This window comes from Amblyomma maculatum, unplaced genomic scaffold (assembly GCF_055883805.1).
Source record: "Amblyomma maculatum isolate TAMU_Amacu unplaced genomic scaffold, ASM5588380v1 scaffold_40, whole genome shotgun sequence".
Lineage (NCBI taxonomy): Eukaryota > Metazoa > Arthropoda > Arachnida > Ixodida > Ixodidae > Amblyomma > Amblyomma maculatum.
This window is the reverse complement of record NW_028146765.1, coordinates 171,486-243,574: the sequence shown is the minus strand read 5'-3', so window position 1 is coordinate 243,574 and position 72,089 is coordinate 171,486. Positions and strand designations below refer to the sequence as shown.

General features: G+C 46.1%; 1 protein-coding gene across 6 annotated transcripts; it reads left to right on the top strand.

Annotated features, from left to right (window-relative positions):
• The first annotated feature begins 25,444 nt into the window (after positions 1 to 25,444).
• Positions 25,445 to 45,644, top strand: LOC146170812 (uncharacterized). Of its 6 annotated transcripts, XM_084586768.1 has the most exons (7): positions 25,445 to 25,615; positions 26,959 to 27,106; positions 30,149 to 30,282; positions 31,054 to 31,177; positions 32,756 to 32,884; positions 45,141 to 45,294; positions 45,432 to 45,644. In XM_084586768.1, exons 1-7 carry the CDS (start codon positions 25,525 to 25,527, stop codon positions 45,528 to 45,530), a joined length of 879 nt encoding a protein of 292 aa, XP_084442894.1. In that variant the 5' UTR covers positions 25,445 to 25,524; the 3' UTR covers positions 45,531 to 45,644. The 6 variants fall into 6 exon arrangements, with proteins under 6 accessions (XP_084442894.1, XP_084442895.1, XP_084442891.1 ...); XM_084586769.1 differs by lacking the exon at positions 32,756 to 32,884; XM_084586765.1 differs by lacking the exons at positions 45,141 to 45,294; positions 45,432 to 45,644 and adding an exon at positions 36,110 to 37,830 and having other exon boundaries at positions 32,756 to 32,864.
• The last annotated feature ends 26,445 nt before the right edge of the window (positions 45,645 to 72,089 follow it).

The following is a 72,089-nucleotide window of genomic DNA, read 5'->3' as shown; positions in this document are numbered from 1 at the left end:
TGGAGCCTGCATAAACCACACGTGCTTCGTTCAATACTCGGCGTCAGGAAGAAGTTCGAGCTATCGACGACAGATTTGAAATAAATCAATCTTGAATACTTCCATGAGTAGCATGGAAATCGTTGGCACGTCTACGCCGGTGGTTGAGTGAATGCCGTGAGTTCTTCAGGCTCCATGGTCATACCCTCAGTTAATACAGAAATAAAAGTTAGGACAATTGACCAGACGTCTTCCACAGCTGCAGAGCTAACCGCTCTTCGTATCGTAATTAAGCATATTACTCAGCAGCGCTCCCACCGGTGGTCTATTTTCACAGATTCAAAAGTAGCCCTGCAAGCATTAAAAGCGGCTCTTTGCCGTAGAGCGCATGAACAACTCTTTGCGGAAATACGGCTAATTCATCACTGTGCAATTAATAGAGGACGTGACATCATCTTCCAGTGGCTTCCAGGACACAGCGGCATAGCAGGCAATCTTCGGGCGGACGAATTCGCACGAACAGCCCACCATGACGGCGATTGTGTGTTGATTCGCTTTTCCAGGGCAGATGCACCGGGCAGGCTTTGCGCATTTGCGCGGGAACTCACACTCGCCTTGTGGTCTGGCCAGTTTGCGAACTGTCGCTTAAAATCCCTGGACCCAGACCTGAAGCTCCGCCTTCCACCTGGCCTACCCCGACGCGAAGAAACATTGCTGTGCCGCCTGTGGGCTGGTGTAGCATTCACAAACTCGTATTATGTTATGATAGGCATGACAAACAGCCCTGCATGTACAAACTGTGGACGTGACGAGTCTATAAGCTACATTCTTTGTGAGTGCCCGATATACAGTGAGGAAAGGTAGTGTCTGTGCCGTTCACTGGAGCATCTAGATGGACGCCCATTGAGTGAAACTAAGATTTAGGCCCCTGGCCACGGCGATCGTCTGCAGTGAAGGCCTCCCAGGCACTGTTCCGCTTATGAGAAGCACAGGCCTAATCGAAAGACTATGAGTTTGCTATGACATGACTGTAACGTGATGTGATGTGGCGTGTCTGCTATGTGACTGTATAAACTTCAACTATCCCTCTCTCACAACTTTTATATCCACTCATCCCCTTCCCGCAGTGCAGGGTAGCAAACCGGTTGCTTTTACTGGTTAACCTCCGTGCCTTTCTTCCTCCTCCTCCTGCCATGCTGTGGGGATTCTCAGCTGCTATTCAAAGCAGCCACCATTCATTTTATGGACGAATTTCAACTTCATGTAATCTGAAAGAGGCTCTTAATGTTTAGCTAAGCCTGCATATTTTGTAATTGTTATAAACATATGGAACAGGCAAATCATATCTGCGTGTAATGACTAGGCAAAGCAATCTGACTGGCAAAGCATATCTGCGTGTGTTGACGTGTGATGACGAGTTTTAAACGCATGCCTGCAGCTCTTGCTGTGCGTCAGCTAACTTGCGTGCACATCTTGAAGTTGAATGTCATAAAGATGATGTAATGATAAGTTGCAGAATCACTCATGAGTCGACTCACTCGGGCTCACTTAAGCTCGCATTCTGATCATGATCAGAGTTGTGAGTCCTAACTAGCATTGACATGATCAGCTGAGTTTTGACATGTTTTGGCAAAACCTCAGATCATGATCTGTTTTTGTGATGATGATGATGTGCACGTTTTGTTTCCTGATTTGCTGACAGTGGATGGGAGGAAAGTTATCTTGCCACAACCTTAAACACTTCAGAGCGGCAACTTGGTGATGTTTCTGGGAGATTGAAAACAAGCATCCTGTGGAAATTCTTTCTGCGTGTGCACCCGGGCATACTCTTTGCATCTTCCACGCAATGAATGTTGCCAATGTTATATGGCATAAATGGGCAGACACTTAGCCAAGCCTTCTTTTGGCTTTTTTATTATTGCACTTATTAAAATGTTACAGGCATGTGTGCCACCTCACTCAGATTTTGAAAAACCATAAGGCAAATCACATGAAGTGCAAAAACATAACATCATGACTAAAAATACTTGGAGTTTGTTGGTGCCACTTAGCAAACTAATCCTTCAGCTCAATGAGTCCCTATGTGCCGTGGGTAAAAGCAAGTGGGTGCAGCTCAAATAACTCATTTGTCGAGATAAGAGCTTCGAAATGAGTCATGACTCACACAAGTAGTTGATTCTAGATGGGTTGTGAGTCCCAGTGAGTTGTGAGTCTGTCAAATCAGTTTGAGCTCATGAGTTTGGTGAGCCCGAGCATGAGCGAGCCTGAGTTTGAATGAGCCCATAGGTTGACCTAACTTGTGAGAAATCCATAGTGAGTACTCGTGAATTTGCTAAATTATTGATGAGATAGCTTACAGACTCGTGTGGGTTCGAAGCCGTATAAGAACGGCACATACACTGGTGAGCTAAAATGTGCCATGTTGCGCACTGTAATAAATTGCCATGGCTGCCACACGACCCATATATTATACAAGCTGGCTGCTATAAAATCGGCTTAAAATCTATATGCATGCCTTCAATGTATTGCTTATGCACTCATGCATATCTGGACGCGGACATTCCTGGCTTCCTCAGTATTTCGCAACCAAAATTTTGTGCCATCATAAAACACTTCACACTATCTACGAAATATTAATCTCATTGAGGGCAATTGGGGTCACACTGCCCTGACCTTTCAAGGTAATATTAACCACATATGTGTGTTCTCTGCTACAACAATGCAGTGGGAGAACACACCAGACATTTGCGGTTCCCCGGAACAGGATATTTGCAGGCAAGGGAGGAAACATATTGCACCAAAGGCTGGCGTGTAGCGTAGAAGGACAGTTGTTGCTTTTGTTTTCTCTTCACATTCTATCACATCAATTTTCAGGATTATTCACATAATTGTTGCTCTGGTGATATATTTGCACTGGACAGATTATTGATGCACAATCAGCAGCCCTTGGTGGTTCATTTACTTACCTATCTTGTAGCATTTGGAAAGAAAGCATGTTTTCTATCTAGAACCTTTCATTCAGAGTGGTGCAGGTTTTGTAATGTAAACTTAAGTAATCTGGACAGAGATGTTTGTGCTATACTTGTAGTGGATATTGGAAGTTTATTTATAAACTGATACCTCAGTTCTATTAGCCCATCCAACCACTGTTAAAAACAAATATATTTCATTTCTATTGTACCATTATAATGCTGAGGGTTAGGTAGAAGTGATCGATGTACGTTTTTTTCTTTCAAAGCTGCATGAAAATGTCACGGTTTAATGTGAATATAGAATGTGATGTATTCTTATAGCCAACAATTCTCTCTCACCAGTAAGTATTAGGATCTCAAGGACACATTTCACACTGAATTCAGTGGGGATAAGCTACAAATTTCTTACTACACGCATTTGCCCCATCACACAGAATTTTATGCTGCAGGCCACACGACGGCTCATTGTGCACCACAACAATCTGTAAAGGCAGCGTGAAATTTTGAATCCCAGTGCTGCATGCCTGGCCTAGGTGACAAAATCCTTAGGTTACATTTCTCTCATGGACTCCTAGCAAGCACTTTGGTGATATACTAGAACAATGCTATACCGTAAAAACATACGGGTAAATCCACAGTGTATACCCTGCTACAAAAATGATGCGGCGTGGTAGCAATATTTCCCAGTTTACACGATCCTGCCTAGTTCCAAATTCACAACTCCATCCATATCAGCTGGTTAAAACTAAACAAAAAGTTACCTCTGCATGCACTATAGAAGTTCTGTTTATCTAAACGGCACCGATAGCATTGATAACATGGCACAAGGAGCATTTGTTACCCACTGTGTGTGATTAAGCGAAAGCAAAACCAATGTTATTAACTGTATAACTACGTCAGCTAAATGCCAACTACTATAGTAAAAGCTAGAACATGAGATCAGCAGCGAGCAATGCAATATTATCATTATAAATTACATAGCCTAATGTGCATGCCTTTGAGGAACACTTAGTGCTGGCAATACGGTGAGCAAATATTGTAGCGTGCTGGTGTGCTTGATATTCATTTCATGTGCTTTGTACACCACTGTGTGCATTCCAAATTTGCTCGTTTTTCTAAGAGCATGCTCTAAATAGCGCTATTTTCTTCTTTTCAGGCAAATTTAACGTCCTCTATCTTGCTATTATGCAGTTTTCTATGCCTAATATCCAACGCAACAAAAGATATTTTGCGAAATAGGGAGCTTGGAGCACATCTTCGTCCATTCCATTACTGACTGATTTTTCGAGCTGAACCAATTTCCCTTTTTTTTGGATGTCTTGCACCATGTGCATCTTTGGAACACAAAATAACTATACAATCCATATATATAATGTTTATTTTATACATCCTAATGTGTTAGTGTTACAGTTTACAACTATTTCGACAGCTTGTAATCAATTTCATATGTGGTTGTAAAACATTACTCACGGGCGCTTTTCATTGGAAAATAAACTGGTTGATTTGTGGAAGTCTGGACATGGTGTATATTCATACTCAAGTGTAATATATATGCAGATCAAAATATCTGTTGCTGCTGGAATGAAGCATAATACAGTAAACTCTCACTTGAGTGAACTTCAAGGAACCCGACGAGATAGCTCACTTAGTTAAAAGTTCACTAAATTAAATATTTAGTACTAAAATACGGAACAGCATGGGGCACGGCATACACTGAGTCAGCATTGTAAAATGTAATTTATTGTGTTGCATACATCAATATATATACAAGGTTCATAACAGTGACATTGCTGCCTTTCTCGTTTTGAGAAACAAATTAATTTTTTGTCATTTCAAGAAGTAAGAACTCTGTCCGAAGTCTGCTTTCATGCACTTACTCGAACATAGCTTGTTGCTAAAACATGGAATCTTGGAACTTTCCAAGGCATCCTACAGCCTCCGTTGGAGTTACAGGGTTTAAATATGAATCTGCCACTGCTTCTCCTTCATCGAACTGTTCTTCAAGACAAATGCTGGACACAATTTGGGATCTGTTTGTTCAGCGTAGGTGATAAGCGCACTGTCCCACTGCACATGGTCTTCAAAGTTTGGCTGCCGACATCTCCTCAAACAATGACGTTCTCTCAAAATCATTCATGATTATGGCAATAAGGTAATCAGTGCTAAAGCTATGATATAAAATAAGGGATGTAAAATGAGTTTTTACTTCAATATCTGACTTGATTAAGTGGTGAATTTTAAAGATGTTGCATTAAAATGAATGTCTGGAGCTGAACCTTTTCAAAGTCAGGCTTTCAGAATTATTCGCTCCACAGAGAGGGTCCCCTCTGTTTCTGTCTCCAAAGAGACAGAGAGGATAGAAGAGAGCTTGGCAGAAGCCAGGGCTCAACGACGGAACGAAGGGAAGAGTCAGTGGTGAGACGAGGAGACTGCGAAAGAACGTGCGAAATTCCTCGAGAAGCATCGTAAGGACACGCGGCTCGGAAAGCGGCGCGTCTGGTATCTGAGAATGCCTCTAGAGGCAAAGACAAACCGTCGAGTTGGGCATCTCTGCCAGAAGCCACGGCCCGACGGTGGAACGAAGGCAAGAGACATGCCGCTCTCCTAGCCGCGTCGTCCTTACGACGCTTCACGAGGTGTATAGCACGGCGGAGCCGCGGGGCTAGAGATGGAGGGTGGAGGAGAGGAAAAGCAATACCCAGACGCAGCGGATCTCAAAGAAACCAGGCTACAGTAGTGGATAGAAACCAACAATAATACTCACAGTCGCCGGTCACACAATAGCCATTAAAAAAAGTATTGCGCCACCGAGAATCTAACTGTGCCCCTCCGATCACCAGCCCAGCAGGCCAACCGATTGTGCTCCAGCACGCACGTGAGGTCTACACCTTAAATCTCCTTGTTTAGCGTCCCCCAGAGGGAGTGTGACGCACGCCATCGCCCGTAGTGGACCTGCTCACCTCGAATGCGGCTTTACATTCAAGCCGAACCGAAGCGTAGCCATGCAGATGTAGCTCTTGCATAACTCCAGGCTTAACCACAAAAAAAACCACATCTATTTTTTAGTAGTCTGCGCTCACAGAAATAACAAAAGTTAAAATGAGGTTTTCCGCTTTTCCAGTTTTTAATTAACTTCGTGCTTAACAATGCAATGAAAGTGCAGGTGTCCTCTTTTGAAGGCAAGCCTGCACATTTAATTGCCCATATTTTTGACTGGTTTGCAGCTAGGCCATGGCAACTATGAATGAACTGATGGGGCATCCTTTGCGTTTGGCCATTGTGAGCACCAACAGGAGAGCAAGCTGGCTGCTTTACAGTAAGCACGCTAAGCATGCTTATTGACATCCATAGAATCTGGAACATCGCTCCAGCTGCCTCAAAATGCTACAGAAGCTAGCTAGTTCAACTTGTGCATTAAACGATTCAGGAGAGCTCAAAAGTAGACTCCGAAAAGCAACGTTCTACAAATTTTCACATGTGGGTAGGGACTTGTAGGCCTACAAAGTGACATGATTTGTTGAAAGGACCAAGCATTTTGGCAATGCCGTCACGTATACCAGTGGGCTGCAAATCTATGCTCAGCGTGGTGCTTTTGCCATTTCGAAGTTTGTAACGGTCAATGCCATCGCACATTTCAATTTTCATTTGGTAACATACCTAAGTCAGATCCATGAGCTGTTCAAAATAACGAAGGATGTTTTCGTTTGTTATACTGATACGAATACGCCCAATGACACCCTGACGATCAGGCGCGACTGAAAGCAGCAAGCAGAGCAAGGATAAGGCATTCTCAAATATGGTGGCTGCTTGTTTTGCAAGCCAGAACTGACACGTGCTACCAATGCATAAGTAGTTGCCCATTTTGTTTTGGTCGCACTGACAAATAGCTCCATAACGGGACGAAAGCCTTGCTTTTGAAATTGGCGCGACAGCATTAACGGCTCCCATCTGCTGTTTTCCTTGCGGATTTTTGTTCATGTACATACACTTGGCAACCCGCTTAATCACTAATCCCTTAATATGTGCTTCTATTGTCTAACAAATACTCCCCAGAATTCAGTTGTAAGCTACCACAATAGGTGAAAGACCGGCCAACATGGATATGAAGCCCTGCTCAATGAATTCGTACGAGCGTGCGCACATATCCTAGGGGTGGCATGTTCGACTCGGATGGAAATGGTCTTCGGAGTTTCAATTACCCTCACGCTCTCATCTGAAATGAGAAGCCCGAGTTGATAGCTCCTGCAAGTTATTTTGTCATGTGGGGTCACACAACCTTACAACCAATCAGTGTCTGGCCTTGTTTGCTGCCACTACTGCCTGCCAGAGCCATGCCCATGATGTTTCACTCGCAAAACCGATGTAGGGTTTTCTAAAAAGCAGGACCTTTACCGCTGTCATATTAAAAGGGCACTGAGTACAATTTTGGTGCAAAGCAGATAACCATAGTAGTACAGAGCCTTTAATCAGTGTTCCTCAAAACCCACATTGTCGCCTTGACCGTAAACATCCTCCATACAAACTAAATGATAAGCTGTACCTTTCGCACTACCTTTTGAGTGGTGAAAGCCAAAGCAACACCTTCCTCCTGGCACTCTTACAGACACCTTAGGATACCGTGTAGTATTACCATGTATTAGGGGAGTACCCGGAGCCCGCCTATTGGTGCTCTCATGCGCTGATCGGTTGGTCTGGACACGATGAGCATGCGATGAGCACCTAGTTTTATCTGGCACCCTCAAGCTGATCTGCCGCGTGTCAAGACGAATTGGTGCGTGCATGCTGCGGTCGGGCAGGCTGCTGATACTCCGGTACGGTACTGGAGGACCTTAGTGGTCGCCTGGGGCATTGGGTGCACCGCCTTCAAGAATACACTTTTTCTGTCATCTACAAGTCCGGCCGGCTGCACGCTGACGCCGACTGCCTGTCCCGCAACCTGGTAGATCCATCACCTGCGAGCGAGTGTGACGATGACACATGTGTGTTGGCCATCTCTGACATTTTAAACATTCGCCATGAACAGCGCAGATCTCGAGCTTTGCAGCATTATAAATCGCCTCAGCATTAATCAGCTTGATGCAACCCTTGCTTTGTTTGTGCTCCACAACGGCACCTTATACCGGCGGAATATGCGACAAGATGGCGCCGAGCTTCTGCTCGTAGTCCACGAACACCTGCGTGCCAATGTTCAACAGCAACTGCCCGACGCGCCTACTGTGGGTCATATTGGTCTATCGCGTGCATACGACAGCGTCCGCCGCCGCTTCTTTTGGCCAGGCCTCTACCGCTCTGTCTGTCGTTATCTGGTTTCTTGTGGCAGGTGTCAGTGACGGAAAAAGTCCTCGATTGTGCCTGCTGGATCCCGACAGCCGATCAACATCCCAATAGACCCATTTTCCTGAGTTGGCCTTGATCTCTTCGGGCCTTTCCTTTGTCTGCCTCGGGGAATAAATATTGCTGTGGCTACGGACTTTACTACGCGCTACGCCATTACTTCAGCGATACCCACCAGCTGTGCAACTGACGTGTCAGCGTTTCTCCTCCACGACGTTATCCTGCTCCACAGTGCTCCACGCCAGCTGCTCACTCACCGTGGTCTCTGCGTTCTTGCTCGAGTAGTCTAAGACATTCTCTGATACTGCTCCATTAAGCAGTACTTCTCCACCGCTTACCATCCGCAAACAAATGGCCTCACCGAACGCCTTAATCACACACTCACGGACATGCTGTCAGTGTGACCGGGATATTACCTTACCGTTTGTAAACTTTGCGTACAATCCATCCCGTCACGATACAATGGGCTACTCGCCCTTCGATCTTCTGTTCGGCCGTGACCCTTCACTTCCATACGACAGCGTGCTGCCTCCCACCGCTAACGCAAGTTCCTATGTTCGTGACACCATATCCCGAGCTGACGCTGCCCGTGTTATTGCTTGCCGCTGACTGGCTTCCTCCCAAAAGTCTCAAAACTGCCGCCGTGATTCTTGTCACCGGGGCATCCACTACTGTTCGGGCTCTCTCGTCTTGCTCTTGACTCCCGCTCGCAGAGTTGGGCTGTGTGAGAAGCTCTTGCCCCGCTACGGAGGACCCTACCGTGTTTTACGGCCAGTCACTTCCGTGACATAAGAGGTCACCCCTGCGCATCCGCAGCAACAGTCCGCTATGCCACGTACCGAGATCGTTCATGTCACCGGAATGAAGCCGTACTACACCTGCAGTTGTTCGACATAACGCGCACCGGGACTGTGATTTTCTTGGGGGTGGAGTATTGTTACATATATGTCCTGCGTCGCCGGGCGTTGAAGAAGACTACGATCAACAGTAGTGACACGGAAGGAAGACGAAGCTGTAGCAACGGTAGCTGGTGCTACGAGAAGGCTGGCGCCTACCCGAACATTCATTCAAGTCATCAGCCGTTCCTTTGTTGAGTTAACCTTCTGGCCAGTTATCAATATATGTATATATATATTGTCACGTGGTGGTGACCAGGGTCGATGACACAAATGAAGACACAGGCCAGATGGAACGGAAATTAACTCTTTATTGGGCTGACTTGCGCCCGCAAAAGAACTAAGCAACTCGGCGGCGGCGATAGCATCAAACGTGTTGGTCGATCGTCGAACAAAGAATGCTCGTCACACTCGGCAACACTCAATTTAAAGGTTGCACAGAACAATTTAGATAACGTAGCAAACAGCTCCAGCACGGGCTGCAACATTGTGGAAAGACACCAGAGTGGCCGGAACCTTCGAGACAGATCTCGGTGCATCTTGGGCTACAACAAAACTGATAAAGGTGTGACTCGCGACATCGAGCAATAACGAACAAAGATTGCGGAACTGATACGCGGTCCAGAATCAAAGTGATAAGCGTGTATGCCGGCGGCTGTTAAAAAATAACAAATACTGTTTTGTAGGTTTCGCGGCATTACCCCCCCTTAAAAAAAAACATCGCCTCGATGTTCCAAAGCGAAGAAACTTAAACATAAACACTGCAAAGTTTAAACTTACAGATTCTTTAACGCGCGTAATATGGCTTCAGTCTTGCAACAATTTCTGGGTGCACGCGTCGCCGTTGTGATGCTGACGTTCCGATGCGAATGGCCTGCTGTTCTCGCGGCGATACACGATAAGGGCTTTGGCGCATAGGTCGGTCGTGTTCGTCCGTTATAATGCGGTGCTTGGCCAGTGGTGTTTGTCGTACCTTCGATGGTGACGAGAAGCACTCCCTGTAGTTTCGAAGAAGACTGTGAATCTGTTTTTTCCTGCTTTGGGTCAATACTAGGTTGATGTCAAATGTGGGCTGACGGAATTGGTTCGGTGCGTCTTCCAGTGGTTGGTCGTGGAGGGCGAATACGTCTTTGAGGTCCGCTAATTCGTCGAGAAAAGCGATGGTCGTGCCCTTGCTGAGATGCCGGTATTCTTCAGTGAAGTTTGTTACTAGCACCTCAGCTTGTCCTCTCCGGAATTTCGCGATGCCTCTTGAGATTCCGATACCTCGTTCCAAGAATAACTGGATATTTCCTTTGACGATGCCTTCAGCGGTTTCAATGTCTGTGACGCTTGATCGGGGCGGCACGGTCAATTCTCCGTCGAGGACGTTTAGAGCGACGTGTTGCGTCGAAGTCGTCGTAGCAGGTATGGCTTTGCCTGCAGAGAGCTTGATGAGCTTGGATCGGAGGTCGATGATAGCCCTATTTTCATTTAGGAAGTCCATGCCTAAAATCACGTCGCGGGAAAACGGCTGCAAGATCACAAAGCTGGTGGGGTAAGTACGCCCATTTACGGTTATTTTGCAGTACGTCGCCCCGATGGAGTAATCAGGTTGCCACCTGCGGTGCGAATCAGCGGTCCATTACAAGCGGTTGTAACTTTCCTGAGATGGGAGGCTAATGGTGCACTGATGACTGAATAGTCAGCTCCGGTGTCTACAAAGGCAGTGACTATGCGACCGTCGATATGAACTTCAAGGTCACTTGTTCGCGTCCTCGCATTGCACGTGGGCCTTAGTGTCCGATCTCGGCTCCGTCGTTTCTTCAGGTCATGGCCGGGGCATACCGTTGTTACTTCGCTGGGCGCCGGTGTCTGCTTGCACTCTGGGCGTGTTGTCGTCGATGTCGTTCGTGTGGAGCGGCGATGAAATGGTTGCGTCGTCGTTAGGGGTCGTCGGCGGCGGAGGATCATCGTCTTTTCGCCGTTGAGCAACCTCACCTCCAAAGGTTGCTGCCTTTAGTTTCCCCTACGGGGGCTAGGAGACCGTCCTTGCACGTAACTGCCGCCCGGCGACGCACATCGGGCATTCTACGGCGATGGGGAGCGTGATAGACGCCTTGGCGACTAGTGCTCTCCGCTGCGCAGGAAGTCGTTGATTTCCTGTGGTCGCACGCCAGGACGGGGACGTGGGGCGTCTACAGCGAAACCACGGAGGCCGATCCGCCTGTACGGGCAGTGACGGAGGATGTGTCCTGCCTCACCACAATGGAAGCAGAGCGGTCGGTTGTTTGCTGTCCTCCAGGCGTCGCACTTTCTGGGGCTTGGGGGTCGTTGTAGGCATGCCGGGCGGGGGCCAAGGCGCGGTTTTCAAGAACAGGGCGGTAACGATGAGGGCTCTGAAAGTCATCACGTCGGGGCGCAGGGCGACCTAATGCGCCAGCGTAGTTCATCGCTGTTGCCTCTTGTGCTGGAACAGTCGCAGCCGTCGCTTGAGGTGCGCCCAGCTCCTGCTGGACTTCTTCAAGGACGACGTCCGCAAGCGTCGCCACCTGGGGTTGTTGCGAGGATGGCATCAATCGGAGGAGCTTCTCTCGCACGATCTCCCGAATGAGGTTCCGAAGGTTCTCCCCGCTTGCAGATGCGCTGGGGTAGTGGCTTAAGTAGTCCGGTTGAAGTGGTCGCTCGTAATGTCGGATCCGGTTGTCCAACGTCGTCTCGTTGGTAGATGCTTCTGTTTCAAATTCCGCCACAGTTCTTGGCGGATTGCACACAAGACCTGCAAAGAGCGGCTCTTTAACGCCTCGCAATAAGAATTTGACTCTGTCACCTTCGGTCATATTAGGGTCGGCGCGGCGAAAGAGAGGCTTCATTTCCTCAACGTACGCCAGGACAGGCTCGTTAGGGAGTTGAAGACTTGACTGAAGGAGGGCCTGGGCTCTTTCCTTTCGGACGACGCTTGAAAAGGCAGTCAAAAACGCTTCCTTAAAAATGTCCCAATCCTTCATAGCTGCCTCATGATTTTTGAACCAAACTCGGGCATGTCATTGAAGAACAAAGTAGACCTGCCTGAGTTTCGCAGCGTCGTTCCAGCCGTTGAATCCTGCCACACGGTCGAAAAGACCATCCAGTCTCCAGCACCTTCATCCGGTCGTCCATGGAAGCAGAGGTCTCACGGAGTTGGATGAAATCATCTGGTGCTGTAGGCTGGGCCATTGTCAGCGCCGATGCCTTCCGAGATCGAATGGAGTCAGGCAGCAGACCGTGTTCGGGTTGCAGGCCTTGAAGTCGGCGGCTGGCTCGGTGACCTGTAGGCTGGTCTTCCAGGGCGACAGGAACACGGCTTGGGTCTTCGCTTGAAGTATCGAAGGCAGCACCTCCACCAGATGTGACGTGGTGGTGACCAGGGTCGATGACACAAATGAAGACACAGGCCTGATGGTACGGAAATTAACTCTTTATTGGGCTGACTTGCGCCCTCAAAACAACTAAGCAACTCGGCTGCGGCGATAGCATCAAACGTGTTGATCGATCGTCGAACAAAGAATGCCCGTCTCACTCGGCAACACTCAATTTAAAGGTTGCACAGAACAATCTAGATAACGTCGCAAACTGCTGCCAGCACGGGCTGGAACATTGTGGAAAGACACCCGAGTGGCCGGAACCTTCGAGACAGTTCTCGGTCCATCTTGCGCTACAACAAAACTGATAAAGGTGTGACTCGCGACATCGAGCAATAACGAACAAAGATTACGGAACTGATACGCGGTCCAGAATCAGAGTGATAAGCCTGTATGCCGGCGGCTGTTAAAAAATAACAAATACTGTTTTGTAGGTTTCGCGGCAATATACCTATATATATGCGTTTTTTGTTTTCAATGAAGTATGTATAGTATGTGGTGTGCAAATGTCTTGACACAAAGAAATGGTCTTTAGGTTCTCGAGGTACGGCGTAGTTTCCTATATAAACAATCGCATATCACTGATGCAGGAAAACGGCGTTTATGCCATTTGGAAAAAGTTGCAAGTTTGTAGACCTCCTGCTAACGTACTAAAATTGCATCATTTATTATTTTTTGTACCCATACAATTTATCCAACTTTTATTTTTATGGCAGCTCTGTCGACAAGAAGGCTTGCCATCTCGGCTTCTTTCGTGATAAAGAAATATCAACTTCCACCTAAGCTATCAAGCTGCAATGCTGTTTAATCAAGATTGTTTGTTTGTTTGTTTTGTGGGGTTTAACGTCCAAAGCGACTCAGATCATGATTGTAATTATATGCACATAACAAAAATGGTCTTGTAGAATATGGTCACTATTTCTCATGAAGGAGAAATGAAATTATATATTTAAGAAATTAACATAACTCCCATAAAGAAAGATGTTAGGCAAGGAGACGCGATCTGCCCAGCACTATTCACAGCTTGCGTAGAGGAAGTATTCAGAGACTTGGAATTTGAGCAGTTAGGAATAAGGGTAGATGGAGAATACCTCCGTAATTTACGATTTGCTGATAACATTGCCTTGCTAAGTAACTCCGAGGATTAACTGCAAATAATGATTGATGGCCTAGACAGGAAAAGTAGAAATGTAGGCTTAAAAGTCAATATGCAGAAGACGAAGGTAATGTTCAACAGCCTTGGGAAGGAACAGCAGTTTACGTTAGGTAGCAATGCACTGGATGTAGTAGGCGAATATGTCTACTTAGGACAGGTAGTAACCGCAGATCCGGCCCATGAAAAGAAAATAACAAGAAGAATAAGATTGGGATGGAGCGCATTTGGCAAGCACTCACCGCTTATGATTAGCAACTTACCGGTATCGCTCCAGAAGAAGGTATACGACAGTCGCATCTTACTTGTACTCACTTATGGGGCTGAAACGCAAAGGCTAAAAAAGAGGGTTCTATACTTGAGTTCAGGACAATGCAGAGGGCTATGGGACGAAGAATGGTAGGGCTAACATTAAGAGTTAGCAAGCGTGCAGAGTGGGTCAGAGAAATAACTCAGGTTACTGACATTCTAGTGAAAATTAAGAAGAAGAAATGGGCATGGGCAGGATATGTAGTGCGAAGATAGGATAACCGATGGTCGCTTAGGGTAACAAACTGGATTGCAAGGGAAGGAAAGCGTAGGAGGGGGCGGCAAAAAGTTAGGTGGGCGGATGAGGTTAAGAAGTTCGCAGGGGTCAAGTGGATGCAGCTAGCACAGAACCGGGTTAATTGGAGAAATATGGGAGAGGCCTGCGCCCTGCAGTGGGTATGGTGAGGCTGGTGATGATGATGATGATGATTTATAAACTGGATCGAAACGTACAGCACCTCGCAACAAAAATACATACTGGATAGAGAAAAAGTTTAACTGTCACCTGCGTCATACTATAAAATTGCTAGAAAGAGCGCATTTATTCCACTTTAAGCAATTTTATACATGGCTAACACGCAGGAAATGCCTTTCCAAGTATTGAGAAGGCTTGGGATATTGAATAACCTAAAATGTAGCTAAATTCAGCAAACAAAAAGTCTAACTTTTCTTTTGATGCCTACTCCTTAATTGGAAGCCCTAATCGCTTCTATAGAATGACAACATGCGTTCAGTTTCATATTTTTAATTTTTATTTTACATAAATAAATATATTTGCGTACATGAAGTTTATAAAATACTTAGTTATTATGCGACGTCGTTAAAATTGAAGATGTCGCAGAGTTTTAAATTACAGTCAAAGTTGACCGTTTTTTGCCAATTTTAAATTTGGCTGAATTCAAATGTAAAATGGAGAAAGAACAAACAATTCCACATTTTCCTATTTTGGCAAAAATAAAGAACAAGTCCTGAATAATATTGTGAAGAAGTTTCAGTGCCGGAGCCCCGGAACCGGAGCGTAGGGTTGAATATTGACAAGTTTCAAAACCAGACCTCAGTTTTTTACTTATTTTATACTTTTAAACAATATAATGTGTAGGGATGTGTTTATTCAGTAAGCCAACATGGAGCCAGCCGCTCAGGAGGAACTCGCAGTGGAGCGCAGCGCCCAACTTCTTCGTCCTAGAGTGTGCTAGCACGCGATGCATGGTAGTGGCTATGATGAAGATTACCACACTGCATTTTTCCCACGAGTAGAGAAGGAGCCATCCTGGCGACTTATGGAGCCTGAAGAAGAGACGGATCGTAGTAGGGCTTGATTCGGTGCACAAAAACTGTTTCGCGTCAACGGCGACGCAAGTCCGCAGAGGGCGTAAGAGGCTCAACTACGTAGTTGACAGTGAATGTTTTGGAGGACTAGGTATGGATCGTGATATTGAGCAAGAAGCTTCTTTGAAAGGCCAGTGGTTGTGGCAGGGACTCAGAGACACACCAGGGAGTCAGGGGAATATGTAGAAGACTCGCAGGTGTCGCGGTGGTGTTTTTGTTGCCATTGGTTTTCCGTTGTAAGCGAATGAGCGAGCTGACGGCGTTCTTCTGCGTACTGGGCGGCGTCCGAAAGTGGCGTCGATTCAGAGACATCAGGGCGGTAGGGAAAAAGCGCGCCCATTGTGCAGGTTGGCTCACGCCTGTAAAGAAGAAAGAAGGGAGAGAATCCAGTGGTGGTCAGTATCGGAGTACTATACGCGTAGGTTATAAAGGGAAGAACCTTGTCCCAGTTGGAATGAGCGTCGTTAAAGTACATGGCCAGCATGTCACTCAGAGTACGGTTGAATCGTTCGGTCAGGCCATTCGTCTGAGGGTGGTAAGAAGTTGCAGTGCGGTGAATGATGCGGCATTCTTTCAGTAGGGCCTCAGAGCTTCGGGCAAGAAAACGCGTCCGCGGTCACTGAGCAGTTCCTTCGGAGCCCCGTGGCGAAGAATCAAGTTGTTGAGAAGAAACAAAGCAACGTCTCTTGCCGAGGCAGAGGGTAACGATATGTTTCAGTGTAGCGAGTAATATGGTCTACTGCCACTATAATCCACTGATTTTCAGCGAGAGTAGTAGGAAGAGGGCCATAGAGATCTATGCCAACGCGGTGAAACGGACGAGCAGGACATTGTAACGGCTGCAACTAAACAGGGGACGTCTGAGGAGTTTTTCGGCGTTGACAAGATTCGCAACACTTTTTTGGGTCGTAATATTTATGAGGTAATGACGAATTCTGAGAGGGAATTTCATAAAAATCTATGGTGGTGTTTTATTTGAATCGGAATCACAGTTGCGCATTTTTTGCAGTTTTGGAAACATGCGAAAATGATGCGTTGTGGAGAATATACCTAGGTATCTAGAGCTTTCAAATTAGCCTGAAAGGAAGACAATTATCTGAGTAATAAATGGGAATAGACCTAATGCTAGAAACGTAACGCACCTAGACCGTATTTTGGGTAGACAATGGACTTTTTCGTAGCGGGTTGCTGTGCACACTTTAAGCACATTTATCGGACTATGCATTTCATAATTTCATTTCATACCATTACTCCACGATGCACCTTATAGAACACATTTAATGGCCGCATTTTGTATCCCCCTTCATTTCTTTTAATCTCCTCATAATTATTTTTCCATCTTTACCTCTCAAATTCGCCTTACTACAGAGATAGCATGTCAGCTAAATTTACACACCGGCTAAAATCTCTGTTCTTCATTAAAGGGTCTCTCTCTCGCTCTAAAATGCCATGAGGCAAAAGTCATTAAGCAAGGTGGATCTGTTGCATTCCTGGAGAGCTGCGATTGCAGAGGTGTGCGAATTATATTGTGTTCACTTTTGCTCTTTGCTGTTTTTCTAGAGCTAGCAAGATGGCATAACATGTCATATGTGAAGACTGAGGCAGACATAGGCAACCTAATTGTTTTCGGGTGTTGCTCCTCTACTTCACCACCGTTTTAGAACCATCTGTATAAAACACTCTATGATTTTTATATTTTTTTCTAGGACCAGTGGCTGAAGTAATATATGTTCGTGTTGGGTTTGCGTTTTGTGAAAGGGTGTTGGTTTGAGGACCTATAGAGAGACAAAATTGTAACGAGGTTGATTTGGGTCGGGACTATCATCAGGGAATATTAGGAATTTCAGCCCCGCAGGAGTGGCGCAGCGGTTAGAGCACTCAGCTGCTGTGCCAAAGGATGAGGAATCGAATCCCGGCCTCAGCGCTGCTTTTCAATGGAGGCAAAAAGCTAGGCACCCGTGTCCTGCACATTATCAGTGCATGTTAAAGAACCCCACATGGTCTAAATTTCAGGAGGCATCGCCTACGGCATCTTTCATAGTCTCAGTCACTTTGCGACCTAAAACCACATAAACAAAAACAATAAACCAATATCCGGAAGTTTATCCAGTATGTTTAATTTCTCGCATTTATTTTCAAAGGGCAGGACGAGTGCTCAGATCGCTTGAAATTTGTTGTTAAACAGTATCCTGGACGGACATATTGTAATACTCTTTACTTTGTAAAGAACCTTAAGAACCTATTAAAATGTGAATATGGTTCTTCTTTCTACGAGATATGCTTCGTTTTCTTCTACAAAACGACTGTTTATAGATAATATATGAGTGCCAGTTGAGCTAAGCAAACCTGATATTGATACAGATATGAACGCCTTCCTCACCGTACACTATGCAGCCGTAATCTTGGCAAGAGCAAACGCCAGGACGGTCAAGAGTTATACCTGGAAGTTTTTGTTCGTGCTTTACTCGCGATGTCGTTTCATCTGTGGAAGATGGTGGGGTGATTGTACAGATCTCGTCTAAGAAGGAATAGAACAGCTCACGATATTTGTGTGGGAAACCTGACAACATTCGTTTCTTCTTAAACTGCAAGCTTATTTATTGTTCGTTATTACCTCTCACATGTTTATGCGCTAGAGGGTTGCAGTTCATTTTACTACAAAAGGAGCAGAAATAAAAAGCACCCATGAAACAGCCAATATTCCGGAGTGAGTGTTTTAGAGAGGGTAGAACAAAGACTTACTTGAAATGGGCGGCTAGACAGAAATTTTGAACAAGAACTTTTGTTTCTGTCGCAAAAGCCAAGGTCTCATAAATCCCAAAGGATCACGAACCTCCCCGTCTTGTCATAAGCTTTTTTGAGGTCAAAAAAGACTGCAAGGCAGTATTGCTTGCATGTAAAGGCTTCTAAAAATGTATTTTTGAGGCGGACAAGGTGAACAGTATTGTAGCATGTTTTCTTGAAACCAGGCTGGCGAATCTCAATAAGGCTTCGAGATTCAAGTATAAACATCAGCCATATTCAAAATACGGCCAAAAGGGTTCGTGGCACCACTCTTGAGGTCTATTGGGCTATAACTGCTTAGGAAAGTTGGCGAGTTCCTGTGCTTCAAGTGTAGTATTATAACGGTTTTGTTATAGGCCTCTTGTAGATGTGGAGATGTCCAAATTTTATTAAAGAGTTCCAAGAATGACGCTACTAGGAAATCAGATAAATGAGCCAACATTTCGCAGTGTATTCCATCGGGCCCTGGGGGAGTATGTTGGCAGGCGCGCTGTAAACTATTTATTTCTTCAAGTTTCACAAAACAGTTAAAAGGGGTATTTTCGTTCGAAGCCATAGTAAGTTGTGGTTTCATATCTACAGAATAGATATTCAGCTCTAACCGAGGAGGGCGACATTAACCTAGAAGCGATGAACAATAATTTCAGAGATATCATTACTGAGTGTGCGGTAGAAGTAGGCGGTAGGATAGTTAGAGAGGATAAGGGTAAGTTGTCTAAGGAGACGAAATATTTGATTAAGAAACGCCAGAGTATGAAAGCTTCCAATCCAACAGACCAAATCGAATTGGCCGCGATGTCACAGCTAATCAATAAGCGCAAGGTGGCCGATATAAGAAAGTATAACATGGAGAAAATTGAGCATGCTGTAAAGAACGAGGGAAGCCTTAAAGCGGAAAAGAAAAAATTGGGCATAGGGAAAAACCAGATCTATGCGATAAGGGACAAGGCGAGCAACGTCATCAGGAATATGAACAAAATAGTCAAAATAGCCGAGGAGTTCTATACAGATCTCTAGAGTAGTCAAAGTAGTCAGGACCGTAACGAGATAAGCGGCAGGGAAAAACAATCAGACGTTCCACCAGTGACGAAGGACGAGGTCAAAAAAGCATTAGAAACTATGAAAAGGGGGAAATCGGCTGGAGAGGATCAGATAACTACAGATTTGGTAAAGTACGGGGGAGTGGGGAATATCGTGCTAGAAAAGCTAGCCACCCTGTATACGCAGTGCCTGGTGTCATCGACGGTACCGGAACAATGGAAGAATGCAAACATTATCGTAATTCATAAGAAAGGGGACTCTAAGGACCTTAAAAATTACAGACCAATCAGCCTACTGTCTGTTACGTATAAGGTATTTACTAAGGTAATTGCTAATAGAATCAGGACAACCTTAGACTGCAATCAAGCAAAGGATCAAGCAGGCTTTCGGAAACGGTACTCTACTATCGATCATATCCATACCATTAATCAGGTGATGGAAAAATACTCGGAATATAACCAGCCCTTATACATAGCATTTATTGATTACGAAAAAGCATTTGACTCAGTTGAAACATCGGCGGTGATGCAGGCATTGCGAAATCAGGGGGTAGACGAGCCGTATGTGAAAGTGCTGGAAGATATATATAGTGGCTGGACAGCAACCGTAGGTCTGCGTAAAGAAAATAACAAATTTCCCATAAAGAAAGGTGGTAGGCAAGGAGACACAATCTCCCCAGTACTATTCACAGCTTGCTTAGAGGAAGTATTCAGAGACTTGAAATGGCAGCAGTTAGGGATAAGGGTAGATGGAGAATACATCAGTAATCTGCGATTTGCTGATGACATTGCCTTGCTAAGCAACTCGGGGGATGAACTGCAAATAATGATTGATGACCTGGATAGGAAACGTAGAAAGTTAGGCTTGAAAATCTATATGCAGAATACTAAGGTAATGTCCAACAGCCTCGTGAAGGAACAGCAGTTTACATTAGGTAGCGAAGTTCTGGAAGTAGTAGGCGCATATGTCTACTTAGGACAGGTAGTACCCGCAAATCCAGACCATGAAAAAGAAATAACAACAAGAATAAGATTGGGATGGAGCGCATTTGGCAAGCACTCGCAGAATATGACTAGCAGCTTACCGGTATCGCTCAAGAGGAAAGTATACAAGAGTTGCATCTTACCTGTACCCACCTATGGGGCTAAAACGTGGAGGCTAACCAAGAGAGTTCTACTTAGGTCGAGGACAATCCAGAGGGCTATGGAACAAAAAATGGTAGGGCTAACATTAAGAGTTAGCAAGCGTGCAGAGTGGGTCAGAGAAATAACTCATGTTACCGACATTCTAGTGGAAATTAAGAAGAAGAAATGGACATGGTGTCACCCGTTAATAATTATGGGGGTATTATTAACGATGCGCCCTTAACGGTGCGCACACTCCCAGACACCCTTAGAGTGAGTGGGGGTAGCTGTTCCGGTCGCAAAGGAGATGCCCTCGACCTGCGTGGCAAGCTCAGCCGGAATTCAGCTACCTTGTAGTGACAGAAGGGGGTGGTCGTTTGGTGCCCAGCGGTCGCCGGTTCAAACCAGAGTAAGGATCGGAGTCAGAAGTAACAAACAAAACAGAATTTATGCACAGCAAGAGGAGAAGAGGGAGCTATAACCAGCGCAGCTATGTGTGTGTGCGCGCTAGCTTTGGCGCGTGTTAACAAACAGACGCGGCGCGCCCTATTTAAAGCGACCGCGCCGCTTGTTGAGGCAGCCAGTCAGTCAGTTCGTCAGTGTTTTGCGACGTGCTCGCCTGTGATTCGGCTGGACTCCCGGGGATATCACTTGAAATACAACAGACGAGAGGTTCACAGAATACAAACGCTAAGCATGCAATTACACAGGTATCCAATAACATAGAGGCTTTACAATAGATCAAACACGAGAGAGTTACATAAACTAACACCAAATTGTTCACCGGGCACTGTTGCAGTCCGACGCCTCAAGAGTCACGATGTGGCCGCCATACGAGACGAGCGCCGCTCCCTTGAAAGTCCGTGGGCTTGCCAGCAGCGGGTGATCCCCGGGAGTCCAGCCGAATCACAGGCGAGCACGTCGCAAAACACTGACGAACTGACTGACTGGCTGCCTCAACAAGCGGCGCGGTCGCTTTAAATAGGGCGCGCCGCGTCTGTTTGTTAACACGCGCCAAAGCTAGCGCGCACACACACATAGCTGCGCTGGTTATAGCTCCCTCTTCTCCTCCCGTCGAGCCGCGCGTCGTCATTGGCCAGGTCCCATAGTAAGTTCTCGAAAGGCCTGGCACATTCCTGGCCGATGAACCACCGTCCTCCCCGGGCAATGGGAAAGAGGGTCACGGCAACGCGTACAAAGCTACGCGCTCTCCCGCGCGGGGAAGGGGGCTTTGCTCTCCAAGCCTTCCACGCGACGCCGCGCGCGCCTAGCGCTGTACCGGCTTGATGAAAATGGGCGCCGATTTCGTGACACTGCCCCTCCCTTAAAGAATATTGTCCCACAATATTCACAACAACCACGAACATCGCGCGCACATGCATGCACTCACAACTGTATGGGGCAAATGTTCACATCACACTAATTGCACAAATTTCACAAATTGTAATAACACATCACAAAATTCATACATCAATGCCATAAAATTCACAAACATGACAACACACTGCCGTCCAATACACCTAGGAATCAACAGCACAGAAACGCACAGCTATTCAAATGTGAAGCGCACAAACCCACGGCATGCTTTCGCCTATATTTCCAAACTCGTGTTGCACTTCCTCCTTGGAACGTATCAGTTCCTCTCCATCTTTCAGATACGCCAGTTTTCTTTCTTACGAAGCACTGGTTCTTCTTTCTCACGCGTGTCCTGCTTTTCTTCCTCACTCGCGCTTTGATCTTCCTTATATTGTCTCTTTGCCGATGAGAAGTAGTTTGGCCCTTGTATCTGAGGGCCCCAACACTACGCTCGCGGAGAGAAACGTTGTCTGCAGGCCTAATATTATTCCGTGCCGGCCGCCCAGTTTCTTCTCTGTTTGAGCTGTTCTCCTTGCGCTTCAAGTCCTTCAGTAAGTTCTTCCTTTTCTTTCTTCTTGACTTTTCCGGCTCCATTTCACCTGACTTGGCAGGTCTGAAGTTGTTTCTTTTCATTTTCACTTTTATTCGCACCTTTGGCCGAGGAACGTTTGATCCGGTTTTACCCGCATAATCAGGACATTGTTGTCTGAAAGGAGCGTCCCTTTGAGAACTTTGTTCTCCCTCAATCCTTTTCATTTTCTTTCTTTTCTTTACGACCTTCAGTCGTACCTTCTTGAAGCAGAGCTCAGTTGCAACTGGAGGCTCATTCTCCTCACTTTCAGTTACATCCCGTTCCTTAAAAGTTTCCTTAAAATGTTTCTTGAATCCTTTCATTGCAGTACAGTCTTCGCTTTCTTTCCTTCCTGAATCCTCAAGGTTAAGATCTGTACTGGCACCTTTATCCCAGCTTTCGTGCTCACTGCAATTTGAAATCTCCTCATCCCGGTCGCTCATGCACTCAGCCATGGTGTCATTTAATGAGGAGCTACAATCCTGCCCTTCTTCATCTTCAAGCTTTGAAAACACCGAGGTTTCTGGCTCGACATCTGCCGTTGCAGCTTCTCTGCAACCTGTCGTCTCGGAGGGCACAATCTCATTTTTCTGAGAATTCTGAACTCCAGTTCGGTCATCTGAAGTTTCTGTTGCAGGAAAACGCTGATCCATAACCTCATTCTGGCTGCTGGAGCCAGTTTCTACAGTACCTGTGGCTGTCAATGTATCGCTTGGTTCGCTGTACTTTCTAATATAAGGAAAGGTAACCTCCGGAGGCTCGGTAATACCTTTCAAACGCCGAACTTCAGCCAGCTTTTTGAGAAGGATCTCTCTCTCTTTTAAAAATTCCTTTTCCTTTTCTGCCTGCTTCCTCAGCCATTCTTTTTCTCTTTCGGCTCTCTTCCTGAGCCATTCCTTTTCTCTTTCTTCTTCTTGTCTCTTTGCCTCTGCTTGTTTCCTCTGCCATTCTCTCTCTCTTTCTTCTCGTTGTCTCTTTGCCTCTGCTTGTTTCCTCTGCCATTCTTTCTCTCGTTCTTCTCGTTGTCTCTCTCTTTCTTTCTCAGCCTCTTCTCTTTCCTTCTTAGCTTGTTCTAGAACCTCTCTTTCTTTTCGGTCCACCCATTCTCGCAGTTCAGCTCCTTTAAGACCCTTCTCTAGGCCTAAGGCAATAATCTCTTTGAGATTCATCTCCAATCTGAACTGTTTAATTCTAATACATAGCACTCTCAATGGACCTTACACAACCGCTTCAGCGCGGTACCTCTTGCTATCGCTCTGCTGCTACACCGTTTACGACCTCTTCGTAAACTCTTCCGACTCGTTCTCCGTCCTCTGAGCTTGAGTGCACCAAACGTCCTGTCGCGGACGCCAGAATAATTGTCACCCGTTAATAATTATGGGGGTATTATTAACGATGCGCCCTTAACGGTGCGCACACTCCCAGACACCCTTAGAGTGAGTGGGGGTAGCTGTTCCGGTCGCAAAGGAGATGCCCTCGACCTGCGTGGCAAGCTCAGCCGGAATTCAGCTACCTTGTAGTGACAGAAGGGGGTGGTCGTTTGGTGCCCAGCGGTCGCCGGTTCAAACCAGAGTAAGGATCGGAGTCAGAAGTAACAAACAAAACAGAATTTATGCACAGCAAGAGACGATACAAAGGAATACACAAGATCACTTGAAATACAACAGACGAGAGGTTCACAGAATACAAACGCTAAGCATGCAATTACACAGGTATCCAATAACATAGAGGCTTTACAATAGATCAAACACGAGAGAGTTACATAAACAAACACCAAATTGTTCACCGGGCACTGTTGCAGTCCGACGCCTCAAGAGTCACGATGTGGCCGCCATACGAGACGAGCGCCGCTCCCTTGAAAGTCCGTGGGCTTGCCAGCAGCGGGTGATCCCCGGGAGTCCAGCCGAATCACAGGCGAGCACGTCGCAAAACACTGACGAACTGACTGACTGGCTGCCTCAACAAGCGGCGCGGTCGCTTTAAATAGGGCGCGCCGCGTCTGTTTGTTAACACGCGCCAAAGCTAGCGCGCACACACACATAGCTGCGCTGGTTATAGCTCCCTCTTCTCCTCCCGTCGAGCCGCGCGTCGTCATTGGCTAGGTCCCATAGTAAGTTCTCGAAAGGCCTGGCACATTCCTGGCCGATGAACCACCGTCCTCCCCGGGCAATGGGAAAGAGGGTCACGGCAACGCGTACAAAGCTACGCGCTCTCCCGCGCGGGGAAGGGGGCTTTGCTCTCCATGCCTTCCACGCGACGCCGCGCGCGCCTAGCGCTGTACCGGCTTGATGAAAATGGGCGCCGATTTCGTGACACATGGGCAGGCCATGTAGTGCGAAGAGAGGATAACCGATGGTCGCTTAGGGTGACAAACTGTATTCCAAGGGAAGGAAAACGTAGCAGGGGGTGGCAGAAAGTTAGGTGGGCGGATTAGGTTAAGAAGTTCGCGGGGGTCAAGTGGATGCAGCTAGCACAGAACCGGGTTAAGGGGAGAAATATGGGAGAGGCGTCCGCCCTGCAGTGGGTAGTCAGGCTGATGATGATTATTATTATGATGATGATGATCTTTTAATTTGCACTTTAAGAAGAATGTGTACAATTTGCGGAGCTTGAAACTGGTGCAAAATTTTCTCGCAATATCTTTGCGTGTTCCTCTATGCTCGTTTGCGTACCAGGGGTGGTCAAAAGTGAAATTGTTCAGAAGGAGTATGTTCCATCTAGTTTATGAACCTGCCCTTATATGTTTTTGGACGCAGTTGACCTGCTTGCCGACAATATGTAATTCTTCTATAATGTTTTCTCAGATGAGACATGAAATAGAGCTTTTAATGTTTTCATCCACTTCAATGCACGAAGATGCCTCGGATGTGTCAAAAGAATCATTAAAGTGAGATCAGCTCTAGGAACGTTATTTTTGGTACTCGTCTTACGCAAAGGTCTTTATACTTATAGAATATGTGCAAACTGGCTCAGCAAACCAGGCGCTTTCGATAGGATTCGCAGCCAGTCAGTGCGCGGAAGTGGGTGGATGATAGCTGTGCACCCTAATTTGGAAGGGGGGGGGGGGGGGCAGACATCCGATGAGGAGTAACGCTCTTCAAGGCGGATGAGGGCGTCAGTCTGAACCTGCGTAGAGCATGAGTCTGAACAGATTAGATTTTGAGCGGAAGAAAGAACGGAAATCGCGCAGACATTGTAACTTTCGAATCTCACAGTACTTTAGATTTTAGGGACGAAGGGAGCTGTAAGCCAGTGTGCACTGTAAAAGAGGGTGTTGTGTCAGCGACTAGAAAGAGATGCGGGTCCAACATTTAGTCAGCTTAGGAGCGTTAGCATTCACTGCTAGCTTTTTGCTGAGCTTCTTTTCTGTCGACGCTTCCGAAAATTGTGAGTACCTCAGCAAAAACGTTTTGTTTACCTCACCACCCAAACCAGTTGTAGCATGACATGCAGTGAAAAGCTGCTTAGCATACAATGCATCTCCGCCAATGCGGCGGCAATGACCGAGTGTTCTAAGGTGTAGTAAAACGAAAATTGTCTTTCACTCCACTATTCCAAATCCTGCTCGTCGGTAATTTTTCCCACTTGTCTGATAATGAACCGAAGAAATAAATTGAAATTACTTGGGAATGTTCCGCTTTATGTTCCTGCTCTGAGGAGGTTACAGGTTCGGTGAGCATCTTCGTCGTTCCAAAATGATGTGGGCGTGCGTTTGCAGAAAACTGCAGGTTGCATTCAATTTCATCGACTCATTAACATCGGTGTAAACTATGGTGCTAATTGCATTCACTGCCTATGTTACTAATTTCACCCCCTATGTTGAGTATCCAGCTCGGCCTCGGCGGCAGCTTTTCGATGGAGGCGAAAAGCAAGGCGCCCGTGTGCTGTGCGATGTCAGTGCACGTTAAAGAACCCCAGGTGGTCGAAATTTCCGGAGTCCTCCACTACGGCGTCTCTCATAGCCTTAGTCGCTTTGGGACGTTAAACCCCACAAACCAACCAACCAGCTTACGGTCCTCGGGGCTGGGAACTCAAATAACCCGCGACGATCACGGGTTCTCTTATAAACAGGGTGTATATGTTGCTCATGCGTCATCGCCCTTGCTGCTTCGCCGATTACGCGATAGCCGTTGCGAGGCGCGTCTTCATTCTATGTACATCTCTCTTTCTCCTTGCTCCCCTATACTCTACTCTATCCGTAAGAGCCAGTGGAGTTGACTTAACATAGAGCCAGTTGGCAGGGGCCCAGATATGGAGCCAGATTAGGTAACTGGGACGAGTTCTTTAAAACAGCATTGGAGCTGGGCTGCTTCTAGCGATCCATATATCAGAGAGCGGCACGACGCCTCGTTGGCCAGAGATAAGGTGCAAAAGCAGGTATGAACACGGGCCTAAATGCGTGTAAATATGCTTAATCGAGGTTCTTTTCCGTATCACCTGGCTCAGTTGAGGTGAACCACACTAATATTTTTGAACACAATTCTTCCAGCATGAAGGAAGGGGGAGGGGGGGAGGCGGGGTTAGCTTAGATTCGCGAAAGTACCATATCATTACCAGTTTGCCTCGAATAAACCTTTCAATCCGTTTATTGAAAAGTAAGACAAAACAACCGCTTTGTACCGCAAACCATGTGCAGGAACTTGCGCAGAACAACGACCCATACGCGCGCCTGAATACATCTATTGTACATCGATGCCTAAGTTGCTGTTCTCATATAATTCTTGGTGCAGATACGGACTACAAGGGCCCCTTGAAGGAGTGTACCAAAGGTGGGATTTCCATCTGCTACATGCAATACGTCGATATTTTCAACAGTCTGCAACTGCGGCGGAATGAAGAAGGGCAATGGAGCTACGAAGCTTTGAGGGAAACCTGCAGGTATCAGCTACCATATTGCTTTGAGCTCGGCTACAGCGAGGGCACGAAAAGGCAGGGAAGCTCTGGCCTACCGCCCTACCACATTATGGGCGAGTAATTCGGTAATAGATATGCTTGCAGAAAATACTTCTTAAACCCCACAAACCAACAAACCAACCAACTTCCGAAATGAGGTGCGCACATGGTGTCGAAACTAAATAGGACGAAATAACAAAAATTCGGCATGTTAGGCTGTTTTGACACAAACGTTTTATTTAACACACTGCGTGCTCTTAACTTGAATACATTGCAGCATATGCATAGAAGGACACTTTTTCTGCAATTCGTCTTACGTGCCCTGCTTCCGAGCTGTCCATTCTGACAGTTTTTATACCAATGCCCGTAACTGCGCAAATAGGTCCCTCGGGATGTGTGCAGTTCTGATTCGTATGAAGCAGATAAAACCTTGCGTGTTTTGTGTGCACACAGAGTTTACCTGCACAACAAGCAAGCTTTTCTCCTTCCTTTTCACTAAAGCTTCTGGATTGCACGTCACGTGAGAGAACTTTCGCGCATCGTGGAGAAGCGCTTGGCCACTCTCCACTATCTTGTCTTATATATGCATCCTGAGTTAAAAAGTAAAGAGCGTGCCCATTCGAAAACACAACTTACCAAAGTGAAACTTGTACTAGCATTATGGCATAGCCGTACATTCATGTCTTTTATGTAAGCAGAAACACCAAAATTTCGTACAGAAAGTTTATGAACTGAATTTATTTCCTAGAATCTCGACCGTAAAATTGCTGTCTCTCTCTCTCTCTATTTGCATCCGACCGGTTACGAAACTTGCCTGCAATATTATCTAAGGCTGCAAAAAATAGCGCATGTACCTTCTGTCGAATGCAGGATTACTGAGATATGTTTTTCAGATGCATAAAGCGGAAACAAAAAGTAGCAAAAAAAAAAACGCCATGGAACTCGGCTTTTACTTTCGCTCGACGTGGAATCTGAGGCTTCTTTTTCTACCATTGCCCACCAAGCAGTGGAAGCATGGGGCCAGGTAAAGTTTTTATCGAATTGATCAGTGAGCAGTACTGGAAACCTCACGTTTATTAATGCGAATACGGTGCTCTAGCCTATAGGTGATCGCAGCGTTGCAACATGACGGGATATTGCTTTTCCTGTTGTTATTCTTCGTTGCTTGCATGATATCTGCAGTGGCTTGAATGGAATTCTCTCTGCATTACATTACATGAGGACAACGCTCCTCCGCCGTGCACAAGTGATGAACAGATTTTGGCTAGCGGAACTTTCAACTGATTGGCTAGATTTGAGGACTCGGTATGGACAGTATATCTGATGTTATCTGAAAAGTATTTATTTATTTTTCTATATCACCCCTAAACGCCCCCCAAAGAGTATTACATAGGGGATGGGTGATACAATCATAATAATCGCGATACAATTATCAAGAACAAATTCAAGAAACATTAATTAATCATGAGGCAAAACATCAAGAGAAGGAAAGAAAAACAATAGTAAAATATTGTAAACATTTCCGTTCCAGCGATGTAGCTCTTGGATTTCTTTTATGTTAGTTTCTGTAGCGATGTGCGATGACAAGTTATTCCGTTCAATGATAGTGCGAGGAATGAATGAATTAGCATCAGATGATGAATGACACTTTGCACGTTTAACTTTGAATGCATGAATCAAGTCGTGGAAGTATGATATGAGGTGACTGAAATAAATCCCTATGCAGTAATGGATGATGATAAAGCTTATGGAAAAGTGTCAACCGAGCGTGTTTACAGCGATATGATGTCTTCCAGTTCAGCACATTATTTTGATTCTGTGACGATTGTGAAAGGTTAGTATTCTGAAAATACAAAACGCACATCACGGTTCTGCAAGGAGTGAATGTTCGCGATAACATGTATGCTTGAGCAGGATTCCAAATAACCGCATAAAATTCAATTTTAAGGCGTGTTAGAGGATATAAGCAAGTTTTTTAACCTGGATAGTAGTGTCTTGGAGAGTAGGTTTAAGAAATCCAAGCGAACGGCTAGCAGTAGCTAGGTTGAAGTTAGATGCCATATTAGATCAAACTGAAGATACATCCCGTCGTATTTGGAAACATTGGTTGTATATAACATTGCCACTAAGCATATATGTGTGGTAGATATTCGAGCTATACGAATAATGGAGAATATATGTTTTGTTTTAGCGATGTCTAAAGTCATTAACCAAGATGAGCATCATGAGTTTACTGCGTCCATGTCACTTTGTATGGATTGCCGGTCACTGCCATTAGTATTGTTGCGGTAAATTACGCAGTCATCCGCAAAAAGACGAACTATAGATGTTACACAGACAGGTAAGTCATCAATATAGATTAGAAAAAGCAAAGGATCAAGCACGGTTGCTTGGGGTGCAGCATATGTTACCTAAGTCGAAAAAGAATTATAATTATCCACGAATGTGAACTGAGTTCCAGAAGAAAGAACGTCGTTAAACCAGGCGAGCCCATTAGGGTGGATGCTAAGCTGTGCTACTTTTAGTAGAAATCTGTGATGAGGGACCCAATCAACAGGATTTGAAAAATCCAGAAAAACTGCATTGACTTGAAGGCTTGCCTTAAGTTATGGTTATAAGTCAGTAGCAAAGCGAGCTAGTTTAGTGTCTCATTAAAAACCCTAGCGAAAATCGTGCTGATATTTCAATTAGTCTTTTGACTTGCAACTAAATGCAAGCGTGAGGAAGAAATGTGCGCTAATTAGTAGGTGTGGTCAGCAAGAAGTGGATATTTATTACCTATTTAATGTGGACAAGAGGATGCTATTGCTGGAAAAATATACGTAATATATTGTATAGTAAGATGTAGAAGATAATAAATGTGGCATACTTTTTCCATGAAACTGTCTGGAAGGGGCTCGAGATTAATCGAAAATTCTTTCGAAATTTGTTTCTTCGCGCTGACTCGCATGACTGATGATGATGATGATGATGATTAACGCATTACAGTAGAATGTGTTCCTGTAGCTGTGTAATATTTCATTACAGCTTACTTAACGAAACGTCGTCGTGCTACGTGGGCTTCGCTCGCTGTCCTCTGTCAATGAGAAGCAACTTCACTCGGAGAGAGGAAGGTTACAGAGCGCTTCGCGCCTTGATTTGTAACACAGCGATGTTGAGGGGTAAGATACTACACTGAGGATGGCTCGTTTATCCTATCTGCCAAAAGTACGAAAGCGACGTTTCATTCTGTCGGGGTGATATTCATCAATATTTGTTAGGTGTGACATCGAGGCCAAGGTCTTAGTAGGCCAATGTGTGTGTGACAATTTTGTTTAGCGACTCTGAAGATGGCTGAAAATTATCTATGATTTCACCGCTACAAACTAAATTTAGCATACGAGGTGAGCTATAGTGTTTTCTGAGAGACATGACAAAGTTGGGAATGGCAATTTGTAGCTTTTCTCCTTCAACCTTGTGGTAGAGGGAGGTAAGGTCAGGCATGTAGTCTAGGCCACTGCGTCAACATGTGTTAAAGTAGGTGCGTATCTCAGAAAACAAATTGAGCGGCTATTTCAAATCAAATGAAATATCTACCTTTTTTTCTGCCTTGTGCTGTAATCATGGGGCGCTATCGAAAAAAGCTGCCAATAGGCGGCTTGACGAGCCGGCAGTTCTAATCTGCAGATTTATTTGCTTTGTGATACCCAGGAACAGCGGCGTAATTATGACACTCGTTGTGCTGTGTTCAATATTTGTGCTACCGTCGCTGCGCAACGGTTCCTGGGAGTAGCTGCGTACATTAAGTCCTGAAGGGGTGAGCCGTCATCGATGCAGGAAGAAATGATGGCGATCGAATTGACGATAATTACAGTGGGTATGTGTGATCGTCGAAAGAAATGCGCACGTACTGCCATCATTGTAAAACTGTTATATCTCCATTTCATTCGTAGGTGCAGCCACAGCAATTAGTTGCGCAGATACGGCTAAGCTGACCTCTTGTGTAGAGGAGCAGGGTGGCGGTATGGATCCATCCCTCATGGAAACCTATGCGGATTACGAAAAAATGGCTTGCAAGTGAGTTGGATTTCGATGTGACATTGCTGGAGCAATTACTTAATGATATTAGCTAAGGGATGACGTGTTGCTCGCCTAGGTGACGTTTACCAATTCATTTAAGGATCATCACGATAAGATCGACATTCATTTTCGGATCTGGCGGCGATATGATAAACTGATCTGCGTGTAAGAGATATACAATAGGGTCAGGGCAAACGCAGTACTTCAGCCAGCGAAACTTATAAGGAGTAAAGAATATAGTGCTGAGAGTGGTCGGCAAGGTGGCAGTGTAAGCAAGGAGTGGCAGGAGCAATTTTAGTTTCACCACATTGTCGTGCTACCAGATTTAAGTAACAGAACTGTGCTAAAGCAAATGTATATGTACAGCTGTAATTAAATGTCTACAGACTTTGCTATCAGCAGTCATTTCTAGTACACTGAGGTGACGATAGGTGACGGTTGTGAATAATCGGACAGAAGGTGCAGATTACGTGCACCAATGTGGAATTACGTTTGCAATGTCCCTGTTAGTGGCCTTATTTCGCATAATGCGAAGGAAAGAAAAAGTATCGCAAAATAAACAATGAATGCTCACCATATTCTAAGTAAGAAGTAGAAGTTCCGCGAAATATTATTTCAAGAACTTGCGCAATTTGTTTCCTGATTCATACCTGCAAAAGTATCTCTTGCAGCACGGAAAAAATTTGTTTTGGGTGCAGTCAAAGTGCGGGACACCAAATAAGTTTTATCGAGTATCACATGGAGATCAGAGCGGTGCCTGCTTATGTAGCAAATGGTTGCCTCTGCAGAATCGTTGTAAGAAGTATGCAGCAGTACAACACAAAGCGTGAGGCGTAACATTTCTCCTGCTCACTATAGCCACACGCAAGTTAAGTCGACAATCAAGCTTCGCCCAGATTAAGGCGCCGCACACATCTGTTTACAACGACAGGTTGGTAGTCTTTGTTAGATATGTACTTGGGTCCTGATCAAATATCCAAGAATATAAATTTCAACTATAGAATTTTCAGCCATTTGAAGAGGCGAATCACAGTAAACTGAAAATGCCCTGTTAGTTTACTCTTCCTTTTATTTAGCAGATGAATACAGCTCCCTCCAGGTAATGCGTTCCTAGGGTCATTGTTAATTTGTGTGCGCTTATAGGACATTGCTTTTTTGTGAGAGAGGAACTAGTGTTTCACTGAGCCAAGTTAGTGCTCAGTCTTTGAGATGTGTGGCTCTTGCCGGACATTACCGCAGAGTTTCTGTGCACATTGTTCTCAGCCGAGAGCGTTCGATGTATTTGTGTGCAACTATGCAGCGCCAGAGGTCATCTGAGTCATCTAACAAGCCTGATAACTGAATGATTATCTACTAGGAAACGAAAATAAATCTATCAATGTATATTACCATATTGTCATGAATCTTAGAGGTTCCGTTGTGCAATGCTTCTCTTCTTTATGTAAAGTAAAATGCTTATATTGTCGTAACCGTCATGTGCTTGTGAGGGCAATTGAATATTGCATAGCGAAAAGCTAGACGAGCATTTGAACATCTCAGCTGAGGCCAAACCTGTCATTCATATAACCATTCCAGGAATATACCTGCGCAGACTGCATGTTACGACAAATCATGGAATTCGTCGTGCTCCATGCCTATGCAGTCGGCTTTGGTGGCAGTAAAAAATCTTCGCGATGCCATAGAGGTGATGTATGACTGCGAACGGTATGCTCCCCGGAACTATTTCCATTGTTTCTCGCTTCTTCGCTCATTCAGCCGCTGAATAATTTCAACATGCTCTAGATCATAGAATTTGCTTGACAGCTTTCAAGCGTAAAGTAAGTCAGGCAGTAAAAAATCACGTGTATGCGCCCAAATGCCACAAGAGAGGTTTAGGCGAATGTTTCTCACTTTTTACACTGTAAGGAACATCTAGGGCGCCGTGCACTGAGTTTTACTTGTATGATTTCTTCTTCCTGCTGTTGTGCTTTCCTGTGCGCATTCGATGTCTACATTATGTGCTGTAGTATTGATATCTGCACTACCTGCGCCGGCTTATTTCGAGCCTTTTCTTTCACTTTGGGAAAAAATGGGAGAAAGTGGTGATGTAGTCTTGAGCGTTGGGTGGTTTGTTACATACTTTTGCACGCAATTAACTTGTTAACAAGGTAAATTTGCATTACAGTTTCACTCGGTTTGCCCTCTCTGTAATTACGTCCTGTCGCTCCTAGTCATTTTTCCCCGGGATAGCCTGGTACAGTGCCACTTTTCGGCATATTTTGTTATGTCATGTTGAAAGTTTGCATTCGGTGATGTTGCTTTGATAAAGTAACTATTTTTGCTGCGCACGGTTAAACGAAGGAAAAGGGACGAGCCCAGTTCAATTCTTTTCTTTTTCCTTGCAGGCAACACACATATAGCTTTAAGATAATAACAAATAGAAGTCGGTCATGCATAAATCAAAATAGGGAACAAAAACCAACGCCAGCAGAGTACAGTAGATCATAAAGTACAAAAGAAAGCAAAATCGATACACTTTTAATAAAGGCAGTGGTGAAGAGGAATCAGATATAACTCACGTTATGAAAGAGGTTGTAATAAGCACTCTTTAAGTGGGAAATGTAAAGTCGCTGGCGAGAACGAAGCACCGAAGAATACAAGTATTATGGCCAAAGTGTATTAACAGACCACGCCGCCCTGCACGCACAAAGCCTAAAGTTTCGAGTTTGTAGAATCTGAAAAGTCTCAACAGCATTCTGATCCATGAAAATTGAGAAAGAAGAGAGAAAGCAATGGCTTGAAAATTGCAGTCCACTCAGCTTTGTTTAGCTTTTAGCGGTTAAAATTTAGAATAGTCTTACAGTCAACTCAGCTGAAGGGGTAGGTAGTTTTGGGGTAAAAATATGTAGCAGACGGAAACTTAGTGAGAGGATGGTACAATCACAAGAATAACGTCAGCTTCATCACATGGACTTGGTTGAGAATGTTAGAAAATCAATTTAACAAATTCTCCCCTTCAGCAAGCACTGCGCAAGATGTCTCTAGATGAAGCATATGTAATGGTACCGGAAATGTTTGTGACGTTTGTACAGCGACCGTCGTCTTCAACATGAAATGTCAAAATTGCAAACAAGAAACAGGTTAGGCGCCGTGGCGTAATCTCTTGACAAGCATTTACCGTAATTAATAGGCCTGGAGTAAAATATAGTTTGTTTAGAGGATGATGCGTTAGTAACGTTTTCATTTCCTTTAGACATGGCCTTCCAAATACCCTCCGGGAGAACTGTATAAAATGAGGTCATCAAAGAGGTAAAGCAGGAGGCTGACCCGAAGCAAAATTGGCTCTTGATCATGTGGTGAAGAGCACCAAGGCATGCAAGCAGGAACTTCACCGAAGGACAGGCGTCTCCTCTTCCAGGACGTCTCACTTATACTCGAAGCCTGAAGCTAGTCTTAAGCAAGCATCAGCTGCCTTTCATACCTTAAAAGCACAATCACCCAGAGGTGGGAATTTGACCTCAAAAACCCCTACCTCACCTCCCAATTAAAAATATTTGGCGACCTAACTCAACCTCACCTCAAACTCAAATTTGGGGTTGAGGTAGGGCTCTCGACCTAAAAAAAGGGATCATTATATAAACCATAACTTGAAGCAAATATACATTTCTCGGGAATCCTGGGATATATAGGCAAGCCAGTATTTTGTCATATGAAGGCTGTATTTTACTATTAATTTTATACAAAAATTAATATCCCGGATAAAAGAAAAACTCCGGAGACTACATGTCCAACTCTGCACTAAAGTAGCAATCCTCTCCCCCTCCTCGTCTACCCCTTTTTGATCGGCTTCATTTTAAGGTCTACATGGGTACCAAATTACTACGCATAGGCCCATAATACAATACAAGAGTTTATCCCATCCGACCTACGTGAATAAAATTCGTATTAGAATTAAAACAAACCAGTTCTTACTCTATGCTGAAAAGAAAAATACTGCTGACCCTATTGACGATGACAACAATGGCGATATGCTCTTTTGCTTAATTCGAAAAAAACATTCATGGTTGCCATCCTTTTTTTTAATAAACTGTACATTACCTTGCGGCCGAATACATTAAATTAGAAAAAAATAGGAATACAGTCGTGCCTCGTTAATATGGACACTTTGGTTTCCGACCAAAACTGTACACAAAGCGTGTCATCCATAATAACATGTCATGAATAAAAACGAAAAGTATTTTATTGCAAAAAAATTAATTATTGCTGGTATTTTAAATAAATTTGTAATTAGAAAAGCCGAGCTGTCGATGCTAACCCCTTCTCCATGAATCCGTCGATCGGAAAGAAATGTCATGTCTGCTCTTAAACCGTCAGCCAGCCTCTTGAGTAGCTGGAGTTAGTAATGCCTTGACACAGCGTAGAATAACGTTTCACAGTAAACATCCCCCTGTTCTACTGAAAAACATTTCCGTATGTCATCACAGGTAAAACCAATCAAGACGGGGGAGAAGGAACGATGCGTACCCATAGTGTTGCCGAGGCAGCGAGCTTTCTCTTGAAGCATTTCCTCGCTCACGACAGCACCATTCGCGCGCACATTCCCGAAGCACATTAACAAGGCTGACTCTGTTTCTTAAAACTGTGCTCGGCGCGGTCGGACTGCAGCTGATGCTGCGATGCCAACGTTGAGCCATTTATCGCCGTCCTGAGTATCGATGCTAGCGTCGACCTGGCGTGGCTGAGGCTTAGTGTGACTTGGGTCCAATTCCTCACGGCTTGGGTTGACTGAGGTAACTTTTGCCGCTTGTATTCAAAGATTTCCCGATTCACGCCTACTTTCAGCTCCGTTCTTTTGCGTTTAACTCGGTCATGCCAAAATTCAGACTGAGTGGGCGCGGCGAAGCGATTGGCATCATGTCGCTTACCACGAAATTCTTTTTCACAACACAGGTTCTCCTGTGTGTGATCGCCGATTCATCAACTGTCAACGGCATGTGTACACGGCCAAAGGTTTCAAGCTGCGCTGTGGACACTGCCTTTTCTGCGCATCCTCCGTTCCTGGCCAGCAAACCGGATACTTTTCTACCCGACATTCGCACATCCGTTACGTCGACACTGAACCCAGCTATAAAAGAGCCTCCACAGCAGTTCTTCGGCAGTGGGCGCGGCGAAGCGATTGGCATCATGTCGCTTACCACGAAATTCTTTTTCACAACACAGGTTCTCCTGTGTGTGATCGCCGATTCATCAACTGTCAACGGCATGTGTACACGGCCAAAGGTTTCAAGCTGCGCTGTGGACACTGCCTTTTCTGCGCATCCTCCGTTCCTGGCCAGCAAACCGGATACTTTTCTACCCGACATTCGCACATCCGTTACGTCGACACTGAACCCAGCTATAAAAGAGCCTCCACAGCAGTTCTTCGGCAGTGGCCGCGGCGAAGCGATTGGCATCATGTCGCTTACCACGAAATTCTTTTTCACAACACAGGTTAGTTGTTCCTTTTCAAAAGTTCGTTCTGGCAACGAAATTTTTCTTGTTGTTGTGCCGTGCCCACGCACTTATATGAACCTGGTGTATGTATTTTACTTCATGTGCAAAATGCTACTCTGCGGCGATGTTGAGCAAAACCCTGGACCTTCAATCGAAGATATGTTTCAGTGTATTTTGGAAGGTCAGACTCGAATCTTTAAAGAGCTTGAATCCATTAAAATCTGTGTGTCAGAAAACGAGCAACTGTTGCGTGATGTCGATTCTCGGTTGCGTTCTTTAGATGGACAGCTGAAACAAATGCATGTAAAGTCCCCTGAGATTGCCACTGTAGAAAATTCTACCGCTTCCCTTCAGAGCATTATTACTTGGCAAAAGGACAAATTAACGGATCTTGAGGACCGCAGTCGTCGCTCTAACGTTGTTGTGTATGGCATTGATGAATCCCCGGATGAAAGTGAAGAAACACTAAGAACTAAGGTGATTTCGGATGTATTTGGTGTAAAACTGGGCGTCCAGTGCACGTCCGTCGCTCGCATTCACCGTCTTGGGTTCAGCGGAACTCGCAGACCAGTCATTGCGTACTTCCAAGATTTTAATGAAAAACAAGCCGTCTGGCGGAACGTAAGCAAGCTCAAAGGTAGCAATATATACCTACAAAACGATTACAGCCAGCACACGCTGCGCAAACGCAAACTGCTTTGGGAAAGCTCGAAGGCAGAAAGAGATAATAAACAAAAGGTGTATCTTGTTTATGATAAGTTGAAAATTGACGGTAACCTGTTCGTTTGGGACGAAGTTAATAACACACGCGTCGCGCTTCCTTCTCGGAACGCCGTAGAGACATGACGGAATGCATCCACTGCGCCCAAAGAATTACGGGTAGTGAACTTGAATGCACAGAGTATTGCCAATAAAGTTGACCAGCTTGAGTTTCTCATTTTGGCCCATGATCCCCACATAATGATAATTACCGAAACTTGGTTGCATGACGGCATTACTGACAGTGTTATTGTCCCCGCGTCACATAAAATGTTCCGAAGAGACCGACCTACCCGTGGTGGGGGCGTAGCCGTCATAATAAAAAACTGTTTGAATGGCACTGTTCTTAACCAGATAGATGATCATGAGAGTTTATTTGTTAGGGTAAACTGCTGGGGTAGTTTGTTCACAGTCTGCGCAGTGTACAGACCACCATCTGCCTCCCCCGATTTCTTTGTTGAGCTGTATGATCATATGTCTTTGTTCAAAGATGACCGCCTTATTCTCGCTGGTGATTTCAACCTTCCTTTACTTGATTGGGCTAACCCTGATTGTGTTTTTAATGATTCAACCAACCCTCTTTTGAATATTATGCTGATGTGTGATTTGGTGCAGACTGTCTCTGATTTCACTAGAGAAGTGGGTAACGCTCGTTCAATTCTTGATTTGGTATTTGTCAGCGCTAGTTTATCTGAATACAGTGTGTATGTTGACACGGCTATCTCTGATCACAAAAGCGTTCATTTGTATTTGCTGCTTGATGCCCAGAAAAACCATAAGATAGCGAACAATCACACTGTAAAAAATTTTTCACGTGCCGATGATCTTGCGATCCTAGACAAACTCTGGGATTTATGTGATAACCTGCCTAGTGACGTCACAGCATTATGGACTACACTTAAGGACACTTCACTTTTGCATTGAAAATTTCGTTCCCAACCAGCGTGTACGTACAAATAAGCCTAATCCGTGGATTACTAGAGAAATCATTAATTTGCATCGCAAAATTAAACGCACTAAACGAAGCGGTCATAAAACTACCTGTTTTCGCACGCTGAAAACTCAGCTAGCTTCTAAGCTTTCCGAAGCAAAAAAACACTACTTTTCCCAGGCACTGCCCAAATTCTTAAGAGAGAGCCCTGAGAAGTTTTGGCGTTACCTACGTGATTCTAAAGATGAGGTAAAACAGCTATCTATTGACGGCATGGTCTCGGAGATTCCTGTGGATATTGCAAATCACTTCAATAGTTTCTTTCACTCTGTCTTTGCCTCGAGTGATCAAGATTTGGAACTGCAGGTATCTGGATCTGATATATCAGGTGACTTTATAAGCTATGAAGGCGTACTAAACATGCTGCTAAACTTAAAAACGAAATCGGCAGTGGGGCCTGATGATATCCCTAATGAGTTTCTGCGCCGTTATTCCGAACCATTAGCCCACATTTTAACTCGCCTCTTCGAACTTTCATTAAAAGATTCTGTTGTCCCTGATGACTGGCGCTCAGCTCGCGTTGTTCCAATTTTTAAGAAAGGTGATCGTTTGAACGTTAACAATTACCGTCCCATATCGCTAACTTCAGGTACCTGCAAGCTTATGGAGCATGTCATATCTAAATATCTTATGTCATTTCTGGAAAAAAATAACATCCTGTCTCCCTTTCAACATGGTTTTAGAAGAGGTTTATCTACGGTTACTCAGCTCGTCACTACAGTGCATGAATTCGCTTCATCGATTGACAATGCTGGACAGGTTGACGTCATTTTTCTAGATTTCAGCAAGGCGTTTGATCGCGTCATGCACAATAAGCTCATCTTTAAACTTCAACATCTTTGTCTTCCAACAGCACTTGTCAGGTGGATGAAAACCTATCTTTCCAACAGAAAACAGTTCGTCGATGTTAAAAAATCTCATTCAGGTATTTTACCCGTTACCTCTGGTGTGCCTCAGGGCAGCGTACTTGGGCCTCTTTTATTCCTTATTTATATCAATGATTTGGTTAACTCCGTAAATACGTCCGAAGTCAGTATTAGACTATTCGCAGATGGCTGCATTCTGTTTAAGAAAATTAGCAGCACTACCGACCAAAAATGCTTGCAGTCAAATCTTAATAATGTCCTAGAGTGGTGCACCCTTTGGTCCATGAAAATAAATAGCGACAAATCGGTTCTTCTTCAGGTTACTAACAAGAAAGCGCCATACAGTTTTAATTACGCAATAAACAATCTTCCACTGCTACAGGTGAGCGAATACAAATATCTTGGAGTCACCATTACAAATCGCCTTTCATGGTCCAGCCACATTAATAGCATTTGCTCGGCTGCTTCAAGGAACCTCGGCCTTCTAAGACACAAATTAAAACACGCTCCCTCTGAACTTAAACAACTTGCCTTCAACACACTAATTCGTCCGAAACTTGAGTATGCTTCCGTCGTATGGGATCCGCACTTAAAAAAGGATATAAGGAAACTTGAAATGATCCAAAGAAAAGCAGTCCGTTTCATTTTTAACGCTTACAATAGCTCTATCTCGCCATCCGTTCTGATGTCTACGAAGAACATATCCACTCTAGAAAGAAGGAGAGCACTTGCAAGGCTTAAATTTCTGTACTCATTTTACTCTAGTCAATTTAATATTAATGCTGCTCCCTATATATCCCCCCGTTCTACACGACAGACACGCAATAGCCACAATCATAACCTTACCCCGTACTTTGCACGCACAAATACGTTCAAAAACTCATTTTTTCCCCGAACAATCACAACATGGAACTCACTGCCAGCAAATGTCTTTTCGGCTCAGGATGCCGCTGCTTTTGAAAAGAGTGTCTTATTGTATGTGTAAACTTAACAATATCATTGCCCTCTGTTTGGTTTTCTTCTTTTATTGTTGCCGGAACGCTGGATTTGCGTAGTGTTTGATTTTATTTTTGCTTTTTGAATGTTGCCCCCCTGCTTGGTCTCTATGACTGCAGTATGTGTAAATAAATAAATAAAAATAAAGTTGGAGGTTACGGGCTCCCGATTCTTTGCACTCTTTTTGCCTGGTTAACCTCCCTGTCTTTCCGTTCTTCTGATTCTCTCTTTTTTGCCTTGTACTGTTTCTGTAAGGGAGCGAGATAGTCAAGTTGACTATGCAGAGGGCTATCCAACAGCCCTTTCCTGTGCCGTTTGTGTGTGTGTTGCTATGAAACAAACATTGCAAGCTGAAGTATAGTTTAGAAGTACGGCTAGTCGACTACGAAGAGCTCAGACCTTGTCAAGGCCGCATCGTTGACTGAAAGCGAAGTCGACATGCGGACCTCCTGGGGTGCGAAATGTGGCAGTTCGGCAGCGCAACAGTGACGAAAACCAGGAGCATGAGAAGGAAGGCTGTTCAGGATGGGACACCCGGTCCTGGTTGCGTGCTCGTGGCCTTTCTTTTGTCGCTCTACTTTGTGAGTGTGTCTTAACTCTGACCAAAAAGCGATAATGGCTTCATGGAACACACTTTGTGTTCAGGAAAAAAAATACTTTAGTTCCCACCCCCACTTTTGGCGCTTGTCTTTCTTCCTATTATTTCTTTCTTACGTTTTTACCGGCCTCCCTGTTCACGTTCAGCAGAATTTATAGCGACAACATGTTGCTGTTTTCCCGACTGCGGCTTCTCGTTGCGGCGCTGCCGCTGCACCTAGAAATCTCCCTGTTCCCTCCTTTCGGGGTCTTTCTTACTTAGCTGGCCCTCAGTTTGCTGTGTCGCTATATTTCCGCTCGTACGGGCGTACGGTGGTGACCCCCCCTCCCCGTCCTAAAACGACGACACGCCCGCTTTGGTTCTTTCCAACTCCACAGGACTCGTTCAAGCATCCGGACGTATCGGCGCGCCTTCCTTTAACTTGCGTTCGGACTCCCCTGCTTTTTTCAAACGACGTCCATATTATCGAGACAAAACCACATGGACCCAAGTGGGTTGTGTACATTCTTCCCCTGTCCATTGTTGAGACACCTAGTTTCCATATTAACAAGGCATAAGCCCATTTAAAAAGTTTCGTCCCCAGAAAAACTGTCCATACCTCGGTTCGTCCATATCAACGGGGGTCATATTACCTGGGCACGAATTTTTCACAACAACCACTCAAGAAACGACTTGTCATGAAAGCTAAGTCCCCAACAAAACAAAGAAAAGAAGCAAAAACAGCAACACACCAAATAATCAGAAAACTCGGCCGACGCCGATTAAACAAATGTACCTTCAGAAAACTTCAAAGAGGAACGTTGTAGATGTTATAAGGTCCCAACCGGCCACTCCTAGGTGTTTGTCTGCAATTCTGTGATCCCGTTGAGTATTGCAAGAATTGGCGAAACTGCTTCTTTGAATATCACGCTTCGTATACCTCCGCTTCCCAAACGTAAGCATCCAGAGTATAATATATAGCGCAGAGCCGACCGAGCCCGGCAACTCCAGAAACGTATTGCCGGTCGCCCCGACGTTACATACACCGATGCTTCCCACCACCACCTTCGCCCGCTATGGTTGCGGTTGCACTGACACCGCACTGAAACTTGCACAACGCCTGCAGCGTCCTCAACGCCGCAACTGTTACCACCGCGGAAGAGGCTGCCATCGCGTTAGCTCTGGCCAACCCCTCCACCAAAGTAGTCGTTAGCGATTCTCAGCAGGCAATTCGTAACTTCGATGCAGGTCGTATACCCAGACAGGCTCACACTATCCTCCGATCTTTTCCCTTACCGTCTACACCTCGTCTTCTCATATGGGCTCCAGCCCATGAGGCGCTCAGCGGGAACGCACAGGCGCATGCTCTAGCCCGAGAACTCAGCTATATACCGGGCGGAGCACCCTCCTCAGCCTGCCGCTTCCTCTCACATTCCCCAAGGCACTCCTTTACGCCTTGTTACTTACACGGACATCCTCCAGCGTTATCAGCTCGCACGGTGTCTATACCCCTCTGCACATTGGGAACTATCCCGGCGCGAGACCGTCCATTGGCGCAAAATACAAACAGGAACATTTCCATATAGCAAACTTTTCCCAAATCTCATTGCACTTACGCACAAACACTGCTAACAGCCGGCCACATTCAGTCACATGGTGTGGACATGTACACGACACAACACAGACAATTCAGCAACAGTGGATTCGCGGGAGTCCCTCCTGCGTACCACCGAACTCGGCCAACAGCGCCAGCTCATTTTTCGCGCATTGGAGGTCGCAGAGTCCCAAGGGATCCCTGCTGACCTTCTCTAAGCAGTGCAACCAGTCTTTCGGCTGGTTACCCCTTTTTTGGAGTAAATAAAGTGGTGATCATCATCATCATCATTACGTTGAAAAATTACAGGGGTCGCAACTGCTAGGAAAGAGGGCTAAACGTGCACAACTTTCGTATCGCGAATATAGTCTCGTCCGTCAAATTTTGCCCGAGCAAAATGTCCAACACCCACCTGCCTCCAAAACAAAATGAAAATGATATAAATACTTGTACGTCCGAACAGAATACTGGAAACCATTTCGCCAGAAATTCTCAGACGAGCTACTTTGTGGTATTCACTTGTTTTCCTTTAAAGACTGAACTAATAAACTGCATGGTGGTGTCTCCAAACCTGCTTCGCCGCATGCACTGCACGTGCATCCAGAGAAACCGTTTCCTGTTAGGGTCGGATAGTTACTGCACATAAACGTACAATAAAGGCCACAGCAACATGAAGGAGGCGAGCAACCAGCACGGAGGGTCCGCGCTCACTGCTGTGCATGCGCTCCTCCCTTCATCAATACTGTCATCAATACAAACCAAAGGTGGTGTCTTATGTGTTTCAGCTCCGTCTTCAGAGACTACATTTAGGTTTGCAATACTTGAAGAAAAAAAAAAGAGAGAAAAACTAAATGGGACCGCGCCGGTAAGTGAAAAGGCTCTGGAAAGATGCCAAAGAAAGAGTTAAATGTGCAGGAAGAAGCCTGTTCTCTGTTGGTCAGTGCACGAACGTAGATCACATACAAGAAAATATATATAAATCAATACCATGCTGAAGAAAGTAATAACAAATGTCCAACACTAAAAACGGAAGACAGCTGCGCTTCCCAGAGCATATAAAAGACTTGAGACATCGGCTTCATTCCTCAGTGCTAGCATGTAATTGGTTTTATTTACGTATATGTCAATTGATTTTTAAAGAAAAAACGAATGTCTGAATATATCAGTCCGACATCTGATCACAAACATTTTCATCCGATTGATTTGTCCGTTTAGAGCAGGCGGCAGCCGTGACTTCAGCGCCTAGAAACAGGCATGCACACGACAAACAGTTCTGCTCCGCGCCATCTGCGCAAAGACAATTTGTTTCGCTTTGTTTGCGGAATCCGGCAAAAGCACAGCGGGTCACCCTGAGTTATGTGGTTTGCGCGCTACTAGGTGTTTAATCCAGCGGCAAGCATCAGCACAAAAGTCAGAGGAAGCAGGGGTAGCGGGGGTGGCGGGCGGGGTGCACGAGGAGATTTTTCCGCAAAAAAAAAGAATCCTGCTTCCAAGAAGACCAGAGGATTGCATCATCGCGTAGCTGACATTGCGGTGGAATACCGATAGCTGGGCAGTGACTGTGGCATCTGGTCGTCCGAACGGGGGGTAACCGAACACCAAGAGTCGGCGGCCACACCGCGTTAGTACGCTCGAACAACGCGTAAAAAGGGGCACTCTTTGAAGTAAGCCCCGGCAACTGCAAAAATCTTGACCTCATAATTTCGACCTTACACAATGACGACCTCACTGAACCTCAAACTCCCGCGTGAGGTCGAGGTCCAATTTAGTGACCTCACTCAAAACATTTCGAGCTGTCACCGACCTCACCTCAACTTCCCCTCACTCTGTGAGGTTGAGGTCGAGCTCATGATGTTGTCCACTTCTGCAATCGCCTTCCTTCGCTTGTATTGATAGGTGCCGCCACGCGCACTTTAGATCGCTAGCAGCACTTTACAAAAACGCCTCTACCGAGTGCTGAATACATCCCTTTTTGACACATGTCCTTTTTTCCTCCCAGCGTGCTTTAAGTTGGCCCAAACAGATGATAAATACCATTATATTAAGATCAATTCTTGAGACGCAGCTGCAAGAATAACAGTTGATGGCGAATAATGCAATGCGTAGTGCGCGATGTTACCAAAGGTCCCGCAGTACAAGAGCGTGTGGCGATGGCGCAGTTAACGGGGGACATGTGGATACCCTATGGCCTCGTTCACATTCGCAAACTTACCAAGGATATATCTGGATTAAATACGTGTGTTTATTTTTAACGGAATCGTGACACTGGGGGTTACTGGCACAAGAATAGTGTGGAATTTATAGTCGGCGAAATATTGTTTAGATAAAGCAGCGAAAGGTGACTGGCAAAACATTCGACATTGTAGAAACAGAATAAATTGGCCACGATAATTCGAGGTACATCTTGGGGCATCTTGCATGACAACGCAAATGATAAAGCCGCGTCTATAGGCAAGGCTGAGCGTAAATAAATAAAGAACACGCGATCGTTCCTTGCGGCTCACGCATAGTGCACATTGCACTACTACGACTGCCAGCAGCAACAAATCAAGTTTACAAGCGTTTGAAAAATCAGCACAGATGCCCTGCGCAATCTGTTTCTCGCTAAATCCCTATATTATAATTTATTTTGATTAAATATTTGAGACTGTGCACATCCTAATTATGTACTCTGAAAATGTTCACCTCACGCTTCGTTTGTCAAGAATGTATCGGCAAAAAGTTGCGCCTGACAACACGAACGGAACCGCTGGAAGCAGGAGTGATGCAGTGAGCCTCAATGATATTGCAACAGAAATCGTCAAGATGCAAGCTCTTCTACGAGAAAACGCCCAGGCATTCGCCTCTCTCGCTTCCAAGGTGAGCCTCGTGTACGAAGCACACAAGCCTGGAAATTTGTCTCAGGTGTTGCATGGGTATTCTCTAACGACGACGAGCAGTAACGTATTCATTTCTAAAATTGCTATTCTATTTCTGATCCTCATTCTCAACATCAGGTCGAAGAAAACGCGAACCACAATATGGTGTCGATGGAATCAATTCAAGAAGGTCTCCATGTATTACACAAACAACTCTGCCGTCGATGTGAGTCTTAATCAAAGCCCATTGCAGAAAACGCAAAATATTTGTCTTGAATGTTCTTCTTATTAGCCGGCAGCAACTGGGTAGCTCTGGCTCAAAGTCGTCTTGAATAAATTTTGTGAAACTTTCAGGGTGCCTCAAGTTCTTTGTGAAGCAACCGGCTTGGTTTAGGTTTGAGATTGTTTAAGTTTTATTCATCACCAGTTTACAGACAGAGAGCCTGCTCTTCAGGTGCTCTCAGAAGCCATGGTGAAGTTGTAATTCAATGAAAAATCTTACTAAACCTCTCGGATCGTAGCGACCTCTTTGCGAGCCCTGGTGCCGGTGAACAGTTTCAATAATAAATCTACTTATTATACTTCCTCATTTGAAGACACTTTTTCAGGCTACTTATGTCGCTTCTTGATTCAATCGTGGCCTTTAAATTGCTATTTGCTGCGATTGCCTCCCGTGAAGAAAACCATGAGCTTGAGAGCTGTGCACAACGCTAAAGAAGAGATAACAAATGACTGCTCTTCAGAGTAGGATGGCAAGGTCAGTATATATTTCTATTCGCTAGTATTAATCTTTTGGAAAGGCAAAGCGCTGAACGTTTATGTACGAGCATCACGAGCGCGCTGTGCAATTATGATTCCCGACAGCATGTGGAAGAAGTGACACCAAGGATTACAATCATCACTAATGATAAATTAGAACATATTATTTTTTGCGTTTGTTTTGCGCTAAATCAAATACAACAACTTCATAAATACGTTAAGCGGCGTACTAATGCTGGATATCACATTTCAAGTTAATGCATACTTTTTATTTAAGTAACACAACAGATCTTGGTTGTGATGAAGAAAACTTTGTGGTCAGAGAAATGGAGATCTACCGTTAAGTAAGGCCGAAAGTTGGGCGAGTTGGTGAACGTTCATGATGGAAAATAGCACGAAAAGTACACGAAGGACGGAAGGACGATACGGACCAGCGCTAACTCGCAACTGGGGTTTATTGCTGAAGCACGCAATAGATGCTGGTCACTTCAACAATAAACCCCAGTTGCGAGTTAGCGCTTTTCCGTGTCGTCCTTCCGTCCTTCGCGTACTTTTCGCGCTATTTTCCATGATGAAATGGAGATATGTTTTTGCGGCACCAACAGCTGCTGGTGAAAGCGGTGTTCTTTAGACAGGCTTCGCGAGGTCGTCAGAACAGTTCGGGAAGTTACAAGGAAGTGGAGCGAGATTCTTCGCGCAGTATACTTGTAGGAAGTTCCGGCTTGTCTACTTATATGTCCGCCGCCACTAACATTGGTGTGAATCTAGGGCGGCTGACCGCGCTCACGTCTTTAGAGAATGCGGTTCGCAATATACAGGCAGTCACTACCAGAAATCTTGTGTCCAACTTTACAGCACAGATTTCATCAACCTCATAGCCAGCAGCATACAGTCAGATGCATACTGCTGAGAAACGTCTAAACTATGGCCACTTCTGTCGCTCCGTTTTGGTCTCTGCGAGTGTCAGAGCAGTACTGGTAGTCATTCATTTTTAAAGAGTCTCTACGCTTTCGTTCCCAGTGGTGTCTGAATGGCCACTCGCTTCTAGAGAATGAAAGTGGTCAGAAGCCGAGTAGAATATTGTGCTCCTGGATGCCTTTTGCCACTGCAACAGGCGGACCATTTGGGGCATCCTATCTCGACTACACGTAAGCTACGCCTTCAGGTGTCAAGCGTAATAGCATAAATGTTTCGTTCCGGACCGCCACAGACTTCCCGAGACGTCTGTGAGCCAGATCACTGGGCTGGTTCACTCTTGCTTCCTCTATAACCGAGGGGTTAGAATTCGAGTAGGGAACAATTTGTTCGACCATCAGCTAAACGTCGGGGCACTCCTTGAGGTGCTGTTCTCTCTCCTACCCTCTTCAATCTTTCTCTCCCCCTCTTCCCTCCCAAGCTGCCAAATTCCCATCCTTCACCACATCTTTTCAACAAGTGCCAATATTCCTTGTGGGTCATCTGCATCTACGGGTCATACAAAAGAGCTTTCATAGTGGCCTAGACCCATCGATGCATTTCTCACTGCAGCAGGTCTCTATCATGCTGCGGGAAAATTCGCACCCCTTAAAGCATTATCTTGACTCAATGCAAAAAGTAAAGACTTGATTTTGTACGCCGTCTCTGCTTTGCTTGACCATCAAGACCAAACTGGTACTCAGCCTACCTAGAAACAAGTCGCGCATCTTGGTTTGTATGTTAAGCTTGTATGTGACCACGAGATTATTTGACCGCGTCATTCATTACGCGCAGTGATTAAATACAGGTAGTTATTTATTTTGGGATGAAAATTTAACTTGACGTTGCATCAAGTCATACATCGTTGCATACTATATCGAGTATATTTGCAGAGCACTACCTGCGGCCCTAACTTATCGCCGTAAATAGCTAACTGTGATATAAAATTGAACTGTCACTACGTCAATTCATATAAAAAAGTCTCAGTAAGAATAATTGAAGCTCAAATACTAAACCACGAAATCGTTTGTAAGCCAATTAGCGCTATTATTTCTCAGTTCGAAAGTTATTAACATGCAAAATATTTTTGCATAACTTTCCTTACAAGCGCACTCCTATATGCCACTTACCTGCCTTCGACTATATGATGCAGGCATTTAATTAGTATCCAAATGCGCGTCTTGGCTCCTCTCCACATGCAGCGAACTCCGCACAACCCCTCCACCTTCTTGCAATAAGAAGCTGCTTGATAACACTCATCTTGTGGTCACTCAGCACTCGAGTAGAACTAGGTCCTTGCTTGCCGACCTGCCTATGTATTCGCCTTCAACTACTAGTTTTATTCTGTACCTTACACTCTTTTCACCAATATACAAATAAACACCATCGACACAACCTTAGTGGGCATATTAAACACTGCTCGAAACCTTTCTTTCCTCATCACTGCACAGAGCAGTTTTCCATGGGCCTCTCATTATATCCTCTCTTATTCTGCATCGACAAGTGCACTCATATATGCCACTTACTCCCTTCGACTATATGATGCAGCCATTTAATTAGTATCCAAATGTACGTCTTGGCTCTTCTTTACATGCAGAGAACTCCGCACAAGCCCTCCACCTCCTTGCAATAAGAAGCTGCTTGATAACGATCATCTTGTGGTCACTCGGCACTCGAGTTGAACTAGGCCCTTGCTTGCCGACCTGTCTCTGTATTCACCTTCAACTACTTGTGTCATTCTTTACCTTACGCTCTTTTCGCCGATATACAAATAAACACCTTCGCACAACCTTAGTGGGTGCATTAAAGACTGCTCGAAACCTTTCTTTCCTCATCACTGCACAGAGGGGTTTTCCACGGGCCTCTCATTATATCCTCTCTTATTCTGCATCATGACAAGCGCACTCATATATGCCACTTACTCCCATCGACTATATGATGCAGCCATTTAATTAGTATCCAAATGCACGTCTTGGCTCTTCTCCACATGCACCGAAATCCGCTCAAGCCCTCCACCTCCTTGCAATAAGAAGCTGCTTGATAACACTCATCTTGTGGTCACTCAGCACACAAGTTGAACTACGCCCTTCCTTGCCGACCTGCCTATGTATTCACCTTCAACTACTTGTTTCATTCTGTACCTTACGCTCTTTTTGCCAATGTACAAATAAACACCTTCGCACAACCTTAGTGGATGCTCGAAACCTTTCTTTCCTCATCACTGCGCACAGCGGTTTTCCAAGGGCCTCTCATTGTATCCTCTCTTATTCTGCATCGTGACTTTCAGTTTGCACGGATTTCTCCTTAGTCATCTACATCAGTGGTGTACGTTTCATGCGCGCATAGTTCCTATTCGTCTCCCTTACTTCTCAGCACTATCTGGCTCCCAACGTTCATGTCTTCTCTCCCTTAAACATGTACCCCGTATTTCATGCCAGTACTGCATCGCCTTGCGGCCGCGTAGCCCCGGTATATGCTATTCGCGACCCAGAAAGCGGCCATGAATTCACCCTTTTCGGCTCCTTAAGGATTCAATCGATACGCTCTTCCCCTCTTCACCTCCTAGCCCTGAAACCCTAAAGAGCGCTCCCCACCTCCTCGTTCGGACGCATTGACTTTCTGCATCCTTGGAATTGCCCACGTCACCCAGACCTTTGCCTTAATTCAGTTTCCAGTCGAGTAAACAGTGTACTTCTACTTATCTGCCGCTCTTGGCCGAACACTTACACTGGCACAATTGGTTCAGCAAAAGGACAAACGAAAGGTCTTCATACGGAAGTCTTCCATTGTTTTTCGCAGCAGTGTTTCTGAGCATTCAGAGATTCGCGGCAATGAGCTCATTCAGCAACAGTAGCACGATAATATAATTAGAGAGTATTTTTCTCGGGGAACGATGGTTGACTCACCCTGGCACGCAGCAATATAAGAGACCTGACTAAAAATCGGTGACGCTAAATATATGTATTATCTCGTTATTGATTTTTCATTGTCATTCAATTCATTGAACGCCCTAATTACCCTTACGCACCCCAGGCCGTCATTCACAGCCTTAAATGGGTAAGCGAATAAATGTATCGCACTACTACTGCCAGCATTATTCATTACCCTGAACGAAACGCTAGCAGAATATATAAGGTCTAAATTCACAGCAGGGAACCATCAGCGTCAACAATGCGCTGAGTGAACGAAATTAACTTTTCTGAGAGCGATTTCATTGAGGAACGTGTGATAAGCACGGAGCGAGAAATATGCGCAAATATTTGCCGAATAGAAGCTATTCTAAGGCCAGAATTGTGCCTGTGAGAATCGTAAATTGGTCATAATGTTTCAGGCAACTGTTTATGGAATGCCCTCACCTTTGAATAAGCATTGCTTTTGGTTGCGAAATCAACATTATGCTAGGTTTCGCCTCGTCGTGTACCCCGTGGCCGGTTGGCACAAATGGCTTTGAACAGCCGTTGCCTAGAAACCAAATCAGCCGTGCTCCGTCAGATGGCGCCGCAGTCGGCACCGCATCACTGCCGCTCGCTACCGCCAGATGTTCTGCCTCGTTTTGTTGCGAAAGCAACACTCCGACAGCCAAAGCGAGACCGCGGGGGGCCGCAGCTACGCCGTGCACGTGAAGAGGCGTAGCTACGGTCTCCTCATAAAAAAATGTTGGCTGTGGTTTAGGTTTGGTGAACCGTAGCAAATTGCGAAAGCAACAGCGTAAGCTTTTTTTGCCTGCTACATTATTCCCGTGTCACGCCCTATCAGTGTAAGTACTACATTTTAGGGACACCTAAGCTCATCCTTTGAGGATATGACGCGAGAGCGTAAGCTACTAGCCCACATATAAAGTTGCGCTTCAACCAAGCCGTATGGACGTGCGTGCATGTCATAGGGGTAACGAGAATGCAAGCGGCTCTGGCAGGCAGATTCTGATATCAATCTCTCATATTGAAAGGAGCGACCTGAGTTGGCACCTCCTGCCCGTTGCATAGGGGTGACGTGAATGAAAATGTCATGTCAGGCTGTTTCTAATGTCTCCCTCTAACATGAAAGGAGAGGCTCCAGTGAGCGCTCTTGCTTAGTTCTCGCTCGCCGGAAATACGCTGGTGACTAGCCTATCATCATCACTACTATCATCCTCACGGTACAGAAGGAGAATTAAGATGGGCTATTCGCAGTCACAGGCGTGACTCTGTTGGTTAAATCGCTTGGCTGGAGAATCCGAGGCATGGATGTTCGATTCCTGGTGGAGACAATTTTTTTATGAGGAAACCGTAGCTACTCCTCACGTGCGAAGCTTAGCTGCGGCCACCAGAGGTCTCGCTTTCGCTGTCGGAGTATTGCTCTCGCAAAAAACGCAAAACATCTAGAAGGAGAGAGCGGCAGCGGAGCTACGCCTACTGCGGTGCCATTTGGTGGAGCTCGGTTGAAACGGTTGCTAGGCAAGAGCTGTTCAAGGCCATTCGTGCCCACCGGCCCCCGGCAACGCGAGGAGGCGAAACTTGGCGTAATGTTGCTTTCGCAACAAATTGTTTCTTCACCGGGAATCGAACCTCCATCCCACGGATTCTCAGCTCCCCAGCCGAGTGGAATAACCAACTGTGCCACACCTGGGACTGTGAATAGCGTTAAATCTAATTTTCCTTCTCTAGCGTGAGGATGACAGCAATAAGGATAATCGGCTAGTCAGCAGCGTATTTCGGGCGAACGTGTACCCAGCAAGAGCGCTCACTTGAGCCTCTCCTTTCGTGTGAGAGGGGGACATTAGAAAAAGCCTGCTATGACATTTAAATTCATGTCACCCCTATGCAACGGGCAGGAGATATCAACACAGGTCGCTCCTTTCATTATGGGAGGGTGATATCAGAATCAGCCTGCCAGAACCGTTTGCATTCTCTTTACCCCTACGTACGCCGGCGCGTTCATACGGCTTGGTTGAAGTGTGACTATATGTGGGCTGGTTGCTTACGCTCTCGCGTCATGCTCTTAAAGGATGAGCTTAAGTGCCCCCAACAATGTCGCACCTTACACTGATAGGGCGTGACAGGGGAATAATGTAGCAGGCAAAACAAGCTTTGGCAGCTGCTTTCGCAATTCAACTAGGGTAAACCAGAGCTAAATCACAGGCAACGTTTTACAGCCACATTTGGCAGCCAGCTGAACTTTTCGTTCTAACGTATGCCTCCAGAGGACAAAATGCTCCGGGCCGTGCCACGCGATTCTCGATACTCCTAATTTTCTTTCCATGATCTAGAACTACCAAAGGTTTTAAAAAGCTTGCGTGATGTTAGCAGGTATACTAGGTAGACCAACCTCGTGTTCCAAGCCGCTGTAGGTGGTTATCTAGACGGTGGTACTGCGTGTTTATTGTATTGTATTGCATTGTTTTTTTTAGCGCATAAGGAACTCCGGCTATCGTGCATCAGAAACAAGGTTTTTTTTTTATTTTGTGCATAAGGGTTGTTATATAGATATATTTTTTGTTAAACATTGTTCAAGAGCTTTGCATTCATTAGGAAATGGAGAACATTGTTAACTTCGACCAGTGCATCTTCTCCGAACAGCAGGCTGGGATAGACAGGGATCAATTCCGTGTAAAAATGTGCAAAATAATTTTTCTAAACTTCTCACGCTCAGTGCAAGAAAGTAGGACGTGGTTTATTGTTAGTTCACCTTCTCATCTTTCACACAGAGGTCTGTCTTTTTTCTTTAGAATAAAGCTACGTGTCAGACAAGTCTGTCCGATATAAATACGACATAAAATGACTTCGATGAAGCGTTTTGGTGACTGCACGATTTTCATTCTTCAGTGATTGGTTTCACAAGGTAAATTAATTACTTCGTTGTTTCATGAAGTTTGCCATTTTACTTTCAGGTTTCTCTTTAGAAGCCTTCGAACATCTTTAGTGGTATGTTGACTGGCTATAGTTTAGTATGACGGGCTACTGCGGCACATGCATCTGCTCCCTCATTGCAGCTGATTCCAACGTGGCTTGGTGCGACTCCAACGTGCGGCTATTATATTATGTATGACGTCTCCGATTAGAGGTTCTGTAGCATTTCTATGATTTAATGCTGTGATAACGCTGAGAAAATCGGTATAAATGATGCTGTTTTCAAAACCTGTCTTTATTATTTTTCTACTGCCAAAGAAATGGCATGACATTCAGCTGTGAAAATTGTTGAGAACCCCGGTAACTGTACTATTTTTTCCAATTTTTCTTATACCACACCACTTCCAACGTAAGATGCTGCTTGAGCCCCATGAGAGTGCATTTGTATTTGGTTGTATTTGTCATTTAGTGCCAAAATTATGCCAAGTGCGAAGAACCAATGAATGTTATTTGTATTTGGTTGTATTTAGTTGTATTTGTTATTTAGTTCAAAGAACTATTATACTATACGTTCATGTGGTGTTTTTCCTTGTCCACCGTATCCTCAGATACGGTGGACAACTGTGCAGAAGGCACAGCTCCCCACAGTTGTTTTAGACCTTTCCTTAGGAGTAAAGGCCTTGGAGCCGGCTAATCTGTTGGTCCACGCTGTCTCTTCTTTGTGGGTCATGGAGCCTGTCTCCACGGAGGGCGTAGATGACGCTGCCCCGGCCTCACTGTGTACTACCTAGGTAGGCGCCGATGACCGCTGTGACTGCGCGCCCTGCGCTGTCACAGCGCAGTAGGAAGGCTTTTCTGGCAATGAAAGCCTCTTCCATGCTTCCCGTAAGTTATATTTTCCGTGACTTTCAGAGTGATTGCTTCCTTTTCTTTTTTCCATGCTGAGCATAACCGCGAGTAAGCAGGATGATTGTTTGGACAGTTTTGACCATACTTTGGCTCAGCATCACAATTATCTGTGGGGTGATTGTGGGAAGTGCTCTTGGCACAGGTGAGTTGGTCACGGCAGCTCTGTGAACTGTGGTCGATAAGCACCTACGTGGGTTTGGGATGTACGGCCTCAGTTGTATCTTTCTATAGCCTACTTCGACAGATTCTGGGAAAGTGCTCGCTGCAAAGGTGAATACAATGTGCTTTGTTTGTATCTCTTTGTTTTTTCGTCTAGGTCTTCAAGGATTTCTTACTCCCTCACATAACAAAGGTCATCATCAGCTAAAACAGAAGATTGGGCATGTTGGTAATCCATTGTGTAGAACAGCGCGAAAAAAACGACAGGGACGAAGGAAGACAAAAAGACGAGCGCTGACTTTCAACTGACAAGTTTATTGCATGCCTGCATCCATATCCATCGGAAGGTAAAGTAAGATTTATGAACACGAGAAAATGATGCGTTGTGAAATTCTGGATGAGACATGGTTCGATTGCATTCTTACACTTTCCGGTGTTTGTTTATTTGTTCTTGTTTCTTTTATTGTGTGAACGTGGTCATATATATGGATGCAGGCATGCAATAAGCTTGTCAGTTGAAAGTCAGCGCTCGTCTTGTTGTCTTCCTTCGTCCCTATCGATTTTTTTCGCGCTGTTCTACACAACAGTCATCATCAGATATGACTCCTCGAATAGTGTTTACTGATCGGTGCGGGCTAATTGTAACTGCTATTTCCCCAAACGATTTGACTGCACTCAGCATCTGATACTGATGACTGTAGATTACTTCTAACTGCAGGTCATCATATCTAAGTTTCTTTATTTTATAGCCCAGGCCAATGGCCTCCATAAGTGTTCCTGAAACAACAAATGGAGACACAAGTCGTGCAGTGATTTTCTCATAGTCCCTGTAGACCACGCGGAAACGAGGAAAGGTGTTTATGTTCTTTGAAAAGAACATGGGGGTCTCGGTGGGCCCCCTTTTAGTAGGAGGACGATCAGGAATAAGGAGTTCGGAGGCCATAAAAAGTATATTGTTAGGCTGCAGTGCCAGCCACCCACCATGGAGCCCAACGAGGGGACGGAACAGGAACTGGCAAGTCCTGCCCATGCCAGCTGTACATCGTAACTATAATCCAATATGGCGTAGCGCAGGGTAGCTAGCCATACGAGGTCAACCCTCGCCGAGTAGACATAGGAAGAAACGCAGAAGGTGAGAGAAGACAGGACAGTTGTAAGAAAGAAAGTAGGAAAGTGAAAGATGAAGGGCAGGACAGGAAAAGGCGACTGCCGATTTCCCCCAGGTGGGTCAGCCCGAAGGTTCCGCCTGTGGGAAGCGTGGGCCAAAGTGGTGTGTTGCCTCTGCCAAGGGGTCTTAAACGTCCAAGCACTCGGCATCGGCACAACCACAAGGATCCCATTTTCGCCTGACACGGCGATGCCGCGCTCGGCTAAGCGTGGGTGCTCGGGGTCAGTGGTATCGCACAGTACACACGAACATCTGCTTCAACAGGTGCCCCCTGCGGGGGTCCTATGGTTTTAAGCCCCGAGTTTATTATCCGTCCACAAGTTCTTCCCCACCATTCGAATCGAAGAGGCGAAGTACAGTCGCGGTATGGTAATCTTGGTTATATTGCGGGATTTGAATTCTGCCTAGAGAAACTTTGTCCTAATATTGCCACCTGGTGTCCCAGACGTTTTTAGGTGGCACCTGGAAGAAAAGGACGCCGAAGTTGTCTCGCGTGCTGTGCGCGGAACTTTGCCTGCTGGTTGAACTTCGTCCCGTCATCTTAGTCACATCTAGCCCTGTTGTCCGTGACATATTTTGGTGTCGGCGCAGGGTATCGATCCCAGTATATGTCCCGAACTCCTCCGCATACCCAGGATTCAGGTCCTGTGCCAATTGACACTCCTGTTCACCGCGCTAGCCGGAGGAACCTAGGCCTACCACCTGAGCACGGGCCGTTGGAGTTCAACACCGCAGGCGCCCCTCGACCGGCTATGCAAGGAGCTCCAACTTACTACACCCTGCAAAATCCAAGACTGCCTCAGCCCTTCCACGGCAGTCAGAGCGAAGACGTCGAAGACTGGCTTATCCAATTTGAACGGGTCGCCTCGTTTAATCAGTGGGACGACGCCGCCAAGCTTCGAAATGTCTTCTTCAGCCTGGAAGATGGCGCTCGTACTTGGTACGAGAACCGAGAAGACGCCTTAACATCATGGCGTGAGTTCTGCCGACGAATTCGTGAGACCTATACCAGCGCGGATCGGCGAGAACGCGCAGAAAGGGCTCTACAGTCTCGTATACAGATGCCAAATGAGACTGTGACCATGTACGTGGAGGACATGACCCGGCTCTTCCGACGTTCTGACCCGGCCATGACCGAAGACAAAAAGGTGCGCCACCTTATGCACGGTATTAAAGAGCAACTGTTCGCTGGCCTCGTGCGTAATCCACCAAGGACTGTTGCTGAGTTTCTTTCGGAAGCTGTCACAATAGAGAGGATGCTCTAGCAGCGGTCTACCACTTACGACAGGCCGGTGGTCGCCGCTTCGGTTGTGGAGCCGTTTTCGGCCTTCGGGGCTACCCCGAACCTACGCGAAATCATCCGCTCAGTTGTACGCGAAGAGCTCCAGAAGCTTTTCGGTGCTCCACAGCCGCTGGTCGGCTCTGTAGCTAGCATTGTCCGCGAAGAGCTTCAAGCATTGAAGCCCTCGGTAGCGTCCGCTGATCCACAACCTTTCCCAACAGAGTACCTGCGTCCAACTTATGCAGATATGACGCGACGCCCTGCCACTGCTTCGGCGCCATTACCGCCACCCGATCAAGGCTCACTGTATTCCGCACACACTGAGCCGTTCGTCGACAACCGACGACCACCCCAGCGGAAGGCGGACCTGTGGCGCGCCCCAAATCGCCAGCGCCTGTGCTTCCATTGCGGGGAGCCAGGTCATCTCTATCGCCAGTGCCCCTATTGAAACCTTGGACTTCACGGCTTTCCAATCGACATGCGTCGCCCTCCAATAGGCCAAAGACTCCGGGAGATTGAAGACTACTTAGTGCAGCAGCGCATGGCGCCAACTTCTCAGCGGCAGTCACGATCCACGTCCCCACGCCGACCATCGCCGCAGCGCGGGCCATCCTGGACGGCGCAGCGACGCTCGTAAGTCCCCACCGGGAAAACTAAAGTCAGCGACCTCCGAGGGCGAGGCCGCTTGCAATCGACGTGACGAAGACCCCCTGACAAGGAGACCTGTGAGCGATCTGGATTTTACGGCACCGACGACAGTTCCTACGCATGAACATCGACTCTCGCTGGACATACCCGTGCTTCTCGACGGCCATAAGGTTAGCGCATTGGTGGACACTGGCGCGGATTTTTCGATTATAAGCGGGAAGCTAGCAGCGCTTCTAAAAAAAGTCATGACACCATGTTCGGGCACGTAGATTCGCACCGCTGGCGGACATGTCGTAACTCCTAGTGGCCTGTGCACGGCACGAGTTCAAATTCGCAGCTCCACGTTTATTGTAAGCTGCCTCGTTATACCTGACTGCTCCCGTGACGTTATCCTTGGGGTTGATTTTCTCCGGGAGTATGGAGCTATTATCGATCTTCGAAAGCGCACAGTGACATTTTCAACCGAGAAAGCTGCTGATACTGACGTCAAGAATCGCCAACGCCGCGCCGCCCTTCGAATTTCCGCCGAGAGCGTTTCGATTCCGCCACGCGCAAGTGTTTTTGTGACTGTTACTTGCGACGAACTGCGTGACGGGCATGCGGTCGCGGAAGGCAACCAGTCACTTTTGCTCACCCACGGCATCTGTACAGCGCGCAGCCTCATCCACCTCCGCGACGGCCGGTCTGATCTCCTGGTGACTAACTTCACCAACGAACCCCGGAATCTTTTTCGTGCTACTGCCATCGCGTTTGCTGACTCCTTAGCGGATGTTTCTGAATGTTTTACGTTTGGGGCTGTTAGCACTGTGCAGCCCCCACTTGACCGTCTTGATATTAGTCCTGATCTCTCGGACACACAGAATCGTGAGCTACGTGCCCTCCTACTAGAGTTCAGCTCTTGCTTTGCGTCCTCATCGAAAGTGCGGCAAACGCCTCTCGTGAAGCACCGCATCATTACTCCTGACGACGCCCGCCCTATTCGCCAGCAGCCGTACCGTATCTCAACGACGGAACGTGAAGCGATTCAGACACAAGTTCAGGAGATGCTTTGTGATGGTGTCATACAACCATTTAACAGCCCGCGGTCATCGCCTGTCGTGCTGGTAAAGAAAAAAGATGGGACCCTTCGCTTCTCTGTCGATTATCGAAAGTTGAATGTCATCACTAAAAAAGACGTCTACCCGCTGCCCCGTATCGACGATTCACTCGACAAGCTTCGTCGCGCCCACTACTTCTCCTCCATTGACTTGAAGAGTGGGTACTGGCAGAAGGAGGTCGATGAGCGGGACCGCGAAAAAACAGCTTTTGTCACCCCAGATGGACGGTACGAGTTCAAAGTGCCGCCTTTTGGCCTATGTTCAGCGCCGGCTACTTTTCAGCGCATGATGGACACCGTCCTCAAATGGCAAATCTGCTTAGTCTATCTCGAAGACGTTGTCGTATTCTCTGAAACCTTTGAAAAACACCTCGAACGCCTGCGCGCAGTATTAGATGCCCTCCGGTCAGCTGACTTGACGCTCAAGCCCGAGAAGTGCCACTTTGGCTACAAAGAGTTGAAGTTTCTTGGTCACCTTGTGAGTGCCGCAGGCGTTAGGCCAGACCCCGACAAGGCTGCTGCTGTCGCCAAATTTCCCGTTCCTGCAAACAAGGGAAGTTTGAAACGCTTCCTGGGTCTCTGCATGTACTACCGCCGCTTCATCGCCGATTTTTCCAAAGTTGCCGCCCCCCTGATTCTCCTCACGCGCGATGATACATAGTTCGTGTGGGGCGCCGAGCAACAAGAGGCTTTTGCGGAGCTGCGCAGCCGACTTCAAACAAGCCCTGTTCTTGCGCACTTTCATGAAGACGCTGACACCGAAGTCCACACCGACGCGAGCAATATCGGCCTTGGCGCTGTACTCGTTCAACACCAAGCTGGCGTAGAGAAGGTAATAGCGTATGCCAGCCGCACGCTCTCCCGCGCCGAGACAAATTACTCCACTACGGAAAAGGAATGCCTTGCGGTTGTGTGGGCAACCATGAAATTTAGGCCTTACCTCTACGGCCGCCAGTTTAAACTTGTCACCGATCATCATTCCTTGTGCTGGCTGGCTAACCTCCGCGACCCATCGGGGCGCCTAGCACGATGGAGTCTTCGCCTCCAAGAATTTGAGTACACCATTGTGTATAAATCTGGCCAGAAGCACGAAGATGCTGACGCGCTGTCGCGCGCATCCGTCGGTTTAGTCAATGAGAGCACGGACGATGAGAGCGGTTTTCTTGGACTGGTGAGTGCTTCAGACATAATGACCCGACAGCGAGCTGACCCGGACCGTCGACCTGTCATTGACCACCTGCAGGGTCGCGCTGCTGATATCCCTCGGCAATTTGCTCGAAACCTGTCTGCTTTCTGTCTCCGGAATGGCGTTCTATACAAACAGAACTCCAGCACTGTTGACCGAGCGTTTCTCCTCGTAGTGCCAGCCGACCTCCGTGCCGATATCCTTGTTGCCTGCCATGATGAGCCCACCTCCGGCCACTTGGGCTTTACACGCACACTCGCCCGAGTTCGTCAAGCCTATTATTGGCCTAAACTCGCTGACGCCGTTCATTGCTACGTCAGAGGCTGTCGTGAGTGCCAACGTCGAAAGGCGCCACCTCTCAAGCCAGCGGGTTTGCTCCAACCTATTGCGCCTCCCCGAAACCGTTTGACCAAATCGGCATCGACCTTCTGGGCCCATTTCCGCTGACATCGGTCGGTAACAAATGGATTATAGTAGCGACCGACTATCTCACACGGTATGCGGAAACCAAGGCGGTGAAGCCTGGCACGTCATCTGAGATCGCCCAGTTTTTTATGCAGCAGATCGTGTTGCGCCATGGCGCACCGTCCCAAGTAATCACCGATCGAGGCACGGCGTTTACGGCACAACTTATGCACGACGTATTTGAGCTCAGTCACACGAGCCATCGCAAAACCACTGCTTATCACCCACAGACGAATGGCCTCACGGAGAGACTCAATAAAACGATCGCCGACATGATTGCAATGTACATAGACTCCCAGCACAAGACCTGGGTCGAGATTCTCCCGTACGTCACACATGCCTACAACACTGCCATCCAAGAGACTACGCGTTTTACGCCATTTCGCCTGCTCTATGGACGCGACGTTCAGACGATGTTAGACGCCATGTTTCCGTGCTGCACGGATAATCCTCTAATCCCAGACGCTGAGCAGTTTGCTCAGCGCGCCGAGGAAGCACGTCAACTTGCCCGCGTCCACATTCAGCAACAGCAGGGAAAGGATACGCGTCGCTACAACCTCCGTCATCGACACGTCACATACCAACCAGGAGAGCAAGTTTGGGTGTGGACACCGGTGCGCCGGCCCGGCTTGTCTGAAAAACTGATGTCGCGATACTTTGGACCTTGCAAGGTTCTGCGCCGTGTCACAGAAGTGACATACGAAGTCCTTCCAGCGGGCACTGTGCAGACCTCGCGTCGGCAACCACGCTCCGAGGTGGTGCACGTTGTCCGCATGAAACCGTATTTCACGCAGTAATGTGCGGTGTACTATGCACTCGTTTAGTTGTGTAGGGCACCGCCTCTGTTTTATATTCGTTTTCTGTACTGACTTGCATCGCCCATCGCTCGCGCCCAGTCTGTGCTTTCGTTTTTTTAGGAGGGGGAGTAATGCCACCTGGTGTCCCAGACGTTTTTAGGTGGCACCTGGAAGAAAAGGACGCCGAAGTTGTCTCGCGTGCTGTGCGCGGAACTTTGCCTGCTGGTTGAGCTTCGTCCCGTCGTCTTAGTCACATCTAGCCCTGTTGTCCGTGACAGTATAACAATGTATTAGGTGGTGTCACCCAAATCTAAGAACTCTGTCTCTTAACGCTCGATTGCAGGCCTCAGGCTCTAGCACTACGCATTGGAATGGCCACTAACCACTCATTGCCAATCGCAGCAAAATAAGCAATCGCGGCCATTTTCTGTTCTCGTTCTGAAACGTTGCTATTATCTTTACACAAGCACTTAGCTGGCTTCAAAACATTCGTGATGTTTGTGTATAGTCGTAACATACCGGCATCGCCCCCTAGCGAATTTTTAATTGCTACAATTCTTGGGTGCATTTCCTAGAAAGGCCTCAGACGATCAGCAGAGGTCACAGATGGCACTGCACTGGGTCATCAGTAAAGAAGATTATGGCTTATAGTTACCATGGTTTTCTTTTGAAGGACGGCCAGTAGCAAAAGATTCATTTTCGTGATTTGTCACATAAGGTGGCAGAAGGTCTGTCACAAGCATCATTTGGCACTCTAACCGATGTCCCCTCAGGACATATTCATAATTTACTTCTTGGGGTTCTACATCTGCTTGAGGCTGTGCCTGAGGAACTAGGAAGAGATGCAAAACACGAGGTCTTAGGGTTTCGCATGAGTGGGAGACGCGCATATACAAAAGGATTGAAAGTGTGGCGCGTCCTACACAAGCATCGCCCGTGTCAGCAAAACAGTGGCGGTGCACGTACATTGTCGACGAAGCTAAGCACAGTAATGAGTCGTTGCATCATTCAGAAAATCCGACGTATCGGAAATCTAGACGTAAATGGAGGTGCGAGGCATTCGAGTACAGAGATGGCTGCTGAACGACTTCGGATTTGAGTGGCAGTGCGCCTCCTTCGAAACGCTGCGGGGACGTGGCAGATGGACTGCGATTACTGCTGGTGTAGAATTCCCCTCAGAATGCGGATAGAAGCGCGTTCTCCGACCCAAGCAGGCATAACTATAGACGGACTCCGTGGTGCACTCTCGGAATATCCCACTTTGGCTCATTTCCACTCTCCCAGCAGACCTCCGAAGACATCAGGCTCACGTGGGCACTAAAATATTGTATGTCCACTGTCTGGAAGCCTTATAGATGCGTAACAACCACCAAAGATGTAATCTTTTGAACAAGTTCGAAGTTTGCAACATATCTAAAGGCCTTGGTCACTGGGTGCACCACCTTCAAATGCAGATATTGCAGCCTAAATCAACCCCAGACTGATTACGTCTGCAGTACAACCTGCCGATCTGTAGGACGCAATGTTTCACTAGAGGTGGCAGATGCAAGGAAATTTTACTTACACCGTACATCATCAAAAAGCGGTAATAGGAAGCCACCTAATAAGCAGAAGCCGGCAAGCAGCAGCAAAAAGCAAGCCAGCGATGTGGAACACTGCCACACAAACGTAGTTGGTATCATCAGCGCTCCAACAGCCGCCAGCAGGCTCCTTGAGATCAATATTGTCCTCTCTCTTTTAGCAAGACCCCCAACAAGTGGTCCATGCAGTGGTAGAAATCCAGAACGGGGCCCACTGCTGTCCAGCTACCTGGCCTCGCACACTCTGAGACAACAGTGGTCACGCGTCTGGGCCCCCATCACTGACTGGGCATGCGCAGGTAGTAGCTCCCCACACCATCACAGAGATAACTCAGAAAGTAACATCCCTTCTCTCACATTTCATGCAGAACGTCAGTATCATATAAAAGCGTACGGAAATGTTAGCCGAGAACTTTAGATCTCCAATCGCTGGTGGCGTTTCGGCACAATAAATAGGCACCACGACATGTCAACCGTCAGCTTACAAACGCAGAGCCTATGAACTACCTGACACCAAGTCGAGGGATGCTCAAGACTAAACCGGACATCTCACTGCCACACTGGATAAAATAGAGGAACAATCTAACCAACGCATCATGGCCCTGGAGGCGGATATACAGAAGCACTTTTAAATAATATCAAAACAATTTGCCCTACAGCTCCAAATCATGTGCAAGACACCTTCCAAACGTATACTGTATACTGGCCGCTCCTTCCGCTCTCCCGCAGGGGAGCTCAAGAAATTCTCGCCATCATGGTGGCCCCGTCGCTTAATACCACCATTTGGTAACAAAACTGAGTGGGGGGGGTTTAGACGCAAACGCCCGGTATTCCAACAGTTCCTTGTGATCGTATGGACCGACATATAGGATTAGTACTCCAAGAAGGCGGGAAACAAGCAGAGCTATCTGGTTATAAGCCATACATATCACGTGCTATCAACTCACAGATTGCCACTCTGGAGACGGGCAACATATTAATATCATTTCCCTAGATTAGGCCCGGAGTTTTCCGATCATCTATGTTTGGAAATCATTCATGCAAGCTCATCCAGCATGGAACGAGTCTCTTAATAGTTTCTGTCTACAATGCGCCACTACAGCTTCTCGCTGCTTCCAGTATTTTTTTTCTTCAGGACTCAACAGATAACAAATAAGAGGTCGCTTATCACTCTGAGTGATTTTAAAGCGCTTCAGTTAGCATGGAGCTACCAATAAAAGCCGACTAACAGGCATACAGTGCGGAATATTTGAGAGTTCCTGGTGTACCCTCTCCACAGTGGCGCCAGGCTGTCGACGTACCCTCCACACACATGTGATTTCCCCATTTAATATACCACTACTAGGTCTGGCCAGTTTACTGCAGGACATACGCAGTCTATAGCACAGCCTTTAAGCCGACAACTACACCTTGTGGGTCACAAAGGGCAGTAACAGTCGAATAGAGGAGACGCTTCAGACGGCTAATGATCGGGCGCGCCTGTGTGTTTTTGAGATTGGCCACTCTTGCTCTGCTACGAAATCAGAGTACATCGTCATATCACCCAAGGGAAGGAAATGACTGAAGGTTACGTTGCAACTTCAACGCAGACTCCCTATTCTGCAAACAGACCAGATGCGTATCCAACCATAGCGATTTCACTGTTTTCCAGTGCAATGCGAATTTGTCGACTTATATGACAGGCTGCTAGCAGGAATACCGGCATGCGACAGGTTAAATTGCTATGAAACTCCTACGCTTGGCACAAGCTTTCATCTGCAACCCAACTACTTGATTTCATATTTTCAGTCAAACGCGGAGATTTTTTCATGACAAATTACCGCTTTCTTCGGCGCCTTCTTCGGGGGTACCAATCAAAACACACAACCAGACCGACCAAATTAGCAACGAGCATTTTTGTTGACACACATTTACGAGACGAGAGTAAGACTAACAACTAAGATTAGGACGAACCACAGATTGGAAAAAGTCACAGGGTGCTAAAGGAGGAGAAATTAACCGGTGGAGACGCTCCTGGTCGGGTTGGCAGAATTGGCGAGGTATAGCCAACTAGGCCGCTCGCAAGTAGTACTGAGCTTTATGGCGAGGTGAGAGGGCTCTGGGTAAGCCGAACAGACGGACTGGTTGAGGCGAGAGGCCTCAGGTTGCCGTTGAGCAGCCGAAGCGTCAGGCGTCCTGGCGACCTTGAGCCCAGCAGGGCGCAAAACACGCGTGCCGGCGTTGAGCTGCAGTCAGGGAAAAAGAGTCAGCCCCACTCAGCTCCGGTCACGCGGGACAGCAACAGGGCCACATCCGAAGGGAGCAGGCAGATGCCGGGTCTTGTCTCCGGGTCGTAGGTCTTGTGGAACATGATCTGCCAGAGCGCCGAGGATGCCCGTTCTCTAGTACCGTAGCTCCCTTATTCTCCTCCTCGCGCCGTTCTAAGCGCCCTGCACGTTTTCCCCTTCTTCCTTCATTTTCTTGAACGTACGCCACTTTTTGTCTTCTTTCCCTGATGTTTCTTCACTTCATGCACACACACACATAGGTTCTTCAAAATTATGTGCCCTTCGAGGGTTTTTTTAAGAAGAAAAAAAAATTGCGTAGAAGCCACCGAGGCATTCATCGAAGGACCGCACCACAAATCGCTCTAGACATCACGGAGCAGCGACACCACCTGCGCTGGCTGCTGATAGTCAGTTTCACATGCGCCAGCAAAAATAGACACGATAGCTAACGCCAACGCAGGGGTAACACACACTACACAAGAATGCAGACAATTCCGCAGAATATGTTTAGGGTGATATAACAGGGGAGCATGATAAGACCATATAAAAGGGGAACGGGTCATATTTACCCCTTCAATACCAAAAGTGCAAGTGTGAGCCGTCGTTTAGTAGGCCTAAAATTTTAGAGAAAAGTCGGGACAAGATTGACCGCTAAATTTTAGAAGCGTTTTAGTGTAAAAGAAGAGACATCTGGGCGAGTTGGTATGGTGACATGATAGAAAAACAGCGCAAAAGACGTGCCTGTCCGTTCTTCTCCTCCGTGCACGTCTTTTGCGCTGTTTTTCTATCAAGCGTTTTAGATTCAGAAGAAAGATGATACATGTGTTAGTAAAGCCTCACTGCCTTTAAGCCGAAAAGAAATTTCCGTTCTTGAGGAATCCTCCTGAGCTTATGGATGGGTGTGTTTTTTAGAGGTGCTTTTGGATGGATTTGTCTTACTGAGGAAGTTTCGTAAGGTTGACTTACATAAAGAGAAGGAGTGAACCTGAACGTTATATATATAAGCTGCAAATGTGCGGTATTTTTTCTAGTGTGTGTCTATGTGGTGGAATTCGACTGCCATGTTTGGACAATTTGAGTGTTGTACAGGGATAATTGCGCTGCTAAATTTTATTGTTGGCTAGACATCTATTTGGTAAGGAAGGGGTGTGAGAAGATGTACTTGGGTGTAGAAGAGGAAATTGTGGCTGAGTGTTGAAGAGGAAGTGCGTGTTCAGTTTCATAACACAGTTAGTGATGTGCGCCTGTGTAGTGTTTTCTGCTCTCGTGTTTGTGCTCGTTGTGTCGCGTATCGTGGTACTATGCAGCACCAACACGGTCCTCAAGCTGTTATTCTGCTCTTGTTCATTTTTTCAACGTGGCTTTTGTAGCGAAAGTTATACTGAGGCAGGGTTTGAAGCCGTCGGCATGGCACCGCAGCGCCGTGTTACCATGGCTCCGTGAAAGACGAAGAAAAGATGAAAAAAAGAAGGAGAGAAAGGTGAAGGAAACGAAAAAGAAGATGCACAAAGAAGAAATAAAAAAAGAGATGAAGACAAAGAAGGTTAAGAAGAAAAATAAGAAGGAAAAAAAGAAGAAAATAAGAGAAATGCGAAGAAGTAAAAGAAGAAGACCGATAACTCGATAGTTGGGAGAGGCGGACAGCGAGTGGCTAGGACAGAAGGTTCGTTCGAACGTTGTGGCAGCAGTGTGCCCCGGAACTCGCCTAGTTATTGAGTTTAAATAAATGTTTTTTCCTCCTCCTCCTCGACGTAGATACGACGTCATACCGCTAGACGTCCTCTACATCCGAATGAGAATAGTCAACGAAGAGAGGCAGGAGGTGCTCACACGTGAAGTGATTCTCCTTTGGCATAAATCAAGCTGAAACAATAGAGTAAACTACTATGCGCCGAAGCCATGCCTTTACTTTTCAACCGGACCTAAGCGTAGCCATGCAGACTGCTTTTGCGTAACCCCGGTTTAACCACAGGCTAAACCACCGCTAATTTTTTTCTCTTCTTTCCTTACAGTTTCGTCAGTCCTGTCGCATACACACAAGTCTTCAGAGTAACCTAAATAGGTTCGACACCTCTCCACAAATCGTACAAGACAGCAATGGGTCTTCACATCACAACTTCACACAGATAACCAACAGAGTTCAAGAACCTCCGCTATCACCAGTTTACCTCGTGCAGGCTGCTCGGTCCTGGGCAAGGTGGAAATTCGTTCCCGTCATGCTTCATAAACTTACCAGGACTCCGCTAGTTGTCACCGAGCGGGCCATTGGTTTCTCGTATTCCGAGACATAAGAACCGGAGCACCAATCCGGGCGTCGCCTATAGAGCCAACAAACTACAGCGGCGCTTCGGGACCAGTCTTAAAGTTACTTATACAGCACCACAGTAATCAAGCTATGGTTCCATAGCACGGGCTGCTCACCGCCGCATGTAAGCTACTCGCTCTATTCGAAATGCTACCTACCCCATCAACGCAGAGGAGGTCGCCATAGCATTAGCCACTTCCAACCTTGCTTTCAAGGCCGTTACTAGTGACTGCCAACTCGCAATTAGGAACTTATAACCTAGGGCATATCTTGAAGCATACTTGTGTATTGCACAGCATACAACCTCCGGTATTCCCACGTCTTCCCATTTGGTCTCTTGCTCATGAGTATTTAATAAGAAACATCTTAGCTCACAATCTCGCAAAATATCTTCGCTGCAGAGTTAAAGATATTGAATGCGTTGCTTTCCTCTTTTGGCAGAGCATTTGCAAACAAAGCATTCTCTTCGGGTATAATTTCATAATATTTTGTAACACTACAAACTAGGCGCATGTTTTACTCTCTCGCAGACAAGAGCCTCCCTAAACAAGAGGGTGTACAATAGCGAAAACTCCAGACTGGAACTTTTTCTAATACGTGGTTATACAGGAAACTATTGCGAGTCTAGTCTCCCTACGGTTGGAATCCTCTTTAAGATGGCCGCAATTCTTCACATGACGTGGACATGCCACACATATATCGATGGCTCACAAAAATCTGACCCGTGGAAGTCCCTCCTGCCTACCACTAATCCAGTTCAAAAGCAGCGAATCATCCAGCACGCATTAGAAGCTGTAGAGTGCGAAGGGATCCCTGTCGACCATTTAAAGCTGTGCAGCTGACATTCGGGCAAGTTCCCATTTTGGAAGTAATAAAATTTTAATCATCGCAGCTTACCCCCTCTCTCTTGTCGACTTCATGATAGAGAGCCAGGTACAGTGCTGCGGACATTTGCAGCTGTTTCACTCTTGATGGAGCTTTTCAGAAGCGAGTAGAAACAGGAGAGAAGAGGGCAGCGCAACAGCTTGAGGAGAGGGAGCCAGCACCAGACACAAGATGTATTCCCCCTTGCAAAGCCTAAGAACGAAGAAACGATTTAAACATATTACTCTAATTACGGACACACATTGCTGCTAGCGCTACACATGGTGGTGAAGAGATCAACAATATAATGGGCGTCCTTTCTCTATTGCTAACACGCCTATAGGCAAAATGTAAATTGGTATACAGGTAAGTAAATGTGCAATATCTGTCACACTCCACAGTCGACACCTACACCGAGCGTTAGGGATTAGGGGGAGAGGTGAAAGTAAAAGACGAAAGACAGAGGTGTCGACGTGAAGGAGTCTGAATAACTGGACCACTTGGGGATCTTTAACATGCACCGAGATCGCACATCACACGCACAACTTTCCGTCTTGCCGCCGTCAAAATGAGGCCTCCATGGTCGGGCACGAGCTAGGGTACTCCGAGCCAGTAGCCGAGCGTCTCAATCCTGAGTTACTGCGATGGGTCCGCAGATGCTTCCCGAACCCTGCTTTGGACGTGGCGTTCCCAGAAGCTCTTCTATGCACCAGACCCCCATCGTTGTCCGCAGGTCGATCGTCTAAAACTCTCCGGTAAAGCAGCAAATTAATCAGCGCATTGGGGCTCAATATGCGCATATACTGAATGATTGATTGATTTACAAAGTATAGCTGGCCTCAAGGTGGGACTCTAAGGAGAAAGGTGAGACATGAAGTACTGACTCGAGTAGTATATCCGAAAACAAACTAATGCACAACAAACATGGTTGCACAAAGCTACGCGGACAAAGAGTGAATGCAAGCGCGCATAACAAATACTATTCTGTTGAAAAATAAAAGGAAATAAAAAATACACATAAGTAAGTTACATGTGATAGAGTTCGAAGTGCTTTCAAGCACAGCAGGAAATTTATCGAATGATAGCAGCAAAGGAAGAGAGCACTTGCTGATTGATTTGCTAGCAATTAAGCTTAGTTCTACAAAACTTTAGGTTTGGCAATACTTCAACGCCAACTCTCACCTGATATCCGTCCTTGCAGTTTTTAGGGCGTTCGCGCTCAATTATGTCCAGTCCTTTCTAGCTGATTTCGTTCAGTCAACCTTCGGTTGTCAGTGTAGCCACTCATTGTTTCGCTTCTCTTCATCGTGCTATCTTTGCGGTTGGTGTTTTGCAATGCGTCGTCCGAGTACAGTCTACAAGGGAGATAGGTTCCACTTAAAAATCCCATCACCACCATGATGTGCACTTCACCATGAGGGGCAAGGCTCACCAGCTGACGAGCATCGAGCACGTCTGACCGAATTGTATCGAGAAAGCCCCATCTGATGAAACTTGAGCAAGTCACATGGAAGAAAAAACTCTTAACAAGCGTAGCAGGGCTGATATGGGTCGGTCACGCGGTGGTAGGTCTCCAGCCTAGCGCCAGATATAATGAGTCAACACGGAGAGTGATCGTTTTAAGTTTTGCCGTGCGAGGCATAGAGGAACTGGAGGAGTTCGCTACTATTCTGCCTGAGAGGCTGCGCGAGAGGAAGCATGAAAGAGATTTGTTCAACCATGTCTCTCTGCATAACGTGGAGAACATCCAGCTTTAGCTCTGTTTTGAACAGCTTGGAAAAATAGCAAAAAAAAATTCATAACCTTGAAAGTAACACAAAACTTCACATACGGAGAAGTTATAAAACGCCTACTCTTTTAAGACGCATCAGAGTGCGGCGTCAGAGTGGATTCCAACACCTTCCCACGCCACACGCAGTGGATCTGGCTAAAGGCCACCTGCGCCCAAGGTAAAAAAAGCGAATGCTATTGTGCCACCCTCAAAGGAAGCTTTCCATTCTGCAGGGTATCCGACCATAAAGACTACACACACGTGGAGGCCAAACTCAAAATTACCCCGGTGTCCTATACAACACATTAGAGGATGCGATGAACACTTCTCCCTCATACCCTCAACGGCGGTGGCAATGCTCTCGAGTGAGAAAATAAAGGTATAATATCGAAATAAGAAGTGCAAAAGTCACAAAAACTAAAGTTTAAACCCTATCTCCAAGGGCCTTAAAAAGCGGCTTTTTTAATTCAATCGCATGGCAGAGGACTTCAAAGCATTGTTCAAATATAACAGATATCTTGTGGACACTTCACTGGAAAAATGCGTACGCGTGAACATTACTGCTGCACATGGTATATCCGCGCCCCTTGTAGAGGCTGCAAACTTCAGAAATTATGACAGCAGCTGGGTCGTTGACAGCATTGTGTACCAAGCTGGGCATTAATTACAACGTGGTGTATAGTTGTAATATACTATAGCTCCCGCGACGTTTTTCTACCGGCGCTCGTGCTCTCCCAACGCCGCCGGACATACAGCGCCGATGGCTCTACATGATGTCACCATTGCTAGGGGTGTACCATGGCAGCGCGCGAATGCTAGGGACGCCATGGCGGTGCCGGCGCTGGTCACCATGGCAACGTCGTCGAGATGACGTCACCACATACCCGTCTCCATTTATGGTTTATGGTTTTGCTTGCTGTTCGCTCTATTTTGCTCTATTTATATTTTCTTTTATATATTTGACACTCATTATTCACATTGTGACTGATCTCTACCATTTATTAGCACTTCTCCACTCCGACGTCGGAACACACGTCGTCTTCCGGTTGCGTGACGTATTGTCGGTTCGGACGTCAACATTAGCTCGTTCGTCTATTTCGACGTATAAGCGACTCCTTTAGCTTTAAATAATTACCTAATGGCTCAACTAGACGACGCGACTCCGCTAGCAAGAATCTTTGGTCCTCTTTCGCATACAGTTCTTTGTTTTTGTGTAACTCTCTTCAGTTCACCGTAATCGTCATGACCAACTCTAGGATAAGCTCCTTCGAACATAGCCACATAATGCTTACGCATTAATATAAGGGTCTTTCGTTTTCTAGAGGTGAGGCTATCACAAACGAAACACTAGCTGGTAAAGCATGTTTCCTTAAGTTATTCATCGCTGCATAGATGACGAAGACACAAAGAAACACACACGACGGAAGCTGACTTCAACCAATTTTATTGAAGCATACAGATTCTACATTTTTAAGCGATGATGGACCGAACGCATGCCTGTATGAAAGGTCCTGGTAGAGTGGAGAGATCACACTAAATCTAACGTCTATTTAAATAATCTTTACTTGTTGTCTCGCAGGGATACTGATGTGGTGCTGACACAGGTGTTGCCCCTTTCCTTGATGAATAACGCTTCAGAAAATTCGCTCGGTAATCTCTCTCTTGATACCTTTAGGTTATGGTTCTCAAATTTGATTTTTCTTACCTTTGCAAGAGCGACAGTAAGCGATGAATTTTCGTAAGAGTCTGAGACGTTTTCAAGTAAATGTTCATGTTCTCTGGCACGTTCCTTCACAGAGCGGTCAATTTTCCCGACATATACTTTGTCTGCTGCCATAAAATTGCTTGGAATCAGCATCCATCCTCTGTATTTCATTCTGTGTCTTTGTCATATATGTAGAGCTGTATAACGTGTTAAAAAATCAGTTGCCATTATAATTCAAAGCGGAATAGCTGGTCATGAAATTGACTTTAAAACTAAAAATTAAGCTGTTGCAGTCATCATTCTCGGTATTGAAACCATCGCAATATGCTTATATGGTTCAGCAGCATTTAATGGTAACACTGCATGATTTAGAACCGCTTCTAACAGAACTAATAGAGCTATAGATTGCAGTTGAGTATTCATGCTTCTCGGCATTTTGGGGAAGTGAGCAAAGGGACATCAGCGGCGGGATTTTAGATTTGATCATCTGTAAAAACGCGCGCCTATTAAATTTATTATTTATTTATTTATTGCATACTGCAGACCCTTGGGTCCAAGCAGGGGGCATAGATGCATATGAACAAGACCAAGCAACAAGACAAAAATAATACAAATTTATACAATATAAGTCGCGCTGTATAGCCATCTGTAAAATATTGTTCCAGTTTAATATTGTCCAACGGAAAAAGAAAAACATGCAAGTTGGAGCATAATAGGAGTCAATGAATCAGGATGATGTCTTGTGTGCCGTATTATTGCAGGAGATATATAAGGGGACTGGTTTATTGCTACTTTGTTATTTATAAAAAGATAAAAGAATTAGGCTTATACTGTACTGAAGGATGGGCATGTACTGTGTTATCGAGGTTTACCAGAGAGGCGACAACTAGGAGTAGGTTTCCTTGTAAATAAGTATATAGCGGGTAATATAGATGAATTTTATAGTATTAATGAGAGGGTCGCAGGCATCGTAATTAGGCTTAATAAGCGGTATAAACTGAAGGTTGTACAGGCCCATGCACCTACAGGTAGCTATGATGACCAGGCAGTTGAAAG

Excerpts from the sequence above, each read along its gene's own strand:
- LOC146170812 (XM_084586765.1), top strand. The coding sequence starts at position 25,525 with ATGCGGGTCCAACATTTAGTCAGCTTAGGAGCGTTAGCATTCACTGCT. Across the intron at positions 27,107-30,148 it reads GCTTTGAGGGAAACCTGCAG|CTTACTTAACGAAACGTCGT; the intron begins GTATCAGCTACC and ends ATTTCATTACAG. Across the intron at positions 31,178-32,755 it reads TACGAAAAAATGGCTTGCAA|GAATATACCTGCGCAGACTG; the intron begins GTGAGTTGGATT and ends TAACCATTCCAG.